The sequence below is a fragment of the Arachis stenosperma genome, chromosome 8, assembly GCF_014773155.1.
Source record: "Arachis stenosperma cultivar V10309 chromosome 8, arast.V10309.gnm1.PFL2, whole genome shotgun sequence".
In the NCBI taxonomy this organism is placed as follows: Eukaryota; Viridiplantae; Streptophyta; class Magnoliopsida; order Fabales; family Fabaceae; genus Arachis; species Arachis stenosperma.
This window is the reverse complement of record NC_080384.1, coordinates 6,001,797-6,073,026: the sequence shown is the minus strand read 5'-3', so window position 1 is coordinate 6,073,026 and position 71,230 is coordinate 6,001,797. Positions and strand designations below refer to the sequence as shown.

Genomic DNA, 71,230 nt, shown 5'->3' with positions numbered 1-71,230 from the left:
ATAAAACGAAAATGGTGAGAGTGAAGGTGAAAAAGAGAGGCTGGAGTAGAGAAGAGAGACAGAAAAATAGAAGAAGAGTAAAGGGTTAATTTTATCGTTCTTAAAATAAAAAAGAAAACATAATTTATGAATTTAAAAAATTGAGAAAATATTCAATTTAAGAATAGAATATTCTGTTAAATTAAACAGTTTTATTACGGTAGAAATCTAATTGAAAAAAAATTTGGTGTAAGAACTTAATTAAAAAAATATAAAAATTTAATTAAAAATTTCATAAAATTATAAAAATCAATAAAATAATTAAACCTAAAAATTAATACTAAAATTTTATATTTATATTTTTCTATTTTATATTTATATCTTCCTTATTTATTTCACCGCATCTAAGAATTAAAGCGTTGTTTACGCAACAACAGCTAATTAGTCTCTCTTGCTGCAACAGAAGAAAGAACTCAAAGAAGGCCCAACCGCTAATTAAAATCCGATGGCCACCAACTCTCCCGCCACAGCTCCGCCTCCACCCAAACCGGGTGACCCTCCTTCTTCCTCCACCGAAACCACACCGCCCCCTCCCAAGCAACCACCACAGCCCTCACCTTCTCCGGCGAAGCCCGAAGCCCCATTGTCCGACTCAAAACCCTCCACAGAAGCCACCGTCGTGCTGGTCCCCAGCCACTCCAGATGGTTCTCCTTACATTCCATTCACCAATGCGAGGTCCGCCACCTCCCCGAGTTCTTCGACTCCCCCTCTTCCTCCTCCAAGAACCCTAGGGTTTACAAGTACTACAGGAACTCCATAGTCAAGTACTTCCGTTACAACCCTTCCCGAAAAATCACCTTCACCGACGTCAGAAAAACCCTCGTCGGTGACGTCGGTTCCATCCGCAGAGTCTTCGATTTCCTCGAAGCATGGGGATTGATCAATTACCTTCCGTCTTCGTCCATGAACAAGCCCTTGAAGTGGGACGACAAAGAGTCCAAATCCGAATCTGGATCCAACACTGCCGAACCCCCACAACCTGTTCGAGAAAACACCAAGAGAATCTGCAGCGGATGCAAAGCCGTTTGCACCATTGCTTGCTTTGCTTGTGATAAGGTAACTTCTTTGCCTCTTTCCTTTGCAATGAAGATGGATTAATGGGAATATAAAGATTGAAACTTTTGAATTTCCTTTGCTTTTTGGTTGGTGTAGTATGATTTGACTCTGTGTGCGAGATGCTATGTTCGTGGGAATTATAGAGTGGGTGTGAGTTCTTCGGATTTTAGGCGAGTTGAGATAAGCGAAGAGACTAAGACGGATTGGAGTGAGAAGGAGACTCTGAATCTTCTGGAAGCCGTTACACATTATGGTGATGACTGGAAGAGAGTTTCCCAGCATGTTGGTGGCAGGACAGAGAAGGACTGCGTTGCTCATTTCATCAAGCTTCCTTTTGGGGACCAGTTCCTGCGTTATCGAGATGGTGGTGCGACTGACGACACTGCAAATCAGCTGAGGCAGAATGCTGCTGTAGCCGAATTCGATTCAGAAGCTGGTGGTGCAGCCGAGCATAGTAAAAGAATGCGACTCACCCCTCTTGCCGATGCAAGCAACCCTATTATGGCTCAGGTGATTTCTTGGTTGGAGTCGTGCTGCTTTTTCTTTTGTTGATTTCAATTTATATAGAGGAGTATTTGTTAAACTCTTGACGGGGATTGTGACTGCTGGACTGTTTAAGAATGATCTGCCAGTATTGAATTGCCTATGTGCTTCACAAAATAATTTCTGTAGAAGCTCTATTTAACTGTTTAACGTATCTTATTCAAATTTGCAGGCTGCTTTTCTGTCAGCTCTGGCTGGATCAGAGGTTGCATATTCTGCTGCACAAGCTGCAGTGGCAACTCTCTCGGAGGCTTACAAAACAACTAAAAATCATCGATCATTCCCAAGAAACACATCACTTCAAGGTGAGAATGATGAATATCTTTGGCTTAAGATTACGAGCTTTTGAATCAATTAATGGATGGATCAATCTTCATCATGTACTTATTGGACTAGTTTCTGAAACGTGTTTTCTAAATTATGTGAATCTATACATTGTGCTACAATTTTTTCCGTTTGTTTTTCTTCCTCCCCTCTTCTTCTCGAGCTGATATAGTATGTTCATGTGATTCTCAACAGAAAGTGAAGAATTTAAGTTATTAACTCATTTTTCTCAGTATAATGATGGCTTTGTTTCTGATGCAGAAGCTGGTATTGCATCTAATGGTGGTACCTCTTCAGATTCATCACAAGCATCTCGATTTCATGCAAATATACTGCTCGAAAAAGAAGAGTTAGATGTGGAAAAGGCAATTTCTGAGATTATTGAAGTTCAGGTCTGTAATTTGTTGAGTTTTGCCATAATGCTCTATGCAGCTAAGCCTTTGCTGAATAATGGATATTCTGTTGTACAGATGAAAAATATCCAAGACAAGCTTCTTCGTTTTGAGAATTCAGACTTGATGATAGAGAAAGAATGCCAGCAGTTGGAGCAAATGAAGAACTTGCTTTTCCTTGATCAGCTTTCTCTTTTATTTCAAAAGCAATCTGCTTCAAAATCTGGAGAACGCACAGAAAGCAATGGTGTAAAGACAAATTGATGATTATCAAGTTCTTAGGTTTAGCAAGTCTAAATATCAATTCTGCGTCACAGTAGTCAGCATTGTATATGTACGATATTATGATGTAACGGAATCTTGTTGCTAACTATTATTTGTGAACGTTCCTCTAATTTTTAGAGGGACAGAAAAAATTATAGTGGAAGTTTGTATCACACGTGTGGGGTGTGATCTTTTTATTTTTTATCTTAATTTTCTTACGTGGGGTGATATTACATATTTCAACAAGATAAGTCCATAAGTTGTAAGACTGGACCAAAAACGAAGCTATAACTGTGAACCATACAAAACAAAGAATTTGAATCTACAAATAACTTGTTAATGGATTGAATTGAGAGATTTTTTCTAATACTCCTGACTGCTTAATTTAATATATAACTTAAAACCTTGTATATTGGAATTCAGAACCGGAAATCGCATATTAGATGCGACTTAAAAAACTTTGGTATGATAATAAAAGTGAAGATAAATCGATGACTGGTGCATCAAGATTAGCTACATTAACCGTCGAATTTCTGCTTGAGAGTAAGCATGCTGCTTGATTAACAATATTGGAGGAAATGTTGTGGTAAGTATCATACCAGTGTGGTATAGGATGCCATTTCTAGCTTAGAAATAATGTCAATGTTACTATATCACGGGGGAAAAAAAGGAATAATATTAACATCGAGGGATCTTATAAGAGTATATCTAGGTAGACACATCCGTCCACATGGAACATAAGATAGATAATATCTCCCTCATGAACTCTTTGTTCATATGAACCTAAATGATGCAACAGCCTGCAGAAAGCAAGTGGAAGTTTAGGTGAAATTGAGTTAATTTGAAAGCACCAAGCTAGATGCTCAAACTGAACTATGTATGTTTTAACCGAAAGAATAGAACAACGGAAGTTGACCTTTTTCACTTTGGAAGCATACTTGTCAGTTTCCTCTTCTACAAACTGCATGCAGAAGTATGATAGAGTCAGAAATCAGCACATGATGAAAGTAACAATGTATCTCACTATGTGGCCATCAAAATTCAAACCTGTCCTGTCACCGTGTAGAGTCTGTTATACCAACCATTTGATGCCATTCCAATAGCAGAATATAAGGTTCTGCGACTCTCACCCGGATTTTGCAGTGAATACTCTATGTAATAAAACCCTGAAGCCATTTGAGTTGAGTTAGGCTTCATTGCTGAAGCTTCAATATTCACAACTAGGTAAAGTTATTCTCTCACATTAGCACATATCATATCATAGAACAATGTGAAATGGAGCTAGAAGAAATGTAAATTGATGCTTCATAACACAATCTTGACAAAAACTCATATATATCATAATGAAATAGCTGGAATTAAGAGTAGAAGTAAGCACCCTTGGATGATTTACAATCTATGAGTTTGGCAGCCACACCCGGTGGTCTTTGCCAACTTCTGTCCAATCCACCAATCTGTTCAATTCATATTCACAGTGAGAAATTTAGCATTACATGGAACAAAGAAGAAATAAAGAATTAAAGAAAATAAACAAAAAAAAATCAGACCAGAGTCTCGGCAAATTCTTCCACTTTACCAAACGATTCCATCTTAGTAAAATCCGGACCCACCCCTGTGATGGCAACGCTCACTGAAACATATTGGTACCAACAATTACTCTTAAGAAGCAGTTCAATGATATGATGATGTGGCAGAATGAATACCATTGGAATTGGAAGCCTCTTGCGGGTAGAAAGCGGTAATCGATTTAAACCCATCGGGCTCTCCTATTCCTACTTGCCAATCTAATAAACACACATAGAATGATTTATTATAAGCACCTGAAAATGAAGAAGTGCTAAACTTGGAATTGAATTGAATTCACCTGGGGGTATAGCTATCTTGAACTTGTTGACATCATCAGTGTAAATACGAACATCCTCCTCAGTAGACACATCTAAGACAAGTTCGTAGTATCATTTGCCAAAAACAGTAGCACAAATTAAGAAACAGAACTCATCGTACCATTGAGTGCTGATGCATTTGGAACAAGTGCTGCGGGTGCTAATAATGCAGCTGCGGCTGCCGTGTGAACAAGTAGCTGTCTTCTATGAACACCATGTGATGATCCTTCCTCTCCGGTAGAAGAACTAAGAGAATAGAATAAAGAAATAATATAATGAAGTTAGCACGTTGCTTATGGTGAAACATAGACGTGAGAAATGGATTCTTACAGTGAAGATGGGTTGTGGTGTTGTTGGTGAAGTGTTGTTATGGGTGCGGCGAAGGGTGTGGTGGAGTGGCATGGCGTAGGTCGCATTTGAAGACAAGAGAACCACGAAACGGAAGCCATTCCTTTCAGATCACCTTCTCTCTTTCTCTCCTCCTACTTTTCTTATTTTTATATTTTATTATTTTTATATTTTTTACTGATCTTTGTAACATAAAAATCATAAAATCATGGATTTTTAATAAATAAATAAATTATTTAATTTACTAATATATTCTCTCATATTACCTATCTCTTTTACTGTGACAAGATAAAATACACGTATCTGTCTCTTAATTTTCATACATACTTACATTTAAAATATTTTTTGTATTTATTTTTTTTTGTGATAACAATGAAATATGTTATTTTTTTTTATAACATATATGTAACCAGATATGTATATTTTTATTACTTATCTCATTGATAATGATAATAAAATACATGTAATATTCTTTTATAACGTATTTCAAGGTAGTGATAATAAAAAATTATATTATCATATGTGTGTTTAAATTAACGTTTATAAATGAATATTGATATGAATGTTAGTATAAATATATTTTTGTAAAATTAGTTTTGATCAAAAATGGATTAATATCAACGTGATTTGTATTTGAATTTTTTTTATTTTTATGACTGTGATTATTGTAGAAAGAATTTTTTGGATGACAATGATCAAAATTACATTTGGGGATAAAATTAATATAAAGGTCCTATTTTTTACACTTTTTATCATTTTTTATTTTTATATTTAAATTTAAATTTAATATCTCAAGATATACAAATAATTTATAAATTATAAAGTTAAATTCTAAAATACTTGAATACTTTTTCTATACTATTAAACTATAAATACTCCTAATATTTATAACAAAAAGGAAAAAAAAAAAGTTATTCATGATTTTTACTCGTTGGATGTTGCAAGTTTGAGTAAGTTGTAACAGGGAAAGGTCAAATTTAGAAAGTTAAAAGGGTTTTGCTTTGACGATGAAAAAAGTTGGTTCTACATGTGATGAAAGCGATGTCACATTCTGTGATTTGGCCATGTGTGTGGAATACAGTAGTGGGATAGAGTAGAAATCTGCCATGACAGAGGCATCATTGTTGATGTTGTGTAATTGTAGCGGTTAGTTAATGATTAAATCGAAGTCGCTGATCGTTATTACTGAAGCGGCCATTTTTTTGGCATATTTGGCTAGTTACATGGTAGTTTTGGTTTTTTTTTTGACACAGTAAGTCAACATCTACAATTGATAACGTCTGAAATTAATATTTTTATCTAAATTATAATCCAAAATCACATGAAAAAGAATCAAATCCAAAATCAATATGGAGTAAGTTGAAATATGAGACTATTAGTTGAAATAATTATTTTCGAGAGATCAAACTGATTCGAAACGTTGGTGAAAAATCAAAAAAGAAGTAGAGGTAAAAAAAAAAACACGTGTAAGCATTAATCAAAAGTTATTTGACATAGACTCGATTTAGATACTTTGATAAATCGAACAAATACTTGAATGAAGAATCGAACTAATTTTCAAAAGGAAAATTGAGCAGTTACGCAAGTAGGGCAGTCGAATGCTTTCTCTGAGTGAAGAACTTATTGATAACATTCGTGGGCAAAAGAGCGAAAACAGTTACCTAAGAATTTGCATACAAGGCAGCGTCGTGTAATTAATGGTCGGTTATAGAAGTGGGTTATAAATATTAGTAAGTTTTAGGAAATATGGGTTGGAACTTCTTTTCAGAAATACACTCAAGCACACTCATATTCTAGCGAATTCCTGAGTCTGCATTCGAGTTCAATTTCTGTAGGGTTCCTTCCACTGTCTTTACCTTTTATTTACAATTCTTGCTAAAACTTTATCTTTCAAGTGAATTTATCTTTCAAGCATTGTTTAATTTTCATGTTCAATTTACATTTCAGTACCTTTAATTTCCATGCCTAAAGTTCTTTGATCCAATCGAAGGCATCTTTATTACTTTCTTTAAATTTCAATGCAAACCTTTTTCAATTTCAGTCAATTTTACTTTTCGAATCTTTTATTTTACACTTCTTTTACCCTTTTGCACTTTTTGAACTTATTTTCTGTCTTAATACTCGTCTAATTCGAGAACCTTTGATGCACTTATAGAAATCTGGTACCTGCAAAAGAGGAGTTAGTTTTGCTCATAATCCATTAGAATGCAACCACCATCGATTTGCATTAAAGGAAGATTAAAATCATCAAGGGTTCATAAACATAAAAGAGGGCAAATAAGAAATTGACAACTAAAACTAGAAGAGTAAAGATGTAACAACAAGAAATTAAAAGGAAAAACTAAATCAAACCAAGAATTAAAAGTTGGATCTAACAAAATTTAACCTAAACTACCCTAAATTCTAGAGAGAAGGGAGAGCTTCTCTCTCTAGAATTCTAACCTACAACAAGATGAAAACTATACTATCACTTCTCCTCCCCATTCCCGTGCAATTCTTGGGATCAAAAACATCAGAAATGAGTTGGATTTGGGCCTCCTTGAGCTCAGAAATCGCCCCCAGCGTTTTGCCTTTAGTGAAGTCACGTGCAACTTGTCACGCGTATGCATGGGTCACGCGTACGCGTCGCTGCCAATTTTCTTTGTCATGCGTGCGCGTGGGGTGACACGTGTGCGTCGCTGGCAAATCTCCATCTCACGTGTACGCGTGGGTGACGTGTGTGCATGGCCTTCACTTCAGCAAATCCTCATTTTTTCATGAATTCTCCATTTTTTTAATGATTTTTCTTCATTCCTTCAACCCAATCTTTGCCTTCTAATCCTGAAATCACTTGACAAACATATCAAGGCATCAAATGGAATTAAAGTGAATTAAAATTAGCGATTTAAAGGCCTAAAAAACATATTTTTACTCTTAAGCACAAATTAGGAGCAATTCACAAAACCATGCTATTTCATTGAATAAATATGAGAAAAGTTGATAAAATCCCCTAAATTCAACACAAGATATACCACAAAATTGGGGTTTTTCAAACCTCCCGACACTTAAACCAAGCATGTCCTCATGCTAAACCATGATAGACAAGAAAAGGGGTATGAACATTTATTCAATACAAATAAACTAAATGCACCTATTTATATGAATGCAACTAAATGCAAAATGATTCTACCTACTTGGTTAATAGTAAATCAATTCTCCAAGAACGCATATGAACAAGTAGGGCTAAGGTCATATGATGATTCATGAATTCTACCAATTCAAATATAAAAATTGAAGTTCAAATAGACTTGCAAGAAGAAAGCTCATGAAAGCAGGGAATATGGAATTGAGCATCGAACCCTCACCGGAAGTGTATCCGCTCTAGTCGCTCAAGTGTATAGGGTTGATTCACTCAATTCTCCTCGAGTCATGCTTTCCAAGATTTGTTTTTCAGCTAACAATCAACAATTATTCAATGCATGCATACATTTATCATGAGGACTTATCTTCAGGTTGTAATGGGGCTAGGGTAAAGGGTAAGGATGCATATGGCCAAGTGAGCTTGAAATTTGAATCCTTGATTAACCTAAGCTCTTACCAAACACATATAACAACCTATACAGTTCTAATACACTACCTAGCTACCCATGATTCCCACTATTTCACATACTCATGCATTCTCTTTAATTCACATTTTATATGCATTGTTATTGTTACTTTACCTTGGGACATTTTTGTCTCCTTTTTATTGCAATTTTTTTCCTTCTATATATATATATATATTTTCTTTTTCTATTTTTTTCTTTTTATTTTTCTTTTGATATATATTTTTATTTATTTTTTATTTTTTTCAATAAAGTAGACACAAGAGTATCAATGCATATGGTTTAAACATAATTAATATATGAATATGTACCCAATTCCCAATATTTTCAATAAAAATACAAAGTATACTTTTACCTCAACCAATGTCCCAAGTTTTTCACACCCAAATAATACACACCCTCACTAGCCTAAGCTAATCAAAGATCCAATTAAAGGGTATTTATTGTTTTTCACTTAAGGGTAATGATGTGCTACATTAAAGAACAAAAAGGATGAAATAGGCTCAAGATTGACTAACAATGGTTGATGAAAGGTAGGCTATTTGGGTAAGTGAGCTAAATAAAATGATGGCATCAATCAGATAAACGCATGTATACATAGAATAATGGACATAAAGAATCAAACAAATCAAGGATTACAATCATAGAGAGAGAATAATACACACAAGAATGGAAATAGTGGTTATAAGATGTAACCACGCAATTGGGCTCAAAACTCACATGCTTGTGTTCTTAGCTTAAAAACCATGTTCCAAAATAAATTCTTCAAACAAGGTCAACAATTTTTTTTTGAAATTGGTAAGGTGCCCTAAAAATAGTTTTCTTGGAAAAGAAATCATCACTCTAACCAAGTAATCCTAACATAAAAAGAAGTAGTAAAATATGTACAAATTCTAACTATCATGCACCCTATCATGCAATGCAACAACTAACTAACAAAGAATATTAAGAATTGGTGTTGAAAAGGGAAGTGGTTACCCACGGAGGTCGGTCGGATGATCTCCCCGAACTTGAAGATTGTGCAAAGGCACTTGCTTATTGCCCCATTTAGAAGCTTTTTCATTCCTTCTTGGTGGCTAGCCTAAAAGGAGAGAAAAAGAAAGACAATTAAGCCCAAAACAAAGATATCAAAGCAAATAAAATATAGACAGGGGCTAATGCCAAATAAGAGTATGGTTCTCAACTACATGATAGCTACAACATGTGAGTGAGAAAGCACTGTAAGCTAAGGCATATCAACTAATACTTGATACAAGAGTAAAGTCAAAGTATGAAGAGCACTCAGAAGCATCAAGTTCAACAATAATTGACATAAACAAGATTAGTGATAAGCATGTGGGCATTTGTTCCTATCATAACTCAATGATAGTGAGGCATAGAAACAAAAAATAATGAGTTAGGAAGGACTAAAGCACTAATCTTGTGTGTGGAACAAATATTACAATTAATGCTAAACAAGTCACAAAGCACCAAAATAAAGCAAGAAATTCTCAACAATTGAGTAGGTGAATTCAATACCAATATTAAAATAAGAAACTTAGAAAAGAAAATAAGAACAAGCTACAAAAATAAAAGTAAAATGCAATGAATGAAAATAAGCAAATGCAACAGAAAAAAATGAAAAATGAGAAGTGAAAATTTGAAGAGAGAGAGAAGAAGAAAGGAACAAAGAAAGAAGAGAGAAGAAAGAAAGGTATAAAGAAAGAAGAAGGAAAGAAGAAGGAAGAGGAAAGAAGAAGAAAAAAGAAGAAAGGAAAAGAGGGAGGAAAGAAATAGGGCGCGAGGCGACACGCGCGCTTCGGTGACTCGTGCATGCGAAGAGCAGGAAGGCGAAGCGACGCGTAAGCGTCATCCACGTGTACGCGTGGGACGCAGAAAGTATAGGTGACGCGTAAGCGTCACTCACACGTACGCGTGGGGCCAAATTGTTCTATTCGCACAAAACTAGCACTAATCCAGCGCAACTCTCTGCTTTTTGTACCAGGTGTCCCAAAATGCCACACGACGCGTGCGCGTAGGTCACAACTACGCGTGGTGCATCATATTTTTTTTTATAGAGAGCCATAAAGCAGAAACAGGGCACTCTCCTAACCTATATACATTCAAAAGCAATCAAAATTCAAATTTAACAACAAGTCTTTTGGTTTTTGAAAAATTTTCAAATACAAAACAAACAAAACTTACACTTCAAGCAAAATACAATTTAACCACAACTATTCTACAACTTAAAGCATAAATCTTAATCAAACAAACTAGCAACCAAAACACTAAAACAAGAATATGCAAAGCAGAAAACTATCTAAGAATGGCAACTCAATTCATTCATTGATTATATATACAGGAGAATGGAAAGAGTTTACCATGGTGGGGTGTCTCCCACCTAACACTTTTATTTATTGTCATTAAGTTGGACAATTGGGAGGCTCCTTGTCAAGGTGGCTTGTGCTTGAATTCATCTTGGAACTCCCACCAATGCTTGGTCTTCCATTGTGCTCCAAGATTTCCAATGAGTTGAACCAAGCCTTGATGGAGTCCTTCACAAGCTTGGAGCTCCCAGAATTGATCTTCATAGTGTAATCCGAGATCCCGAACCTTGTTTACACACTCGTCTTTAAGTTGATCATCACGATTCCATCACGATTGCCCAATTCCTTGATTTAATTACTCATGGGAAGAGATGAAGTGTGGTCACTGATTATACCACATGTATTTCCAAATCAAAGTGTTGGGAGGATTACATGTCACTATATCCGCCCAGACCCCAATTTGGTCCAACATGAGAAAGCATTTCTAGCATGATCTCCTCATCCCTTTTCCAAGGCTCAAAGGAGATCCAATTATGGAGAATTTCTTTTCCAAGACAACTAACCAATTGAATTAAGATCGAAAGCTTTCTAGTAAGATCAAGAGAAAAGAAAGAAGAAGAAGAATGAAAACTATAATTGATCCATCAAATTACAACAAAGCTCCCTAACCCAATGAAAGGGGTTTAGTTGTTCATAGCTCTAGAAATAAAAAATGGCAGAAAAGAAGAATCCATGCTAAAAGTACAGAAAAGTAAATCTATAAAGAGTAGTTCACAAAAGTGCCCACTTTTCTATAGTTCAAAACTACTCCTATATATACTACTCCTATATATACTACTCCTCTTGATCTTCTAGTAAGTTCTTCAAGTCTTGGATGTGGGCTCTGGATCTTGAGTTGAAGCAGTTCTCATCTTTAGTGGGCCCAACTTGCAGAAAAATATGAAATAGGCTTTGGGTATTTAGTAAGATTTAACGTTGAGTGCCATTGTGGGTTCGAGAACGTTAGTGGCATTCACTTTTTCCACTAACGTTCCACTCTCATACATCCACGTTAAATCCAACGTTAGTGGTCTTAACGTGACCACTAACGTTACTTTCTCAAATTTTGGCCAACGTTATTGGGACTCACTTTTTCCAATAACGTTGGCTTATACTCCTTCGCGAATGTTAATGGGAATCACTTTTCTCATTAACGTTGCTGAGTGCCCTTTGTTCCTACGTTAGAGTTCATGTTAGTATAGCTAACGTGACTCTTAACGTGGGTGTGTTTCACCTTCGAGAGCGTTAATGACACTCACCTTTGTCACTAACGCTCCAAATGCCCAATTTCTCTACGTTAGAACTCACGTTAACTAAGTTAATGTGGCTCTTAACGTAGTAGTGATGCCATCTTCCAACGTTAGTGACAAAAGTGAGTGTCACTAACGTTGGCTCTTTGATCTCAACTCCACGTTAACTTTCACGTTAATGGTCTTAACGTGAAAGTTAACGTAGGCAATGCTAGTTGGTCCAACGTTAGTGACAAAAGTGAGTGTCACTAACGTTGGCTTTTGTTTTTATCTTCCACGTTAGAGTTCACGTTAACTAATTTAACGTGACTCTTAACGTGGATCATTATCAAGTTCTCCAACGTTAGTGGAGTTCACTTTTACCACTAACATTGGAGGAAAACGTTATTGGTGTTCACGTTTTCTCTTAACGTGGAGTTCTCTTTTGCTTCTACGTTAACTACCACGTTAACTTAGTTAACGTGGCAAGTAACGTGGCTATGGATGGCTTCGCAGGCGTTATTGGTGATTACTTTTCTCATTAACGTTGCAAGCTTTACCATTCCACGTTAGTGTTCACGTTAACTAGGTTAACATGAATACTAACGTGGTTCTTCCTTGCTTCCTTTGCCCTGAAATTAAGCAATTAAAGTGCATCAAAGCTCTAGCCAAAGTCATGAGATTATGCATCATCAATTTATCATGCAATTCTAGCAAAATTCACAATAGTTGCTTGAATCAAGGTGTTAGTGTATTTTCATCCAAAACTTGCCTTATTCACTAAGAAAATGCATGAAACTACCCTAAAACAGTAAAGAAAAGGTCAGTGAAACTAGCCTAGATGCCCTGGCATCACACGCATGCATGACGCGCACGCGTCGATGTGACAATATTGGTGATTGGCGCGAAGGCGTACATGACGCTGGAATGCAGAAGTGACATTCTACTATCCACGCGCACGTGCACAGGGCGCGCACACGTGAAGAGTGTTCATGGCGCAAATGTAGCATTCAATCAATGAATGTTACCAAAGGACGCATGCGCACGCATGGTACACGCAAGCATGGTTGAAGCTGAAGATCGTATCGACGCGCACGCATGCAGTACCCGCACGCGTTGATGGTGCAACAATGCAAGGGACGCGCATGCACATAGGACGCGCACGCGTCGGTGGATGAACATAGCATTCACTCTGAAAATGCTACATTCTCCTGAAGCAAGCTCCTAACCGCACCAACTGAGGATCCATTCTGATCTGTTTCATCAAAGGCCAAAAGCCCACTCCAAGTACTTGAAGGACCAAATTAGAAAGTGTATAAATAGAAGAAAATTTAATTTTATTAGGGACTTTTTGATCTCTTCAACATATCTTCTTCTTCACCTTTTCTTTTAGTTTTTTTAGAATTTTAGATTTGAGTTTTATTTTCTGGCTGTTCTTCATTTTCTGCAACTTTTTCTCTTCTGTGTTTTGGTACTAGAGCAATGATGAACTAAACCCCAATTTCATTAGAGGGAGGAGCTCTTTTGTAATTCCAATAAATCAATGAAATTCTTCTTCTTCTCAATTCAATTGTGTAGCTATTGGGTATATTCTACTTTGATTCTGAATTATTCACTCCAGAGGGGGATTTAACTCAATTGAATGTGGGTGTGACCTCGGAAGGGAAATAACCTTCATTAGAATTGAAGCTCTATCCTTCACTCCTCTCTTGATCAATACTATTTGGGAGGAATTGAGATCTTGAGAGTTAGTGTGGCTTATGGATGAGAGAAATGTACTCTAACTCTTCTCATGACAATTAGATCAAGAAATCGGCAAGATTGATTGTGATTAGAGAGATTGGATTGCCAAGGAATTGGGATCCAATTAATTTCAATCCGCCATAGATCTATTGATGAGCGGATAATTTATACGCTTTTTGGCATTGTTTTTACATAGTTTTTAATATGTTTTAGCTACTTTTTAATATGTTTTAGCTACTTTTTAGTATATTTTTATTAGTTTTATGCAAAAATCACATTTCTAGACTTTACTATGGTTTGTGTGTTTTTCTGTGATTTCAGGTATTTTCTGGCTGAAAATGAGGGACCTGAGCAAAAATTTGATTCAGAGGCTGAGAAAGGAATGAAGATGCTGTTGGATTCTGACCTCCCTGCACTCGAAGTAGATTTTTTGGAGTTACAGAAGCCTAATTGGCGCGCTCTCAATTGCGTTGAAAAGTAGACATCTTAGGCTTTCCAGAAATATATAATAGTTTATACTTTTCTCGAGATTTGATGGCCCAAACTGGCGTCCAAATGCCGGTCAGAGACCCTTTTCTGGCGTAAAACGCCAGAACTGGCACCAAAGCTGGAGTTAAACGCCCAAACTGGCATCAAAACTGGTGTTTAAACTCCAAGAAGAGCCTATGCACATGAAAGCTTCAATGCTCAGCCCAAACACACACCAAGTGGGCCCTGGAAGTGGATTTCTGCACTATCTACACTTAGTTACTCATTTTCTGTAAACCTAGTTTACTAGTTTAGTATAAATAGCACTTTTTACTATTGTATTCATATCTTTAGATCATTTTTGAGACTATCTTAGGATCACTTTTGATCTCTTGATCACGTTTTGGGGGATAGCCAGTTGGCCACGCCTGGACCTTCATCACTTATGTATTTTCAACGATGGAGTTTCTACACCTCATAGATTAAGGTGTGGAGCTCTATTGTTCCTCATGAATTAATGCAAAGTACTATTGTTTCTCTATTCAATTCACGCTTATTCTTATTCTAAGATATTCACTCGTACTTCAACCTGATGGATATGATGATCCGTGACACTCATCATCATCCTCCTTTATGAACGCGTGCTTGACAACCACCTCCGTTCTATCTGCGAGAGCTTGAGTGTGTATCTCTTGGCCTCCTGGTTCACGATGCATGGTTGCCTCTCCTGACAACAGAGCCTTCCATTCTGTGAGATCAGAGTCTTCGTGGTATAAGCTAGAATCAATTGGCAGCATTCTTGAGATCTGGAAAGTCTAAACCTTGTCTGTGGTATTCCGAGTAGGATCTGAGATGGGATGACTGTGACGCACTTCAAACTCATGACTATTGGGCGCAGTGACAATGTGCAAAAGGATCAATGGATCTTATTCTGACACGATCGAGAACCGACAGTTGATTAGCCATGCAGGAAACCGTAGCAGACATGTTTTCACTGAGAGGACGGATGGTAGCCATTGACAACGGTGATCCACCAACATACAGCTTGCCATGGAAAGGAGTACGCATGATTGGATGAGGACAATAGGAAAGCAGAGGTTCTGAGGCAACAAAGCATCTCCAAACGCTTATCTAAAATTTCCACCAAAGAATTGCATAAGTATCTCTATCCTATTTTATGTTTTATTTCTCTTTTAATTATCAAAACCTCATAACTATTTGAATCCGCCTGACTGAGATTTACAAGATGACCATAGCTTGCTTCAAGCCGACAATCTCTATGGGATCGACCCTTACTCACGTAAGGTATTACTTGGACGACCCAGTGCACTTGCTGGTCAGCTGCGCGGAGTTGTGAGAGAAGTGTGAACTCACGATTTCGTGTACCATCTATGCATATGATTGAGGAAGGAGTTGAGATCCAATTGATTCATGAAGGATTATAGTATCTCCAATCCCTGATGAATCATTTCCTTTGAATTTCCTTCATTTTGATTTCTCTACATTTGCTGCAATTTATTTTGTCTCGTTCTGTTTTGATTCTCAAAACCCAAATCCCTTTATTATTCAGGCAATTTAAGTTTTCTTGCTACTTAATATTTCTGAACTTTTAGTTCTTGCACTTTAAGATTCAGTCCTTTATTTTTCTTGCAATTTACAATTCAGTTCCTTTTAATTTCTTGCACTTTAAGTTTAAGCAATTTACCTTTCGTGCCATTTAAGTTTCAGCCAATTTACATTCTGCAAGTTACTATTCCTAGCACTTTAACATTCTGCCAATCAATTTCCACTCAATTCATCAATATTAGCTTAACTAAATTCATTACCTAACTAAAGTTGCTTAATCCAATCAATCCTCGTGGGATCAACCTCACTCTTGTGAGTTTACTACTTGATGCGACCCGGTATACTTGTCGGTAAGTTTGTGCGGAATCGTTTTTCCCCTATCACCCCTAAAGTTAATCACATTACATCTAGACATCTGTTGTCAGTAGCTTTCTTCCTCAATTACCACCACTTCATACTCTCTCCATATGTTTTTCTAAAGCTTTTTCAAAAATGGGTTTATATTGAAGGAGAAGTCCAGCTTTATGCCTTCGAGTCTGAACAATATTCTTTACTTTTTCTAAAAATATGATTGAGCACCTCCTTGTTTCACACTTTAGCTTTCTCGGTAAAATTATGGATATTGTGCATAAGATCCCCTTCTTGCACCAACTTTTCCTCAATAAGTTGTTATAATCCTCATAAAGAATCCAAGACGCAAGGAATCTAAATGGCCTTTCTCTTCTATCTTTATGCAGGGTGTTGAAATTAAGATGAATAGAAAGGTGGTCAGACTTCATTTTGGGCAAATGCTTCACCCCAACATTTGAAAAAGCATCGCTAAATTCTAAATTGCATAAGAACTAGTCCGGACTACGCTTTGTATGGCTAGCCTCCGATAGATTTCCTTCACTATCTTGAATATTTTTCTTCATAAGAACTTGGAATCTCGAAGCATTAGTACTTTTCTTTTTTCCTTCTCTACTGGATCAGTTTTAATGTTATTCCTTCTCTAATTTCTTTTAACAATCTTTCATGGTCCATGTGGGCTTTTTTTTCGATTTATCCTTGATTTGCTCCTGATTTATATCATGATTTGGTATTACTTGCCTTTCTTGTTGTGAAGCAATTAAGTTGGTTGATGTAGTTTCCTGATTTTCTGCTTCTTGATTTCTTTTCCTTTTCAAGATCTATTGATCGTTCCCTAGCTAGTCTTGCTGCTGCCTTCTGCCACCATGCCATCTTTGACAGTGGTTTCAACCACCTTCTTGTTACATACATCAATTCTAAAACCATATCTACCACAATTGAAGTAGATCTGGTGAAGACTTTCATAAACAATGTCAAAATTCTTTTCTAAGGCTGAAAAGGAGAGAATAATTTTGTTTCTTAAATCTATCTCCATGCATATTGTAGCAAATCTGCCTCTAGAGTGAATAGATGTTAACGTGTTAAACTTGCTGGTAAGTTTGGGATGCGGATCAAGACAGCAACCTTTTACACGTCAGGGGTGTTCAAGACTTGATTCAGTCTGAAACTCGTCCCGAACACGAGGCGTATTTTGCCGGGTTCAGGTTTGTCATTTTTACCCTGTGTAATTTTCGGGTCAAGTTCGGGTTACATTTCGAGTCACCCAATCCAATCCGAAATCATTTTTTATAATAAAAAATATATTTTAGATTGAAATTAATAATATCATATTATATTTTTATATTTTAATTAATATTTTTTATATTATATTATATTATTTTTGCTTTAAAATAATTTATTTTGATATAAATATGATATAACACTTGTTAAATTTAATTTTTAAAAATAAAGTTTTATTACTTTTGTATATAAAATTTACAAATTTATATATATTAATTTTGCATCAAGTCGATTCGATTTAACCCGATCTATTTTGGATTGGGTCAAAATAGACCCGACAACCTTTTAGGATCAAGTCCGGGTCTAATTAAACCCGATCTGACCCGACCTATGAACATCCCTACTACACGTCTATTTTCTATGAAAGAAATAAGAGTTTTGATTTCTTAACCAATAAATAGTGATCTACTATCATCCATGACTCTTCAAAAAGTGCACGAGCATAATTATTTTAGTTTGTGAATCTAATCAGAAGAAAGTTCATAGCTAGGTCCATGACTCTTATGGAGTCCCATTTTATCCATCGTTTTTAAACCTATTTATCAATAACTTGAAGATTGATAGTTTTTTCAAGGGACATCACAATCAAAAACAATTTTCATGGCCTATACTAATCATATTTTTCTAAGGATCCCACAGTGGTTGGCTTAAGAATGGAAGGAGCTTGACTTTCCATGATCAAATTCATAATCAATTCCTTAGGCATATAATCATCTGACACCATCTCCACGATCTCATTTGGATTAAGTTTAACGAACTCATTTTTCATCGTTATGTCTCGATAAGATCTTTTTGATATGTTATCTATGATGTATAGACATGGACACGAAACACGATACAACACAGAGACATGCATATATATATATATAATGTATTTTTTAGATAAACTGTAATGATATTTTGATATTTTATTGATATTAGAATATAAATTAATTTTTTTAATTATTTTTAATGTCTTATTTTAATTATATCAAGTATTTTAAATATTTTTATTTGAATAAATAATAATATATACTATATTTAAATTTATTTCAAAAATATATGTTAAGAATAAGACTGAACACACTGACACGTGATGATATTTAGGTGTATCTAAGTGTGTTTAATGAAAATTTTTTTATTTTTATTAAGACATGATTTAGACATAGCAGACATGCGTGTCGGACGAATGTCAGTGAGTGTCGTGTCCAAAATGTATCTGATGCGCGGACACGGCAATTCAGCAAAGTGTTCATAACATATTGATATCTCGACCATTAGGGATTGTTTGGGCGCCATTCTCAAAAAGATCTTTTTTAAATAATATTTCTTTAAAAGATCTACAAAAGTAAAAGCGGGTTTATGTTTAGATATTTCATGTAAAATTTTTTTTTTATATTTATCAATTATATTTAGATAAAACAAGATAAAAGTATTTTTTTGTTCATTTATCAAGTGAAGAATATTTTTTTTAAAAAATTTCTTAAAAAATATAAATCGTAACTTTTCAAAAAAATATTTTTTTATTTTTTTAATAGTTTTATTTAATTTGTTGAATATATTAAAAAATAAAAAAATTATTAAATTTTTTTTTTACCAATTTTATAGCGTTGAAAGTTCAAACAAATTCTAAATTGAGTATGAAATTTTTATATTACTAATAAATGGGTTGGGCGTAACAATAAGTAGAAGGGGCCCCGGAGTGAAAAAAGGATCCTACTTACTTAGGAATAAAATCGAAGAAAATTGAAGGAAATAAGTTACTTACGTGAAAGGGACGACCTTGGTTTCTTTTTTTTTTTTTTTTTTCCGTTCCCAATTCCTTCGTTATTCTCCTCCTATAAATCTCACACTCTGCAAATTCCTTTTTCATAGAGTTATTTGGTAAGTTAAAAGAAATTTATTATTTATTATTTATTGTTATTGTTATTATTATTTTCTCCTTTTTTTGTCGTTCTTCATTTTATTTCTCCTCCTTTCCATCTGTTCTTTTATTTTAATTTAACTCGATTCTGCCTGCCAATTAAGAAAACAAACAAAAAAACACCATTTTCGCAATATGAAAATTCCAAATTGATGCTCTAAAATTATATACTTTTTAATCAGCGGACTCACTTAATTTAATTAAAACCATCCTATTTTCCAAAAGAATTTTCTGTTTTCACAATTCTCGGAAGTAAAATATGTAACTTGACTATCATCAGTGTGCGGCCGATTTGGGGAGTTTTACTGCAACACTGCCCGATAATGTGAAATTAGGGCTACGGTTTTTCCCTCCCTTTCCTTCGGCGTTCTGATTTTGGGGGCAAAATCAAATTTTGTAAGAGCCGGTCCAAAATTTTTAATCCGGTGCGCGAATGCGAAATTTCAAAACCACCAAGAAAAAAAAAAGAAAAAAGAAGAAAAGAAGGGTTTTCAATTTGATAGGAGGGATTCGTTTGTTACTTTCGAAATTTGAATTTGAATAATTGAATGAGGTTTAGTTATGATGTGTCCGGAAGCAGAAAAAGGAAAGTTGATGATTGTGTGTGGCGGGGGGCAGAGGGGGTAAGGGAAGTGTTGTCAATTTGTCATAGTTATTATTATTGTACCCTAAATTGAATGTTCCTATTCAGATTAGGGTTTATATCTCTGTACGGCCAAAACCAGAAGCAGATGAGAACGTTAACATAAATCCTGTATTGTTGTGGAATCCACAGACACTGAGAAACAGCAAGCGAGAGAGAGAGAGAGAGTGTGTGTGTGAAAAACTGAAAAGTGAAAAGCATGTCGGGATCGGAGATGGGAAGAAGAGAAGGCTTCACCGTTGGGCTTCACAGCCATAACAGCATGCGTTTGGACTTTTCTGATGGCCCTGCTCTCTACAGCAACAGCAACAACAACCCTCTTGCGCCACCTTCTGCTTCTCCAACTTACCACCCTTCCACCGCAGTCACCGCTGCACCTATCAACATCAATGGCAGCGCGGTTGGCGGCATCGAATCGTTGGCGGCGCTGCCACAGGGCGGCCACATCGGGAGTAGCTCTGAGCCGAAGAAGAAGAGAGGGAGGCCAAGGAAATACGTACCGGATGGTGGCGGCGTAGGGTTAGGGTTGAATCCAGATTCTTCTGCTCCTGGTATGACCGTTAACCATAGCCAGAACCAGAATCCGAATCTGAATTCGAGCTTGAACCAGAATCAGTCCGGTGGCGGAGCTATGTCGCCGGCAATTGCTTCCGCCACACCTAATTCTAATTCCGGGAAGAAAAGGGGAAGGCCTCGTGGCTCTCTCAACAAGCATCCTCACTTAAAGGGTCTTGGTAATTGCTCTTCTTTTATAGTCTTTGCTTTCAAGCTTTGAAGTTTTTTAGTCTTTTTTTTTTTATTGCTAAGGTGTAGTTCTGATTTGTTGTTCTCGGTCTTTTCTTTCTTTTCTTTTTTTTTTTAAAGCTTTTCGTGGTGTGTAACAATTTTTAACATTATTTTTTTTGGCTTCGCTGTGGTTTGTATATAATATTGCTCTATTTTCTGACGGTATACGTTTTGATGGTGTTTGATCGTTTTAAAATATTGGTTAAGCACTTAAGCTACAACGTTGCTGTGGGTCACTCTGTAACTTTCTAATTGTAAATTGGAGAAGGTGAAGGTGGATAGATGCTTCTTGTATTGTAATAATCTATTTATCTGCAGGAACTCTTTGGGACCAATTCCATCCTGCTCTCGAGTTTGGATTCCCTAATTTTTTCTAAAATGACACTTTTGCCCGTGTATCATATGTTCTCTCTTTTTTGGTGTGATTTTTTCTGCCGATTTGTAAGCAATGTCCTATTTGCCTTGTATTCCTGTAACATGAGCAAACTTTAGCTATGTTCATCTGCAAATTAGCCTCATGTAAATGTGCATGGTTTTACAATATTTTCATTATGGAATTTAGCTATTGAGTTTCAGGGTAGTTTCTCACAGAAATTCTCACTTGCAGGATTGGCAAAACTTACTTTCACTCCGCATGTTCTTACTGTGAAATCTGGAGAGGTAATACTATCTTGGTTCTGATTCTAGTAATCTCCAAACGTTACTGCTTCATTCCCCTTGAGATAACATGGTTCTTTATATTTTTTTTTCCCAGGATCTGGGAGTAAAGGTTACGTCCATCTCCATGGATGGTCCAAGAAATATTTGTATCTTAACAGCAAATGGAACCATATCTAATGTAACACTTAGCCAACCTTCGATACCTGGAGGAACTGTGACCTATGAGGTTATTAAACATCTGAACATCTGAGCAACTTCTCACTATGCCCTTCTCATTTTGTCCTTTTCATTTGATTGAATTCATCTTCGTGCCAAAAATTCATTAGATCCATCGATATTTCTTTTAACTGCAAATGTCTTTGATCAATCTCTTGTAGACTGTTAAGAGTTTTACATGTATTATTGTTTTCCTTTATCAAAGCATTGTGAAAACTGGTATTTGGGTTTTCAGGGACGATTTGAGATCCTGGCACTCTGTGGTTCTTTTCTTCTTTCTGATAATGGTCAGTTCCAAAGAACTGGTTCTTTAAGTCTGACCTTGTCTGGGCCTGATGGTCGGGTTATGGGTGGTGCAATCGCAGGTGTTTGTGTAGCTGCTTCCCCAATTCAGGTACATTGGATTTCTTGATTTGTTCCTGTATAATGCAGAAATTTTAAAGCGGAAAAAAGCATATTAACGTGTTCTTAATGTTTTGCAGATAGTTTTCGCAAGCTTCCTTGTAGATGGTGGTTACAAGAAAATGAAGTCATCGAACCAGAACCAGAACCAGAACCAGATGGGGACCTTACCTTCCTCCCCTAATGTTCTCCCGGCTGGTCAAAGCAGCTCGCCATCGCATGGCACTCTTAGTGAATCTTCTGGTGGAGCCGGGAGCCCACTTAACCTGAGTACAGATGTTTGCAATAACAATAACACCCCACAAGGAATTTCCGGAATGCCCTGGAAATGAAACTGGTAGCTAGTTTGTGCATTGGATTTGGCATGGGGTGGTCAGGCTCCACGCACTTGTTATGTTCTTATCTGTCTGCTTGTTGCTTTAAGCATCCACGAGACAAACATGTAACATTAGCTTTTCTGTATTATTAGTGCAAGATTAAAAGAAAAAACATTGTGTAGGTTAGTTTTCTGTCTTTAGCCATTCTGAATATGGGTGATTTAAGTAGTTCAGGCTGAATGGGATGTGATTTAGGAGTATGTAGCATTAGATGGCAGTGACTGGTCATCTGTTTCTTGTAACTTTTACTTGATGCTGGAAACCACCTCCTTGCAACCCAGTTGTTTAATGGTAATAATTATATCTAGTTTAAACCATTTTTCCCTGGTCGATTTATTTTTGGGGTGTAAGAAACTGTTCGCTTTTTGGGAGTAGCTTTTATTAAATTACAATATTTGGGTAAGATTAAGTGGCATTAATCGTCGATATAGTTCACTAGTTTTGTTGAAATAATTATTGATTGTTTGACGTTTTCCTTGATGAAATTATCCAAATCTGTATCCTCGTTTTTTTTTAAATGGTAAACGGGGCCAAAGGCCCAAGAAACTAAAAAAGACTACATTATGGTGGGTCTTGGCAAGCACAAACTTCTAACTGGTTCGAGGCAGGACGGATTCAGAAATGTTATTATGAGGGGCCAATAACATATATAATATTAAAAATTATGTAAAAAAATTATATAATATAAGATTTATTACAAAAATATACCGATAGAAAATATATTTTAAAGTACAAAAAATATGTGTGTATTTTTTACTAACGAAGTGGTCGATTTTTTGTATCATAAAATTTATCGATAATAGAATTTGTGTCAAATTTTTCAGCAATTTTCTTTTCAATATAATTAAAAGACAATTAGTAAAAATTCATTTTTTATTTTATTTGCGAGTTATTTTTCACAATATTCATAGTTGAAAAAGATCTCTTAGATGTAGCAGTTGAAACAGAGAAAATTAATACCAAATGAATAAAAAAAGGCAGTCACAAGAAGAAAAGAAATTCACTTTATGATATTTGAAAATTTTTATTTAATTAAAAAATATTAATAATAATATCTTTTTCAGATTTTTTTAATATTGTTACTTAATTTTTAGATACTAGAAGTCATTAATATTTAAATTAAACTCAACTTTTATTTATACTAGACTAAATACTAAATAATTTTTTAAAAAATTAAATTATACATAATAACTTATTACTATTAATTTTTTTAAAAAAACTAGGGGGGCCACTCGCCCCCCTTGTGTCCGTCCCTGCTTCCAGGTGCTGAGAAAGAAAGGCAGGGCTTCTTCAAAGCATTGGAGTCCCATCGAAGCTTGCTGAGTAGGGTTGACAACGGGACGGGTAGGGGCGAATTTTTACTCTACTTGATCCCGTCTTACCCTATAATAACTCGCATAGAATCCGTCCCGCTTCTACTTGTGGGTATTCGTCCCACTCTTACCCGTCCTTATAATTATTAAAATTCAATAAATAAATTAAATTTAAAAATTTATATAACCATCATCACATATATAACATAAATTAAAGTAAAAATTTAAATATGATATAATATTATTAATTATTTTACTAATTATTTTACATATATTACATATATTATATATTAAAATTATATATATTATACATATAAGGGATGGGGTATTATCTAAACCCGGCCCCACCCCACCGCTTAAGAACCTGTCCTAATAAAAATTCCCCTACATTACCTGTTCCAAGCGGATAGGAGCGAGGTGGGTACCCGCGGGTTCGGGTGATGTTGCTATCCCTATTCCTAAGCATGCTTAACAAATGCATCCGTTCGAAAGTTTGCTTCTCTAAAAATATGGTGAACACGAAACAGTTCTTGTTTTGCAAGGAGAGTGTGAATTGATCGGATGAGAGAGGTTGCCACATGCCGTTAAGGATGGTCATGGATCAGTTGTAGCGCACACATGGAATTCGTCTCCATTACCAAATTTTAAATGTTGAGAATCACTTGCCAATTTGACTCCTACATATATACGCCATATCTCTACCTTTGTTATGGAGGTGCACCCAATATTCATCCAGAAGCTTGCAATGAATCTGCCAAGGGAGTCCCGAATCAAGCCGCCACACATACTAGTATTTGTAGATGTGAAGAAGGAGCCATCAATATTGAGCTCGAAGCCGCCCACCTCGGGTGGATCCTAGCCAACGAACTTAACCATTGTGGAGGTGAGGATTTTTATACTAGAATCTGTTAGGGATAGGACATTCTCGTAGTTCCTTGCTAGATTTCTTGTTGAAAAAATGAAATTGGAACTGGCTGTACTCTCTTGGTTAAAGATTAATTCATTCTTGCTTCTCCATGCCGCATTATAGATGGTGACAAAAAGGATGGGCTATGAGGTTCCATTCTACTCTCAAGTACCCAGATTCAGATTTTCCTGCAACCAGTGTATAAGATCCTGATTGAAGATATCTGGTCATAGGGTACTATCAACACTACTATTCCAAACACTACGAATGTATGGACAGTCACATAGCACATGGATCAGTGTTTCTTCTCAGCTTGGGTAAGCCTTTTTTTCCTTTTAGAATTTGTAAGTAAAGCTTTATGCATGATAAGCCATACAAATGTTTTTAGTCTCTGCAAAAGCTTCAATTTCCAAACCTCACTGAAATAGTTCACATGCTACTCATCATTATCATATAATTCCTCATATGCTAACTTTATAAAAAAATCCCATTAGGTTCGAGTAACCAGGAGCCTTCATAGCCCGAAAAATATCAAGAATATCCTCTGGAAGAGTTCTTAGAAGAATCCCCCAGTTCCATTTACCATTTTGATATGCAAACTCACTAACTTTCTCGTCGAACAGCCTTCTTCTAGAATCTTTGTATCAAAAGTTCATAACGATTTGATTCCTGGGACTCAATGATCATCCCAAAACCGAATCGATTCACCATCTCCAATTCACCACATGATGTTTTTCTTGAATTGGTTCCAAACTTTGACGATACCTTTCTAGGAATTTGAGTAATTAGATTTCAGATGGACTTTAGGAATAGTTTTTTTCCCGCAGCAATACTTTGATTTCATCACCTTGACAGAGTGTTTTCTTTTGTAATCAAACCCAAGCAAGCTTCATGAGAAATAAAATTTTGACTCCTGAGCTTCCCTCAAACCAAATCCTCCTCTGTGTTTTGGTTTGCAGACAGCACCCTAATTTAAGAGGTGGACTTTATTATCGCTCGCATTAGAATCCCAAAGAAAATCTCTACAAATCTTGTCAATTTGGTTGTAGACTTCTTTCGAAATTCTCATGGTTTGCATAACATAGTTTGAGATAATAGCTAGCACGGATTGCACCAGAGTAACTGATAAAGAGATGCATACTACTAACAGGTTTGTTGTACTATAAAAGGAGAGGTAAGTAGCGGTTAAGTGACAATTTTAGGAGTTGTTAGCATGTTCTGGCTGGCTGATAGGTTGCTAGACTCTATTACTCGCTACCTATAAATAGCTAGGTTATAGTTAGTTTAGTTTTATGTGTATTTTCTGTTATGAATTCTATTAGAAATTGGAGAGAATCCCTCTCCCTGAGTTGATAGTTTCAACTGTGTAGAACCTTCTAAGAAGTGCTAATTGGATATCCCTGTGCAGCAATAAAATTTACTCATTTTGCTATTGCTGGTTTTATCAACTAGTATCTGAGCTTGAGGATCCTATGTAGAATGGTGCAATCGAGATCGAAGAAAATGGAGACACAATTTGACACAATCGACTCGTGCATGGAGGATATGTTCCGATCAATGCAGGAGATGCTGCAGTGCTTCGATTCCAGAATGGATTCATTCAAAAATTGCGTGCCTAATCTGAACAAGCGTGGTTCACCGGGAACGCACCTGGTCGCAGGCTCATCGGCCGGAAACCATCACGCGCCGGAGCAATGGCTGAAGCTGGAACTTTCGATCTTCTGCGGTGATGATACAATGGTTTAGATTGAATGCATGGAGCAATTCTTCTTGCTGCGCATAGTGCCAGAGGAGGAATGGCTTACGGTCGCCACCTTTGCGATGGAAAGAAGGGCGTTCACGTGGTTCAGGTGGTGGGAGTTGATATAAAGGTTATCGCTGGTTCAGAATTTTCACACAAAAATAATCTCGTCGAAGTATAAATCTAACCCAACAAATAACCCTCAATCAAAGTTTAATTTTTTTTTTTGTCACAAGTGCAAACCAATAAAAATACCGAGAGTATTAGATCTCAAGTCGTCTCTCAAAGAAATTGCAGTGAGGTATGCATGTTATCGGTTATGGGGTTCAAAGGGGTGGTTTGCATATAAGAAGACAAGAAGCAAGAAATTAAATGGCAAGAAATTTAAATGACAATAAAGTAAATCAAGCAACTAAAGACAACAAATACTAATGAGGCATTCATGGCAAGGAATGAGAATCAAGGTTTTCTATCCTAGTCATTAATCATAACACAATAATTACCAAGAACTAAGCCTAGTCTAATATGCCTAGTTAACCCCAATCCATAAGTAATGTTAATGCAAAACAAAATTAACTAACAACTCTAGATCACCAATCCAAATTGGGTATTAAGACTCAAGATTACCAAGCTTCTCTTTCTAAGCCAAGAGTGCTCAAAATCTACTCTAAAACTAAGTCAAGCATTTTATCAAACACTATTGTATGGTAGCTCATTAGACTTCCTATTTGTAATTTTGATCCAGGAATATCTAGATTCCTCAAGGTGTTACGAAGAGAATTGTGGCTAGACTGAGTCCTCAATGGATTTCAATTCTGATGGTAAAAAATGTTTTAAAATTTACTTTTTATTTTGTATTATACTTATTTTAATCTTTTTAAATTTTAAAGTATGTTGCTTAAATTTCAGAGATAAATGATGATGATGAGGCAGAGTTGTGAACCATCCGTTGCATCAATCCAAGAAGAGTTTAAATACCTTTGTGTTTTCTATTTTTATTAATTTTGATTTTGGAATATGTTTACATCACTTTGAATCTTAAAAATTTTAGAACAGGGTGAATGATTTATTCAATTTTTAGTGAATGTACTTACCTTTGGATGATTATTGCTAGACTACATAAAATGAATAATATATGGTTGATTGTGCTATTATTTTATGTCTTGATTGACATTCTATAGTTCTTTATGTCTTGTACTTGGGTACCATTCAAAGTTAAATAAATAATATATAAGTGGATAGTAATATTCATCTAGTAAATGAACTATTTTTATTTTTGGTGTCAATCATGAAAGATGATGTTAAAAACTAGAACTACAAATGATTATGAAATATTTTGTGACGTTGTGTCACATATTAATAAACAAAGCCACCTTATGGGGATAGTGGCATTAATTGTAGTACTTCAGGTTGGTCTTTATTGAACTCTTGGTTGAGAATTTAGTCTTTATTCATGAAATATTCTAGCCTGATTAAACTTCGGGTGCACATGTGAAAAATCTAGCATCTTTACGCGTTAAAAGCATCTTGAATCAAGCATAGGAAAAAATAAACTTATATAGAAATACTTGTGGCAGCAATTTGCATGCAGAATTTAACACCAGTAACAAAACAAAAAGGTATTAAGTGAATCTATTAGGTCTGGAATCCTCAATCCATATTTATTGTTAAACAACTCGACGAAACAGGCAAAAGTACTAATATTAAATAACCTCAATTGCAACTAACAAATTTGAAAACTAGTAGAAAATAACATAAATTACAACAAGTAATTAACTGTCTCAACTTAACATTATTAAAACCAGATACTGCAAACTAAGGTATACAAATAACAAATAATTTATGGTTGGTTGAGTTCATTGAGTTGAAACTAATGCTCACTAGCGTTGTCCATAATGGTCTTTCTCAATTCATTGGAGGGTCCCAAAACCAAGTCTATGGTTATTGTGATTAGTACATGATTTTTCATAAATCTAAAAGCAATAAAAAAAGAGAAAAAACCAAATCCAAAATTAAGAGGTCACTAGAGAGCCCAACAGCGAGCAGAAAATAACTAGGTCTTACAAAATTTTTAAAACACATAGGAAATAAAATGATTGACATTGTCACCTTTGGTGGTAATTTAGAATTGAACTAATATTCCATATACAACCAGCTTAGTACCCATAAGGCAGAATCTTTCATGCATGTTAGAGGAGGTTGCACATCGTGAACTACTTCAATTGTTTAGGAAGATCAACCACCAGAGAAGTCACCATGTTCAAAAGGACAAGTTTCAAAGTGTGCTGAAGAAATAAAGTGTTCTTTAATAACTTGTACTCCTTTAATTAATTTATTAGTGAATGTTTGAAATTATGAACCAACCAACTAAACAGTAGTAGTGTAAAAAGTAGCAGAAAAACCAAAACAGGAATGAAGAACTAAATCAACTAAAAATTAATCCAGACAATTAAAATGCTAAAAAGAAAGAATCTTGACTTTGGCACAAACAGCTTGTTTTTAAGAATTGAAGCGATTCCAATGCTAAGCTTCTTGTTCATGTCGGGGTTAAGACCACCAACGGACACCAATTCACCATAAGCTGCAAGCTGCTCATTCCCACCAAAAGTTATGGGTACTAACCCTTTTAGTACAATCATCACATACTGAACATCAAGAGCGGGGTGAAGTTTAAAAGCTTTAGGATAATGTGAATAGCGTAAAACAAGAAATCAATATACCAAAAACAAAGAAATATTGAAAGTGAAAAAAATGAATACTTCTAACTTGAAAAGTAACTCCATAAACACCATTGATCGAACATCTAGCTGAAGCGTACTTTAAGATATGTGTTGACAAGAATAAAGATGATTCAAAATACTCAGCAGCAATAAAAATCTTACACAAACATCATTAATTGGCACATAAATTTATTAATAAGGGAGCTAAGATATAACTAAAGCTTTAGCAAATATTCATATACAAAATATTAAAAAAGAGAAAAGGGTAAAAAAAGAAAAAAAAAGAAAGAAGACAAAAAAACAGTTTATCATGTATTTTCATGAATTGCTTCAGTTTAAAAATCTAATACAAATTAACAAAAAATAATTAATATTGGACAACAGATTATAATATACAAAAATAAATATCTATATATCCACTTATCTTTAGCATTTCTAAATCAAGATATAAATATCTCATAATAAAAAGTACCCAAAAAATCCAACTCTCTGAAATCTAAATAACAGATAACCCAGTATTATGATTAATCAAAATAATAGAAGTATATGATGAAACTTTGAATGATGAGAAAAGAAAAAATTAAAAGAAATAAGTTTACAACTTCAATTGAGTTGAAAAGGAGCACAGTAGAAGATGGGTGCACAAGCCAAATCCTAAACCCCAATCCTTATACAAAGAGGAGTGCGGTGCAGTAGAACAAATTGAGGAACACCAGCACCACAAAGCTAGTGGCAGATTAAATAAAATTTTTCAAATCACACATCGAAACAAAACAATCATCATCAACATATGTTAATTGTAAAATGCACAAAATTAAAATTATTAAAGTATAAAACCTTGAAGATTAACTTGTACCAATGAGAATCCTCGTGATAATGGCACCAAGGAGGATTCCGGTAGAATTAAAGAGGCACTGCGTCTGAAACAAATTTAAGGAAATTTCGATGTAATCGAAAAATTGCGTTGAAACAGGAAGGTACCTGGTGAGGAAGATGGTAAAGGAAGAAGCGGCAGGATCCTCACGAAGAGGAAGAAGCGGCAGCAAACATAAGGTACTTGGTGAGGAAGAGGTCCTCACGAAGGGAAGAAGCGACAACAAGCATCTGAAATGGGGCTTGTTACTTAAATTTTATATGGGGCCAATTTTAAAATATCAAAGACTTGTTATTTTTTACTGTAATTTTTAATAATTTATTTATAAATTAAATATACACTAATAGATCTATTATCAATCTAATCTAACGCTTTAAATTATATGGTGCATCAAATAAATTCAAAAGACTTGGGTTAATTTTAGACAAACCCTTAATTATAAGCTTATTGTTTTATTTTTAATCACACTTGTTGAATTAGAAATAGATCATAAAAGCATCAAATTAGAATTTATGGACAAATTCAAGTTCAAATATAGATATCATCTTTTCAGTAACAAGTTTCTTCTTTATAAATAAGTGCATCACAAATAAGTTTTTTTATAAATTATTGTTAAAACTTTAAAAACCCGGTTTTCACCCGGTATAGTTGTGGCCCGAAAATATTTAAGTTTCATCGGGTATAGGATCGGGTTATGGTCTAAAAAATAGATCCAGTGTATATTTAGGACTGGATCTGAATCAGGACAAACCCAATTTCACCCGACGCATGAACATTCCTATCTAATTTAAGAGTCATAAGTAGCTATTAAATTCGGAAATTTTAAAAATAATTAATTTTTTTGTTTCTATAATTTTATCAAATTTTTTATTAAATTTTAGTTTAAAAAATTATAACTAAACTCTTATATTAAATAAAAATTTGTAATTAAATCTGTATCAGTTATTTAAAAAAAAACACAATAAATCTTAGATATTTGCTTTTAGTATCTTGTATAATTCATTCTAAATCAAATACAAATATAAATATGTCAAAAAAGATTAACAAAAGAAATAGTTAGAAAGGATCTAAATAAAAGCTTTTATCTAATAGAGTGATTCAGTTACAAATTTTTAAATTATAATGATCTAGCTAAAAATTTGTGAAACTATAAAGATAAATTGAATAATTAAATCTTTTAATGGTCAAATATTATACTGTGTTAGTGAATTTAATGGTCATATATGCTTTTGTAAACTAATTTTTCTAAGTCATGGTTGTAAATCTCAATGTCAAATATTATAGGTGCATAATGCATAAAACTTAGCCCATATAAAAGGGTTGAGTTAATATATGTCAAAATTTAAATTTTTAGTATACTTGTTTATTTTTTAAAGAAAAAATTTAAAAACTTTTATAGGCATACGTTAGCTTAAATTCTATATAAAAATAGAATATTCTTTGATTGAGACTACAAAAATGTTTGAAAAATAATAAAAATTAGTTTAAATTACTTTAAACTAATCTTATTTTATATTTATTAATATCTCTAAAATAAATGTATAATATTAAATATAATAAATATATAATTTTAAATGTTATATATATATATATATATAATTATCATTAATTGGTGAATGTATGTTAAATAAAATAAATTCTACACTAATTTTGACTAAATCTTTTTTATTATCAAATATTTCCGTTTTAAATTATTTTCTCCCTAGCATTACTCTAAATACTATTGTCATTCAAGTAGATACAAAAATAAAGGATGCAATCATAATTACGATATGGAAATGGGGGAATGGATGTCCATTATTCAAGGATAATAATGGGAAAAGTATATGAAATCACTTAAGATTATTATGAGAAGTGGGTACATTGCTTGAAGGGAGAAGAAGTGACATTGAATAATGAAAGAGAGAACAACACAAAGAAGAGAATCAAAGTTGCAAGACATGGGAGTGTTATTATTTCTTCTTAGTGGGATAAGATGCCATCTTGTAGAGACCACAAATACCCTCAGGCTTTCCAATGTTTCTCCTCATCCTAATGTATCCTTTCTCCCCCCACTTTGGTCCCCATGAATTCTTGACTACGATATAATCCAACCCTTTTGATGTTCCGTAACCAACAGCAGCCACACCATGATCAAGTTCTGTTCCGCAGTGTCCATCGAACACACCCTTCACATACCAATCAAATTGCATTCACATTAGTTTCTTCTATAAGTTAAGAACCATAGTAATATGCTAATAATTGAACATACCCCACTATAGAACTGGAAATCTCTTCCTGAAGCCTCTATGGCAACACTGAGGGGCTGGTTTGCAAGTGCCTTCAGTAGGCTCTGTTCGTCGTTCTGCGGCACGTCGTGGTAGCCGGTGATGGTGACAACCTCAGATTCTTCCTGGCAGTTTGAGTATTATTTGAGTATCAATTATTTATTATAAGTTAGTAAGTTGGTTGGTTAGTTAGTTACCTTTCTCATGTCGCAAGTGCCTTCCTCCATGATGTAAGGATAGTCTTCCTCTTTGTGGAGACCACCATTTTGTACAATGAAGGAGAATGCATAGTCCATGAGACCACCATTGCAACCATTGTTATAAGTTGTGTCACAATCGATCAACTCTTGTTCAGACAAGGATGTCAAATTTCCTGTCACAATCTGGTTGATTCCTTCAACCGCGGCAACAGTGGAAAACGCCCAGCAGCTACCTGCAATTACATTCGAATGATTCATGAACATGCAATATATAAAGTTGAAGTACACACAACTAAACATTACCGCATGAGCCTTGATTCTTCACTTGGGTGACAGCACCTTTCTTTCTCCAATCCACTGACTTAGGCAAATCAACATCTCTGTATGCGAATTGTGAGGAGTCTCTTCTTGTTGCGGAGGAGTGATCAATCTTGAGACCAAGGTACTTGTTTCTGAATTCTTGGTGCGTCAAATCAGCAAACTCATTCAGCCCCAGCCAATAGTTGGTGAGAGCCTTGTTCCTCTCGTCAATGTGCTTCAGATTGTCCTTGAAAACCTCGAACCTAAGGAGCTTCTCCTCGATGGAGTCGTAGATCTTGCTGTGTTTCGACATCCATGACTCGAAGAGGTCAATGAGCTTGTCCATGGACCTCAAGTCCTCTGTTGAATACCCTACAATGGAGAAATCGTTGCCATGTGCCAAAGGCACAAATATTAAGCATAAGGTGCAGGTCAGGATCAGTGTTTTTGACAAGGAACAACGTAAGGCCATGGCATGCAATTGAATTCAAGACAAGAGTGAAGTGAAGTGAAGGAATGGTGAAGAATGAAGAAAGGGAATGATGTATATATATATATATATATGCATCGGGTGCGGTTGCTTTCAAGTAAAGTTTGTTGGGAATTGCTATATACCCATGATCGAGTTAGAAGAGTAGTAGTAGTAGTAGTCTTTAAGGTAGGATTGGTACTTTCACTTAGCGTTACATCAAAGCATAAAATCACATGGCTTAATTATGTGGCCAATATAATCTAAGTTATTACAATGTATACGTTTCGGTCTAGTAGGAGAGCCTTCATACGTCATGTATATATATTAAATTCTGTCTACATTTTAAGTAACGTAGATGGACAGATCCAAAAATATTATCATGATTCAATAATATATATAATATTAAAAAATTATGTAAAAAATTATATAATATAAAATGTATTACAAAAATATATCGATAGAGAATATATTTTAAAATACAAAATATATATATATATGTATTTTTTATTAATAAAGTGGTCAATTTTTCGTATCATAAAATTCATCGATAATATAATTTGTATCAAATTTTTTAGTAATTTTTTTAATATAACTAAAAAATAATTAGTAAGAAATTCATCTTTTATTTTGTTTCTAAATTATTCTTCACAACATTTATAGTTAAAAAAGATTTCTCAGTTATAGTTGAAACATAGAGAATTAATACCAAATGAATCAAAAAAGACGCTTACAAAAAAAAATTCACTTTATGAGATTTGAAAAATTTTATTTAATTGAAAAATATTAGTAATAATATCTTTTCAGATTTTTTAATATTATTATTTTTTAGATATTAGAAATCATTAATATTTAAGTTAGATTAGACTTTTATTTATATTAAATTAAATATTAAATAAATTTTTTAAAAAATTAAATTATATTTAATTATTTATTACTATTAATCTTTTTTAAAAAAGGGGGACCCTGAGTGTAGCAGAAATGGAGGATATTCAAATTAGTCTGAGAATGCTTTAGAGTATATAAGATTCTTGATTACAAGAGAACTTTCTATCACCATATGTATAAATAAAGGCAATTAAGTCATAAAAAAACCACTATATACTATTATAGCGGGAGAGAGAGTAGTATAAAACTATAAAGTTGTAGCCACTCATCTCTTACCAAATACAATACAATGAGAAATTTTAAGATGTTCCGAGAGTGACTTAGTATTTTTGCTTTGATGAGTAAATTATTTTTCACATCAGCAATAAAAATATTAGTAAAAAAAAGTAATTTTAATGATAATTTATTTGTTTGAATGCATTAAATTATTAAAAAAAATATTCTTTTTATATTTTTTATTTTAGTATGTTTGACAAAATTTTAGTAATAAAAATAAAAACATTAAAAAAATTAAAACAACATATTTTTTTAAAACATATAATTTATACTTTTTTTAAAAAATTATATTTTAATAAAAAATATATTTTTAACATAATAAATAAACAAAAAATACTTTTATATTATTGTATCTAAATATAATTATTATATAAAAATTATTTTATATAAAATATGTAAATATAAAATTATTTTTATTTTTTAAAAAAATTTACTTCAAAATTTTTTTTTAAAAATTCACCCAAACAAATCTATTATAAAAATGACACAGAACAAGATCATTTATTTGCTCCCAAAAGGCTCAAGAAATTTTCCAATGCAATACATACAGCCATAAAATGTGAATGAAAAAAGAGAGGAAATAGTGGAATAGAACAATGGGCCTTTAAACCTAAGAAGTGATATTAGACTTGGCCCAGTAACTAAGTGGTACCGTAGAGACAATCAAACAATAACTCACCCGTCAAGTACAAAAAAAAAAAATCACTTATCCGTGGACCGTGGCTGAGGCATGCGATGTAGTGGTAAAGGAGGCAAAACTAAGCCACACCAAGTTCAAATCCTAACAGTGGTGGCTAGTATGTGAGTGAGTGAGTGAGTGAGTGAGTGTGTGTGTGTGTGTGTTTGTATGACCAAAAAAAAAAAAAAAAAAAAACAATAACTTATCCTGTTGTTGGTTTAGGCAATGTGTGTAATTATTCATGAAAAAAAAGAGGCCAACAAGGTTGGTTTATACTTGTGATAGGCTTCTTTACGCAAGAGAATTTGAATTTCAGAAATAATTAACACTAACTGCTTCAATTTTAAATTAAAAACTATATGTGTATGTATGTGATCAAATTTATATAGTAGTTGACCTGGGTATTTTGTTAGGTATATTAATAAAATCTATTTGAAGTAAGAATAAACATGTTATTATATAAAATATAGATAGAGCCATAGAGGAGAGGATAATTTGATTCAATAATGGTGTAAAATTAAAGAGGAGGAGGAGAGAGATGATAAAAGGGAAAAGAGTGACAGGCTAAGGCTAAGGGGAAAAGGGTAGTAGGCTTATGTAAGCTACATTATATTGCGTATTTTATTGTATTGGATTCTGGTGTTGTTATCTTTTACTTGGCCCAGTTACTAAGATCTAAGCCACCTGCTACCCCTCTCATTCAAAACGCTGCTCCATTCTCTGTCTCTCTGCTACCTATACCTGCCTAAAGCTAATACCTTCTCTCTCTTTCTCTCTCTTTCTGGTGTTCGTAGTTGTATCTTGTATACATGCATTATGCATAGTTTTACACATACACACGTGCGCTGCTCCGTTTTTTAATTCATAGTTTCTTGTGTTCATAGTTGTACTACCAGCTCAGCTGTTCTGCTTTTATTTGCCCGTTATGAAGGGGAACACATTTTAATATCGGGGTGTATGCAAGAATTTTCAAAATGGGTAATTTTTTGGTATTTTTTAAAATATAGGATAATAATTTTTATAAAATTAAAAAGGAAGAGACAAATTTTGTTATTTTTTTTTTACAAAAATAAAAAAGGTCATTTTTAAGGAAGATTTGTGTTTTTTTTTAATTAAAAAAGTAATCACTAGAGATGACTAGCGTTTTTTTTTATTTAAAAAAAATGTAATCGCTAGAGGCAATTTATGTTTTTTCAAGAAATAAGTGAAAAATAAAAAAATGTAATTGCTATTAGCATTTGTGTTTTTTTGGAAAGAAATTAAAACATTACAATCGGTAGATACAATTTGCATTTTTATTTTAAATAAAAGTAAAAATAATTTTCAGATACAATTATGTACCTACAACAACAACAATTAACTTTCTATTCGCTTGACTAAGATCTGCAGGATAACCACAACTTGCTCAATCCGGTAGCTTTTGTGAAATTCGACCGTCACTCACCTAAAGTATTATTTGGACGACCTGATGCACTTGCCGTTTTAGTTGTACGAGTTACATTTTCACGCACCAAGTACTTAACCCAAAAATAATTACTGGTTATAAAATGATATTTCTTGTTTTTCAATAACATTTCTTCACATTCTTTTATTCAATTAATATATGATAATTAGTTAATTTTAAGAGATTATATTGACAACATTAATTTTAAATAAAGAAAAATTATTTTTGTCTTTATATTGTTGCTTACAATACGATTTATAATAATAATAAAAATAATAACATAGTCTATAATTAGGTGACCATTTATATCTTATTAGGGTTGAATACCTTTTCATCCTTAAAATTTAGGGTGAAAATTAAAATTATTTTTAACTTTTTTTTTTGTTCAAAATGATTCTCAACCTTAAATTTAGTATTAAAAACATCCTTTCAAACATAATAACTTTTTAAATGACACAAATACTCCCTTCTCTATTATTATCACCACCATCCCACCCACTACTCCCAACCCCTCCCACTTGAAATAAAAACAAAAGAAAGAAAAAGAACAAAAGCACACATATTCTTAACCTTAAATTTAGTATTAAAAACATCATTTCAAATATAATAACTTTTTAAATGACATAAATATCCCTTTTCTATTATCATCACCACCATCCTACCCACAACCCCCAACCCCTCCAACTTGAAACAAAAACAAAAGAAAGCAAGAAAAAGAACAAAAGCACACACATGCAACAAAAGAAAAAAAAAGAAAGAGGAAAAAGAAAAGGAAAGGAAGAAGAGGAAGGTGATAGCGAGGAAGAGTGTAGTCGCTGCCATCGCATCGTGACTGAGATGGGAGCTGCTCCTGTTGACGTTGAACTCTATCATCGTCGTCGAGCTTCTAGTGGTGAGGGGATCTGCTCTTTTCCCTCTCTCTTTATGATCTGTTCAACTGTTCTTCTCCTCATCTACAACTGTGACAGCGATGGCGCCAGTGGCTTTCTATGCCGTTGCTTCTTTCTTTTCTTTCCTCCTCTTCTATTTTTCTTCCTTCTGATCCCTATAGCCTCTGTTTATCACCCTCTTTTTTCTCTATCTCTATTTCTCTCTTAGCCAAACTCACGCTTTCTCCTTTAATCGTGACGGCGACGGACGCGACAACACCACTACTCTCCACCGTTGCCTCCCTCTTCTCTCTTTCTTTTTTCTTCGTTCTTTTTCTGAGTTTTCTTCTTTTGTCTATGTTTCTCTTGATTCCTTTGTGTATTGCGTGTGTGTTGGGTGTGAATTTAAGAATTAGAGTTATGACAATGTAGGTGTGTAGTGGATGAGATAAGAAGTGTGACAATGAGTGCACGGTGGAGGGTGGTGGTGCAAACAGATGGAGTGATGAGGGTGAAAGAAAGAGGTGATAATGAAGAATTTTTTTTTTGAAAATTAAGAAAATAATTATTTTAAAACAAAATTCAACGTTAGGAACAATTTTGAACACACAAAAAAAAATTTATAAATGATTTTGATTTTCACCCCAAACCTTTGAGACGAAAAAAATAGACCTTATCTTATTATTTTGAGACTTTGCAACTTCTATTGAAAATTTTTTTAAATATTAATATAAATTAATTTAGTGACAATTTTATTTAAAATTCATAGAATTTCAAATACTCATAAAATTATATACAATAAAAGAATTAATCATCATTATTATTGTCACCTCTCATCTCCGTCGTTATAACTTCTACCTGCCCTCTACTATTTTCATTGTTCTACCATATCTTATGACTATTCTTTTTTTTTCTTCTCTTACATTCTTCTAAGGAAACATGATACCGTTTTCTTGTTCTATTTCTCTCCAATATAATTTTTGAATAAAATCCTTTTCCATTCCTATCTTTTTTATTTTAAACAACTGACACCTTAATGATTGAAAAATGACTGTCCATCCCTTATCTTTTCTTTTCATTAGGCACATATACTAGGAGTAGAACTAGATTAATTTTGACAGGGACCAAAAAAATTTACAGTTAATAAAGAATAAAATAAAAATTTTAAGAAGGGGCTAAACTAAAATTTATGCATAATTTGTAAAAAAAAATTATGATTGGAGGAGGCCATTATTCCCTTTATGATGTATGAGGCTCTGCCTTTAATATAAGCCCTTTTGTGAGAATTTTTAGCAAAAGATTACAAAAAATACTTATGTTGTACGATCTAGTCTTTATCAGTCTTACGTGGATGATAACCATTTGATTGGGACTGTTTAGTTCCTATATAATAATCAAAATAATATCCTAATAAAATGATTAGCATCTCTCTGTAACATCGTTTTGATGATTGTTTAGGCGATAAAATAGGCTCAATCAAATTATTATTATCCATGTAGAACAGGTAAATATCATATCATACAAGCTAATGTCACAAGTAAGCATTTTCTGCCACTTTTTGCTAGAGATTCTCATAGAAGAGTTCGTGTGTCTAACAAAAAGAAAGAGAAAAGGACAAATAAGTCCCTGACTTTTTTTTTCTGCGGACATTTTCATCCCCGAAGAATGAAAAATACATTCATGTCCCTGACCCCTCCAAAATGTGGACAAATTTACCTCTCTGTTAAAGTCACTCTGTTAGATCCAATGGAAAACGCTGACCTGGCTCCCGTGGCGCTGACCTGACCGCTACAGGATGACACCTATACTATAGCTTCTGAAAAGAAGACGTATTAGTCCCCAAGCTCTAAAGCAACGCCGTTTCTCCCCCACCCCCAATCTTTCAAATTCTTGAATCCTAATCCTTCGAATGCACAGATAGGGTGAAGTGGGTGAAGCGGTTGAACGAAGAAAGGGAGTATTTCATTCCATGGCATCCGATGGAGTATCATGTAGCTCAAGAAGAAGTGGAGGTGGATGAAGACAAGACCAGTTCGCTGAAGGCTCGGTTCCTAACGGGAAGGATGGAAAAAATGGCATCTCACAAAAGTGCTTTTGTGAAAAAAATACAATCCTGTTCATATCGAATATGAGGAGCAATCCTACAGATTATTTATGGGATGTCTGTTCTATAAGGTATGTGAAGCAAGTCTGTGGAACCTTGTTTCTGTTAGGGTTTATCTCCAAAACCAGATTTTTTTCTAAGTTCTGTGAACTGATTTTGTGTAGGTAAAACAACCCTATTGCAAGTTTTTTTTTTTGTGGTTGGATGAGCACATTGCAAGACTTGGGATGACTGATACAAGGTATCTGGAAGAGAAGAAAATTGGTGATGTTAAAGAGCATCACTAGAAGCAAGACATGGAAAACAGAATCAGATTTTTGGAGAAGAGGATAATAGTTTTAGAGATAAAAAAAATACCAACAGGGTGGTGTATATGTGTGATTTTAATTGTCTTGGTTGTTTCTGTTTTAAGTTATAAGAATTGATCATTGGTTGAAAATGGTAAATGTGATAATTTCTTGCTTTGCGGCTCACCTCAAACCTTTTCCGTTCGTTGTCACCAACGCATTCAGCCGTCCATTTAGTGCTAATGTTGATTAACTTCTCCATCCTCTTTTGCTGGACTGGTGCTAGCTTACTAGGGTGGTTGTCCAGTACTCGCTTGTGATTCACCATCCTCCTCATCAGGTAACACCTGACTTCTTCACACATGGTGAGGATAGGCTTGCATCGATAATTCATTATCTTAGCATTAAATACCTCACACATGTTATTTGTGAGGTTATCAACCTTTGACCTATGCGAAAAGTAAGCCTTAACCCATGTCTCTGGCTCAAACTTGCGGAGGTATTCCCAAGTACCTTGGTTTACTGTCTTCAGCTTTTTCATACACTCCTTGAATTCTACGACAGTAGTGCATTTAGCACACTCCCATACAAGCTTTCTGATGTACAAGTCCTTGAACCGATTTATGAAATTTTTTCACATGTGCATGACGTAATTGCATAGCTTTGCATGTGGCATGGCCTCCTTTAGCACAGGGAGTAAACCCTGCGTTGAAAGGGGGCAGGAAACAGCTTCATGAAGGAATGATAATGCATGTGAGTCAAGGATTACATCTTACCTTCTGTTGGTCCGATATGAAGTTCCAGCCATGATTTGCATCGTCTCCTATGTCTCCCTAAAGATTTTTCAGGAACCACTTCTAGACATCCTTGGTCACAGCCTTGACAACTCCATATGCAACAGCATAGAACTGGTAATTTGCATCTTGCACAACTGCTGCTAGAAGCCAACCCATGTAATAGGTTTTGAGAAAACAACCATCCAAGTGCAACAAAGGCCTGCACCCATCTTTGAACCCTTGCTTACAAGCATCTAGGCATATGTATAGTTTATCAAATACAGGGGGAGCCTCTGGAATTGGCTCGAGCTCCAACCTGGCCATTGAACCTAGATCGCTTCCCATAATTTTCTCACTCCCTGGTCCTTTTGTATTATTCCCTCTTATTTCCCATGATTTTTTTTCTGGCCTCCACCACTACTCTGTACACCATCTTAGGGTGGGGACATAATGAAAACTCCTCCCTTAAGAATTCAGTTTCCTCTCTTGTGTTCATGTGTCGTTGGGTAGCCATCCTCTTTTCAATTTTCTTACTAATCCAATGTTGATCAGCTAACAATTTCCTAAATCCCTTGCACAAGTATGTTCATGCTGGTACGTCTTAACTTGATAACACTACAGGGTTTTGTTGTGTGACAAATAAACCAAGAACGTACACTCCTCATCTTTGCAACCCACTCTGACCCTCTCCCTATCATTCTTGATCCACTTTACCTCCCTCCCCTCAGCAATGAAGGAATCCTTTACTACCTCCTTAAACCTTTCAACAGTGGTAAACCTCGTTTCTAACTTAAATCTGCCATCGCCATGAGCATAATCATCACCAAATTCAGGAAAATTTCTACTGTTACCTTCATCCTCAGATGAATTGGGTGTATGCAATTCCTCGAACTCATACTCAAACATGATTTCCTCCATTTCTGTTAGGACTTCACTGACATAGAATCCACTTGGCACTGGATTATCCGGCTGCACATCAGGCCCATCACCACCTCCTCCTTGATCATTCGTCCTATCAGCCCCCTGGACCCCACCTTCACCACCTTTTCCAGCATTAGCACCTCCACTATTTTCTCCTCTTGCATTCACTCTTGTGCCATGTTGAACCCTCTTCTTTTCAACCTTAGACTTTTTCTTTAACCCTTGCTTCTTTGCAACTGGTTTCTTAGGGGTTACTACCTTCTTTTTACCTTTCATACTTTTTTTTTCTCTTACCACAAGCAATTCCGCCATTATTGTCAATTTCAGTACTATCAGTCTCAAATCCAGCTGGTGGAGGTTTATACAACACATATTTCATGATTTTGTACCCATCATCTGATGAAGAGGATATCTTCAGTTCCTCTAAAATTTCATCTACATCCATATCTACTGCGCCATCAATATTCTTGCCAGCATCATCAACAACCTCAGGATCATCAACAGGGTGATATATGGAACTCAGAAGTCTATTGGTTCTTCAATATGTTATCTCACATTGCATTGATCCCTGCATTCCCAGTTAATATGTTTAGTCCAAACTCAACATCGGTACTTGTTGGATCATACCAGTATACTGCCTTGTATGACTGATATTCCAAACTCTTGAATAATGTTACAAGGTCTCCGAAATTCACAAAGTCCAAGTCCATCTCAGGGAACCTCTCTTCCTTTCCATTCTAATAAACTAGGGATCCATCACTTCCTCTGACAAAGTTACCTCCATGGTGAAAAATCAGCACCACAAAAATATCAACCATATGAAATTAACCCATGAACAACTATGTGTCAGTCCAAGAACAGTTACAAAAATTATGAATGAAACCCCTTTGTCCTAACACAATCCCTCCTTCTAATTCTAGACACAACATTTTAAAAACAGTTTTTCACTTCACAACATCGCTATTATCCACATTGTCAACATGCACACATAATGCCTTCACCCTTAGTTCACACAACAATAACCAAAACTTCAACGCTAAATAAGGCGCTCTTACCTTCTGACGAAGACAGCGACTACAATCTCAACAAAAACCTTCTTCTTAACCTCCAACAGCAACTTCACTCAACACAAATTGCTCTTCTACGTAGTATAATTTTTGGAGGGAGAAACAAGGAGGAGGGAGTTTGATCGTTTGTCTTCTTAGGGTTTTCAGTAATTCAAAAAATCAATGCAAACATGGGTGTTATGGGTATTACAATGGGAATTAAAGTGTGTTTGGAGGGGTGGGTGAGAAACGGCGTCGTTTTGGAGCTTGGGGACTAATACGTCCTCTTTTCAAAAGTTATAGTACATGTGTCATCCCGTAACAGCCAGGTCAGCACCACGGAAGCCACATCAGCGTTTTTCGTTGGGTCTAATGGAGTGACTTTAATGGAGGGATAAATTTGTCCACATTTTGAAGAGGTCAGTGATATAAATGTATTTTCTATTCTTCGGAGACGAAAATGTCAGTAGAAAAAAATTAAGGACCTATTTGTCCCTTTTTCAAAAAGAAATGACAAGGAACATATTGTCTTTACTCAATCATTAAGGTGTAAATTGTCTAAATTGAAAAAGAATAAAGATAAAAAAAGATGTTATTCATAATTTTTTTATATAATTATCCTTAAAGATTCTTTTTTTAAATAATATATAAACTTATTAGTAGTTCGTTGAAATTTAAAATCTCTGGTGAATAAAATCGTTACTAAAATAATTTCTATTAGTATTTAATAAGAAATTATGTTATCTTAATACCATATTGAATATTTACTAATTAATTAAGAAGGAGGTTTATATTTCTTCGAGTTCAGTATTTACGTATTCGCTTAAATTCACCTTATCATTATTAAATAAAATGTTAAAAACTCAATTAATAAGGATTCTTAATATAAGAGATTTTATTAACAAACTAAATATTTGTTAATAATCTTTACAAATATTTTCTTAAAACATCATTCGGGACTAGTTATTTCTTATTTGGCGCCAAGCCCCAATCATTTATTACTACACTGTTGTGTTCTGCTGCTACGCATATTGAACAACAACGTCCTTTTGCAATTATTTGAGCTTCACCTTCCGTATAAACATCACATACATACCATTATTACAGTAAAGTGTGTATAAATATTAAATACTAATCAATTATCCCTCACTGTTCAGCTATGCCACAGTGATATAATCCTGTACCTTATTAATTACTAGCACAATTTCATCGTCCCTTTAACAAAAAGGTAAACCAATAATCTTACTTTAGCAGTGCAAGTCTAAATTTTCACCCCCAAAATCGATTACAAAATTCTGTACAACGCTATCTTTCGCGCTGTGCCTGAAAAAGATGTATGCACTTAGGTAGCGTTTGTTTGCAGGTATTGAGACAGAGACTGAGAGACTGAGACTCAGTATTGTGTTTGTTAGTTCAGAGACTGGTACTAAAATGTCTGTCTCTGTCTCCAAAATTTCAGTATTTCAATACCTCCAAAAAGTAGGGACGCAGGGGACTGAAATTTTTAGAGATGGAGACTGAAACTTTAATAACATTTTATATCTTAAATACTTTCATTTCAATTAATTAATTTCAATTTTATCCTTTGTGCAAATTAAATTAGAGTTTCATTCTTGTTTCAATTCCTGTCTCTCATTTTGTACCAAACAGAATACTGAGATTTGTTTCAATCCCTGTCTCTCAGTCTCTGTCTCTCAGTCTCAGTCTTTCTGTCTCTGTCTCTCCACCAAACGCTACCTTAGGGTTTGTTTGTTTCAGAGAGAGAGGTAGTTTGAGTCTGAGAATCAGACTTGCAGTTAAAAAAATGGTAAAATAAAAAATAAAAAATTAATTATCTTTAAATAAGATAATAAAAATTATAAATCTATGGGTCTTAGTTTTTAGTTTTTACTTTGTAATCCTCTTAATTTTAGAAAATCTTCTTTATCAGTGTGGAAAAGTAAACAAGAGTGATTGGAAAATAAGCGGAACTGGCCTTCTGGAACTTGGTTCCAAATATTCCCCTGCTTTTTTAATATATATATATATATATATATATATATATATATATATATATATATTATGATGAAAATTTTATAATTACCATCATGTGAAGATGTATTTTTTTTATTATCAGATAATAAATTGAAGAGTTTGATTTGATGTAATATAAAAATATTATTATTTTTTAAATGTAACTAAACAAATAAAGCACACAAGGTTCTTTATAAAAAGATGTTTTTAATATCTTAATTTAAATAAGTGCATATATATATATATATATATATATATATATATATATATTATGCAATAGCATATATAATATATTATATATTGTAATAAAAATAAAAATCAATATTTTGGTATTAATATGATAATATATTATTATTTATTATTAAATGCATATGTAAGCCTTTTTGTATTGATAATCTATAGTATAAATTATATTCTTATTTGGTATTTATTTATAAAAAGGTTATTTATACAAAAATGTTAGACATTTTAGATATCAATATTTTTATCTTATCTTTTTTATTTTTTATTTTTTATTTTTGGGAAAATTAAATTTGAAAACTTCAACTGAAAATTTAAAAAATAAAAAAATTTAAGAAACTTTTTTATGTCAATTTTGAGTGTACATATAACAATTATTTTATTTTATCAAATAGTTAAAAACAATTTTGTTAGTAAAGGATAAAATTATTATAAATAGAATAATTCTTCATAAGATAAGGGCCAGAAATATCATTGAAGTTAATATGCCTTTCTTTTCTTCCACTTTTCCATTCAAACAAACGAAATAAATAATTTTTTTTTCCATCTAAATATACTTGTGGAAATTAAAAATTCTATTCAGCTTCTTCCTTTTCTTTGCTTTATGGTTAGTTCTCTCTTCCCCACTTCCTTCCAAGTTCCAACCAAACAATGCTTTAATTAATTATAGGTTGATTTGTTCCCCCTTGACCAATTCCCTAAAATGAAAAGTTGGATGCATTAAAGGTCTAAAAATCTCGGTATTCAATCAACGACTTTCTACTCTTGGTTCCAAGTTTTATTTGCAAGAAGAGGAAATGATAGTACTAATAAGCTCACAAGCTCAAAGAGTATAGGCTGATATAGTAGTAGTAAGTAGTAGTAGGCATTTGCTCTCAGACTCTGAATTAAATTCTGCAACCAACCACGCATTTAATGCAACCCTTCTTGGCTTTCTCCTCAAATTACCTTCGAAATTATCCATTCGTTTTTTTTTTTCAGGAATTTATTTAATGAATTTCCTTAATTCTTGATTTAAAGTGTAAAAACAAACATTTCACTCGTAATAATGTCTGTTTGAAATGATTATCTTAGAACATTTTTTTTGACAGGGATTTTATTAGAACTTCGCTTTGTAGAATATATTCTAAAATTAAAGTTATAATGTCAAAGGTACGTATAATATTTGTTTTTTAATTAATGTATAAATAAGTAAGTTTGGTAAACCAAAATATAATGTGTGCAAAACAGTATTATTGATTTATTGTATGTGTTTTGAAGTGATGATAGTATACGACAAAATAACTAAATAATTATATAAATAATGGATACATGTTCCTCCTCCTTCAGTTCCCTCGTTTTCAGAAGAGGCAGGTACCTCATTATATATATATATATTTATGTATGAGGTGCATGGTTAATGGTTACTGTGTGATACATAGATGATGATGATGATGATGCTATCAATGGAAGAGCTAGCGTGTGAGCTGAGTGATCATGAAAAGAGAAACGCTCAAGGTTTGCCACCCGGTTTCAGGTTTCACCCAACTGATCAAGAACTCATTACCTTCTATTTGGCTTCCAAGGTCTTCAATACTACTACTACTACTACTACTCATGTCAACTTTGTGGAGGTTGATCTCAATCGATGCGAGCCATGGGAACTTCCAGGTCTGAATTTAATTTAATTTATTCTTCAATCGTAATAAGCTTGGCTGTTTCTTTGTTTAAAAAAGAAAAAATGTGAATGTGATGTTGGTGGATGAAATGGCATGTATGGCAGAAGTGGCAAAGATGGGGGAGAGAGAGTGGTATCTGTACAGTGTGAGAGACAGAAAATACCCAACGGGCCTCAGAACTAACAGAGCAACCGCTGCTGGGTACTGGAAGGCTACCGGCAAGGACAAGCAAGTATACGGCGGCGGTGGGCTTGTTGGGATGAAGAAGACGTTGGTGTTCTACAAAGGGAGGGCCCCCCGCGGTCAGAAGACTAAATGGGTAATGCATGAGTTCCGGTTGGACCCTCACAGCTCTCCTTCCCTCTCTAAGGTACATCACTCTTACATTGGCTTCTGTGTACCGTGTGAATCAAGTTATGTCTTCACTTTTGGGTTGACTAATGAATCATTTCCTGTTCCTAAACTTGACCCTTTTTACTCTCTGCTCTTCTTTCTCTTGTCTTGATGTGATCCAATCCATCTTTTCTACCTACTATTCATTCCCACATGTGAATTCCTAGAGAGCCATCTTAATTAATTAATCAGCTTGTTGCCTTGTTTGAGAGATGCAGGATGAGTGGGTAATATGCAGAATATTTCATAAAAGTGGGGAAAAGAGAACTCCTGCTCCTCTGCTACTTCATCATCAACAACACGATCCATCATCACTGTTCAATGACCATATCTCCCACTCTCATAATCATAATCAAAACCTCCTCTCGCCATTTCTTCATCCTTTCCCAATCCCTGAAGAAACCACTAAAACCAAATCATCAACAATTAACAGCAACCATTACCCTCCACCACCACCTTCCTCCCAACACTTGCTTAAGCTCAATAAGTCTACTAAATTAACAAAAACAGTGCCTCCTTCTCCATCATTCTTCCAATACCAACAGCTTCTAGAAGATGATCCCAACTTATTGCATTGGATGGACAGTGGTAATAATAATAATAATACTGCTAGTAGTGTTGAGATAATGGATGCTGCTGCTGCTGGCTTGATAGCATTCTCATCAGGAGGACCTTCACCTACTCCTACTAATAATAATAATAACAATTCTGAAATAATAAGGGACATGATGATGATGTCTTCTTCTTCGGCTTCTATGCTGCACATACTCGACGATGCTCCTCTTGGAATTCAATCTTGGCCTCATCATCATCATCATCACCTTCTGTAAAATAATGTATGTGCATGCATGCATATTTACTTAGTTAATTAATTAATTATTAACTTATTGTATATGCGTACCTATGTATGTGTAATATATATGTTAAGCTAATATATATGTCGATGTTTAATTAATTAATTAATGTTTCTGTTGCTACGTGCGTGCACTGACCTTTGATATGGACATATCAGTATAACATTATATATATAATCTATATATTTGTCTTTGCATACAAAGAATAATTGAAGTACCAACACCATCGTGCGTTACATTATTGTTCCTTGTAAGAAGATATAATAGCTACACATACAAGCTAAGCTAAGGTTTCTTATAGTAATGAAAATTCATGCGGTTAATAATCTCCGGCCATGTATCTAAGCCTCTATTATATATACATGTCATTATGTCAACATGATTAAAATTATATATACACTAAGCTATAGTAGTATTCTACACGATAACATATCAAGAATAGAGAGCTTCAATTCTTCATGAATCACAAATTGAACCTTTCTTTTGTATTTGCTGTAATTTCAGAATCGGGTAACGTTTGTATTATATGATGAGTGAGGATTAATATTCATTTGTCGATAATTCTAAAAAAAATATCTAAAGTTATCTTATATAATATAATATTTATAATTTTATATTTATAATTATATATTTAAAATTATATAATTATTTTAATAATAATTAATAAATATTAAATAGGATCATTCTAAACTATTTGATTTTTTATTGTTTCTCGTATATTATTATTTATTTATATAAGATGCAGCAAACGTAGCCTTTAATTTGGCGTCTGCAAGACTGGGACAGTCGTTCCCTTCGCTCACTTTTATTTGCTTTCAATTTTTGTGTTCAGTTGTACGTTACTGTCGGGGAAAAAGTAATTTCGAGATTTATATCTTAGAAATATTCTCATTTTTAGTTGGCTGATTTTTTTTTTTTTTAAATGAAAATAATTACCGTGTAATGCAATAAAATGGACGTATATCAAGTATTTGTCTATATGTATCAGTCAAAATGTAGGCTGTTTTATCTTTATCATATTTTTTAATTTTTTTTGTGCAACTAAAGTGCAGGCTATATTTATAAAGTTTCAACTTTTTAAATTTTTTGTTTTTGTTTTTTAACCCAAAACGCAAGTTGCTTTAGAAATGGGTGTTTTTTAAATTTTTTTAAAAATCTAAAATGCAAGTTGCATTTAGAAATGGACCTTTTTTTTTTACTTTTATTTTTGGAAATTCAGAAACGCAGGTTGCGTTTTAAGTGGGTTAAAAAGATTTTTCAGAAGCTACAAAATGCGGCTAATTTTTTTGCAAATGGAGAAGTTCATGGAGTAATACTATGAAATAGATGCATAGCAAAATATTGCACTGCTATGGGTTTAGTCACAAAACGTAACTTACGTTTTGTGTTTATTTATTTTTTTTGAATTTTAAAATATACCAAACGTAGCTTACGTTTTGGTTTTTCTTTTTTTTTGTTTAATAGTAAACGCAAGTTGCGTTTTACTATATCAGAAAAAGGAAAAATTTTTTGAAGCCCACAAAACGTAGGTTGCGTTTTGTTAGGGTCAGAAATTTTTTCTTGGAAGCCCCAAAACGCAAGTTGCGTTTTGTACACAAAATAATATTTAAATCCACAAGTTTGCCCATAAATATGAAGTCCGGTGATGTTCATCTTCATCTTCACTTCTCTTCTTGTTTTTTCTTGCATAAAGTCTTTAGAGAGGTGTTTTTTTGGCAGATAACTGTGTCAAAAAAATATAGTTAGTTAAGGCTGAAGTTATGGAAGGTGTTGCAAACTTGCGAGTATATTATAACGGTGAGGTTGTAACAAACACACATGAAGGAGTCACTTTTGTTTGTGAATGTCCGTTGTCATTTGCCATTCCATGTACCATGGGTTTTGTCGAGTTACAAAATGGTCTTTGTAATAACATTCAAAGCCACATTTTGAAAAGGGTGAGCAATCTTTTATACAGAAGTCCTGTGCAAGTATTTGGTGGCTTAATACAGTTTCAAATAATGCCCATCACTGACGATGCCAGTATGCAGCAGATGTTGTATATTTATCAACAAACCCGATCTCACGTGCCGATGATAGAGCTATACGTTGAGTTTGAACAGCAGCCGGGGACGAGTATGGTCGACGACGAGATCAATTTTGATGAGCTCGGGGATATAGATTGGGAAGAAGATAATAATGACAGTGAAGACGAATTCGAAGCTAACTATGAAGTCGATGACGAAAACGATGACGGAGACTTGGCAGGCAATCCGGCGGTGCAAGATGAAGCAAATGCGATTGTAAGCCTGCACCCGTTTGGTGTTCCATCTTTTATGCGGACTCTAGATCTCGAAGCCATGCATGCTCCGGAATTTTCTGAGTATGCGAATACAGGTATGTCATAATTATTAACTGAAGTTTTCTATAGTGCTTATTTTATTTAGCTTGTCTGACTGATGGCGGTGCGCATGTCGTAGGTGAATGTTGCGGCGGAAGATGGCGAGTTTAGTGTCGGAATGGAATTTGGTTCGAGAGAGTCGGTGTATCTGCAATCAAAAGCTACACCATCTCTAAATGAGTTGATTACACTGTGTATGAGTTTGAGCCGCAGACATTCTATGCGAAATGCAAGGGGTATGGTGCAGGGTGTGACTGGCTTATCCGAGCTAGCTTGATTCGAAAAAAAACTTGTTGGGAGATCAGGAGATACAATGGCAAGCACACGTGCACCATGGGCACGATTTCACAAGATCATGCAAAGTTGGACTCAGACACAATTGCAGATGCCATTAGGCCATTGGTCGAAGCAGACCCCTCGATAAAGGTGAAGTCTGTTATTGCAGAAGTTCAAGGCAAGTTCAACTATACTGTGAGTTACCGTAAGGCTTGGTTGGCAAAGCAGAAAGCTGTCGCAAAAATTTTTGGCGATTGGGAAGTTTCTTACCAGACTCTGCCAGTATGGTTGAAAGCAATGACAGTGAAGATGCCAAGGTCTCGTGTTCAAATTAAAACGCTCCCCGTTTACCGTGAGAGTGAGGAGGTTCAAGGTGTAAGAGTTCTGCACCGTGTTTTTTGGAGCTTCTATCCGTGTATTGTAGCATTCAGACAATGCAAGCCACTGGTGCAGGTTGATGGCACGCACCTGTACGGAAAATATAAAGGAGCACTTCTCGTAGCGGTTGCATAAGATGGAAATCAAAACATTGTGCCTATTGCATTTGCGATTGTCGAGGGCGAGACAGCAAACGCGTGGGAGTTTTTTCTAACCAATTTGTGGAGATATGTTGTTACCATTGATGGTGTGGCTATTATTTCTGACCGCCATACCTCCATCGACGCTGCAATAGCTCGCAGTAACGGTGCATGGTCACCACCAAGGGCGTGGCACATGTATTGCATCAGGCACATCGGGTCCAAATTCTTAAGGAGGTTCAAGGCTCCATATTTGCACAAACTTGTGGTGAATACAGGTATTTCAAATTGCTGTTATGGTTCTATTCATAGTAAATTTGTGGCATCTGTTTATGATTAAATGGTTTGTTCAACAGGCTATTCTAGGACGGAGCAGGAGTACAACAAAAACTACCAAAGGCTTAAAGAGCGGGGTGAGGCATATACTCAATAGTGCGATGAGATTGGTGTTGAGAGATGGGTGTTGGCATTCGATGGTGGTCATCGTTGGGGACATATGACAACAAACTTGGTAGAGTGCATAAATTCTGTCCTGAAGGGTGCACGCAACCTTCCTGTAACTGCCCTTGTCCGGTCAACTTTTTATCGGCTGAATGAGTTGTTCACTCGGAAGAGTACCGAGGCTCATGAGCGTCGCCGCAACGGATTCACGTATTCAGAATTTGCAACGAAGAGAGTTGAGGAAAGGTTTCGACGTGCAGGAAACGTTGTGGTCAACCGGTTTGACAGGCGCAATGAGATGTTTGAGGTTCGCGAAATGTAAGATGGTACCATTTACACGGTCAACCTTGCGCAACGACACTGCGACTGTGGCCATTTCCAGGTCGAACGACTTCCATGTCGCCACGTGCTTGCAGGTTGCGCCAATCAGCGTCTCGACTGGCAAGTGTACGTAAACGATGTGTACAAGATGTCTGAAATTTGCAAGATTTACAGAGGCGAGTTTGTTCCGATGGGTGACCCATCTACATGGGATAGATACGAAGGAGCGAAGGTGATCGCCAACTGGACATTGAGGCGCGCGACGAAAGGTAGACCGAAGTCCACCCGCTACTTGAATGAGATGGATTCACGTGAGATGCGTGGTCCTCGCCGGTGCACTATATGTGGACGCGAGGGACATAGCCGCAGCCGATGTCCTCAGCGCGCAGGTCCAAGCTCCGCTGGAGGTCATTAGTGGTTAAACTTTTCATTGTAACTTTGTTATCACCTACTTCACGATTATATGTTACTTTTTATGTAATATCGTCATGTATTTTAACCTAGTTAACAATTGATAATAAATAAAGTTTTTAATCTCGTTATGATAAATAAAGTTTTTAACCTAGTTAACATTTTTTAGAGTTACACGGGTACAAAGCTAAATATGTTATAATAATAATTACTGAACAGAATGATCTAAATATGTCATAATAATAATACTGAATACGAATGCCGAATACAACTATGAATACAACCCTGAATCACCCATCAACTACAGTAGACTACTTCCTCGGCACCTTCTTCGAATACAAGGATGGGGTGTATTTGTCCGGAGGCGCAGTCTGTGTCTGTAAGTTATACGGATGACCCTGAGACACATCGGCGTCCAGCCCACTGCCGACGTCAGGACCACTACCTAAATCTATCATGCTCACAGCACCAATGTCATACAAACCGCTGCCACTCATCCCCGGAGCACTCGCTCCACCAAGATCATACCACTGCTCCAAGTCGGACCCCAAGTCTCCCTCATCCTGCTGCGGGTACTCGTTCAAATCAAACAACTGACCATGTGGTGGTACGGACGGACCGATCGGATCTACATGACCCGTCGAGTGATCAAAGTCAAAGTCACTAGCATGACCTGAAGTGGCGCGACGACCAGTAGAATGATGAGATGTAGCAGGCCCTTCCTGCGGTTGCATCGGGCCGAGAAAATCTGTATCTCTCAAGACCTCAGAGAAGCTGATGGTGTCCAATCCACCCAGCGGACGAAAGTGACCCTCGGCTGAAATTACCAGATGTGGTATGTAGGGCTCAGGTGCCTGAGGCGGCTGTGATTCCGGTATATATGCTGCCTGCTGCTGATATGCCGGCCACTGCTGGGCATATGCTGGATCCTGAAACTGTGGGACATATGCCGGGTCTTGAAACTGCTGGGCATATGTCAGGTTCTGAAACTGCTGGGCATATGCCGGGTCCTGAAACTGCTGGGAATATGCCGGCATCTGAACCTGGTGCTCATGCGCCGGGACCTGATAGTGGTGCTCATATGCCGGCACCTAATTAACAAGTAAATACAAGTAATACTAATTACTGATAACTATTTATAAACCTAATAATTATAATACTAGGAATTAAAAACAATACCTGTTCCTGTTGCTCATGAGGCGGGACTCCCTGGTGAGGGCCAGCTGGTTCTTCCTGTTGCTGCTGCGGTTCATCGGCGCCTATCTCTCCGCTTGAAACTCTATCTGACAGCCGCAGGTGAATCCCATACTGCTGCGTGTACCAGTTGTAGTACACTGGGAGAGGATGGAAGTCAATAATCTCCTCGCCTTGCTGCAATGTGTTATAGCGGTCAAATGTCCATCTGTTAACCCATTGACTGTAAATCTGTTCCCAGTCATGGTTCTGATGTCCTGTCAGCCGCTTGCAGTGATCACGACCAAGGTTGAACGCGGGGCCTGGTGGTAGCTGCTGCATCCGGAACTGTCGTCTGACCCGATCTGTCGCGTGCCATTCTATGCACTCGAATGACACTAAAGGCGACTGAGTGGAGCACATGAACATATGGGGTTCGAGGCCATCCGGAATCCCCACTCCCATATATGGCCGCCATATAAACTGCATAATAGTTACCAAGAGGTCGATTAGAAAAACTGTTGTTCTGAATAAAAACATTGGACATTAATGGTACAACTTACGTCGTCAATTCCCATGTCGTCGAGACCTCGCCTAAAATGCGTAGTGGGCCGCCGTATATATCTCGTATATCGGCGCCAATGACTCCACCTAACGAAAACATAATAACATTATTAATAAGAAGAACAAAATAATAATAATAATAATAATAATAATAATAATAATAATAATAATAATAATAACAATATGAATAAGCTTAATAATAATAATAACAATAACAACAACGCTAAAAGCCAATACCGTCGCGCTAGTGGAACACCAATATTGCCGAGTTGATCGCGGGGTACAGGTGCCAGGAACGGCATACGCTCCCACGCCCAAACAAAAAGCAGTATCAGTGGGCCATCCACTTCCTTTCAGGTGTATCGTGAGGCACGACACAACGATCTGTATAGGTGTGCCAGACTGGCTGCTCCCCAACTATACCCTGAAATCCGGTGGAAATCCCTAAGTAGCGGTAGAAACTTCGAGTTCAGTGAAACGGTCCACTTATCCGGAAACACAACTGTATCGAGCATGCAGAAAATGTGCGCTCGAACGTACCGCTCGAGAGACTCTTGAGTATCACACGGCTCGGTGTCTCTGCACCGCCGGACCCAAGCAATATTAACCTTTTTCAACACGTGATCGTCCGGACCGGGCTCCCGACCAAAACACGCAATGCAGTTCTCCACCAAAAATTGGTGGCTGCTATCTGATCTACCCGTAACAGCATCCCCATTAATCGGGAGATCAAGAATATAGCTCACATCTTCCAGTGTTACCGTCACTTCACCGACCGGAAGATGAAACGTGTGAGTCTCCGGCCTCCAGCGTTCCACCAAAGCACTCAGTAGTGCAGAATGACCTCTCATTTCGCCCACTCACGAAACATGTTGAAAACTAGTCAATGCCAATGTCGCTGCAGCTACCTCATTCAACGTATCTGGCGGATCCAATTTTCTGGGCAAAAAATTTCTGATAGCCTGCAAAAAAAAGATAATTATTAAATTTTAAATAATACCGGTTAAAACATAATAATAATAATAAACTGTTAAAAAATCACGAATATTTATCTATTATTTATTAAACAGTATTATTAATTATTAAAAATTAATAATAATTTTTTCTCACTATCATAACTAGTATTATAAAATAATCATAATAACACTCTAACTATAATAATAGTTATCCAAATATAACAATAATAACAATAATAATAACCATTTATTATAATAACTATAACCTACGAGGCTTGTTATTATTAACATACAGTATTAATTTTTATTTCAAAATATTACTGAAAAAAATCATTTATTATAATATCTATAATAATAATTTTTTTCCAACGTAAACATTATTAACAAAACCGTTTACTGTTGATGACAATATTATTATTATTATTATTACTATCATAAAAAATAATAGTAAATCACTAAAAAATGATAATTTATTACACATTATTCTTATTAAATATTATTAATAAATTATTTTCATTAACAGATCTACTATTATTATAATAATAATAATAATAATAATAATAATAATAATAATAATAACAACGTTACTAACAATAAAGAGATTAATTTATTAGGATATTATTCCATAACGAGTGTACTCTTAACGTACTTTTGGTCTATATATCAATAAGAACTTTGTAATCACAAATGAGAAATATGAATAAAAATAATACTTTTCTAAATAATTCTTCGTTTCTTTCCTAAACTCTTTCTACCATGATAACATAATTTGCCTAATAATAATAATAATAATAATAATAATAATAATAATAATAATAATAATAACGGTATTAAAAAATTTAAGACGTAACGCAAAATATTAATTATAATAATATTATATTAATAACTTCAATACTACTAATTACAACACAAATAAATAAAATTTAAATAAATTTATATATTTATTGTTAAATATTAAAAAAATTTACTTACAAAATGGGGATGATCCAAATACTCAATAATATGATCTTCTGGTTTGGTATAGTCACGCACCATTTTTTTTCCTATACCATACCATGTAGCTCTTCTTCACCGAGCTGATTCACAGCTCTTTCACTCTCCCCCAACTATTTCTTTGGTAATGAGTTTGCTTCAGTAACTATGCTTCTTCAATCTGCGTTTCTCACTTATAAGGACCCAGCTGAACCCCATCCCAAAAACACGTGGTACGCATGCATGTATAGAGCCTGCAAAACGTAACCCGTTTTGCTCTGGTACGCATTCTGCGTTTTGCTCAGTTCGAAGTTGGTCAAGCTTTGGTCCTGTCGGCATGCAGAACACGTTTCAATTTCTTGTTCCATTTCCACACCAATCGCAGCCTGCGTTTTGCAGGGCCTGCAATTTTCTGTTTCTTGTTCCTGCAAAATATTACCTGTGTTTTGCAGGTCTCTGATCTTCACAGGTCCACATTTATGGACATCACCCCATGCATCCATTTATCTGCACTTCACCATTCTGTTTTCCATTTAGAAATTAATTTCCGACAAAATGCAGCCTGCATTTTGTATAAAAAATAATATTTTAATCGAAAGCTTTACCTATAAATACAAAACTCAATTCAACCTAAGTTGTACCTCACTTTCATTCCTCTTTCTTTCATATATCTCATACTTGTGGGTTTTTTTTGACAATTAGTTGTGTCAAAAAAGTCGGGTTAGGTGATGTTGAAGTTATGGAAGGTATTGCAAACATGTGAATGTATTATAACGGTGAGATTATACCAAACATATACGAAGGAGTGACTTTTATTTGTGAATGTCCATTTTTATTTGCTATTCCATGTACCATGAGTTTTGTAGAGTTACACAATGGTTTTTGTGAGAACATACAAAGTCACATTTTGAAAAGGGTGAGCAACATTTTGTACAGAAATCCTGTACAAGTATTTGGTGGGCTGATACAGTTTCAACTAATGTCCATCACTAACGACACATGCATGCAGCGAATGCTCTATATTTATCAACAGACCCGATTTTACGTGCCGATGATAGAGCTGTACGTTGAGTTTGAACAGCATACGGGGATGGATGCGGTTGGCGATGATGTCAACGTTGATGAACTTGGGGATATAGATTGGGAAGAATATAACAACAACAGTGACGAGGAGTTTGAAGTCAACTATGAAGTCGATGACAAAAACGATGACGGAGACTTGGCAGGCAATCCGGCGGTACAAAATGAGGCGCATGCAATTGTAAGTCAGCACCCCTTTGGCATTCCGTCTTTTATGCGGTCTTTAAATCTCGAAGCCATGCATGTCCCGAAATTTCTTGAGTATGCGAATATCGGTATGTTATCTTATGGTTATTATTTAAAGTTACCACTACCATTTATTTTATTTGCCTTCTCCGACTGATGGTGGTTCGCATGTCATAGGTGAAGCCAACATTGCAGCGGAAGAAGGTGAGTTTAGTGTCGGAATAAAATTTGGTTCTAGAGAGTCAGTGATGTCTGTAATCAAAAGTTACACTACCTTTAGAGGAGTTGATTACACTATTTATGAGTCTGAACCGCAGACATTCTATGCGAAATGTAAGGATTATGGTGCAGGGTACGATTGACTTATCCGAGTTAGCTTGATTCGAAAGAAAGGTTGTTGGGAGATCAGGAGATACAATGACAAACACACGTGCACCATGGGCACGATATCACAAGATCATGCAACTTGGACTCAGGCACAATTGCAGGCCATTGGTTGAAAAAATCCGTCGATAAAGGTGAAGTCTATTATTGTAGAAGTTCAGTCCAGGTTGAACTACACTGTAAGTTACCGTAAGGCTTGGTTGGCAAAGCAGAAATTTGTCGCAAAAGTTTTCGGTAATTGGTAAGTTTCTTACTAGGCTCTGCCAGTATGGTTGAAAGCAATGACTGCAAAGATGCCAAGGTCCCGTGTTAAAATAAAAACGCTCGCTGTTTACCGTAAGAATGAGGAGGTTCAAGGTGTAAGAGTTCTCCATTGCTTTTTTTGGAGCTTCTATCCGTGTATTGTAGCATTCAGACACTGCAAGCCGTTGGTGTAGGTTGATGGCACACACCTATACGAAAAATATAAAGGTGCACTTCTAGTTGCGGTTGCACAAGATGGGAACCAAAACATTGTGCCTATTGCATTTGCGATAGTCAATGGTGAGATGAAAAATGCGTGGGAGTTTTTTCTAACTAATTTGCGGAGATATGTTATTACCATTGATGGCGTGGGCATTATTTCTGACCGCCATAATTCTATCGACGCAGTGATACCTCGCAGTAACGGTGCATGATCACCACCAAGAGTGTGCCACATATTCTGCATCAAGTACATCAGGTCCAATTTTTTAAGGAGGTTCAAGACTCCATATTTGCATAAACTCGTGGTTAACACAGGTATTTGAATTCATTGTTATGGTCCTATTCATTGTAATTTTGTGGCACCTGCTTATGATTACATGGTTTGTTCAATATGCTATTCTAGGACGGAACAAGAGTACAACAAAAACTACCAAATGTTTAAAGAGCGGTGTGAGGCATATACTCAATGGTGCGATGAGATCGGTGTTCAGCAATGGGTGTTGGCATTCGACGGGGGTCATCGTTAGGGACATATGACGACAAACTTGGTAGAGTGCATAGATTCTGTCCTTAAGGGTGCACACAACCTTCCTATGACTGCCATTGTTAGGTCTACTTTCTATCGGCTAAACGAATTGTTTACTCGAAAGAGCGCCGAGGCTCATGAGCGTGTCCACAATGGATTCACGTATTCAAAATTTTCAAAAGAGTTGAAGAGAGTTTTCAATGTGCAAGAAACATTGTGGTCAATCAGTTTGACAGGCTGATGAGCGGATAATTTATACGCTTTTTGGCATTGTTTTTACATAGTTTTTAGTATGTTTTAGTTACTTTTTATAATATTTTTATTATTTTTTTATAAAAAAATTATATTTCTGGACTTTACTATGAGTTTGTGTATTTTTCTGTAATTTCACGTATTTTCTGGTTGAAATTGAGGGACCTGAGCAAAAATCTGATTCAGAGGCTGAGAACGGACTGCAGATGCTATTGGATTCTGACCCTCCTGCACTCGAAGTAAATTTTATGGAGCTACAGAAGCCCAATTGACACGCTTTCAATTGCTTTGGAAAGTATACATCTTGGGCTTTCCAGCAATATATAATATTCCATACTTTGTCTGAGATTTGATGGCCCAAACTGGCGTCCAAACGCCAGTCAGAGACCCTTTTCTGGCATAAAATGCCAGAACTGGCACCAAAACTGGAGTTAAACGCTCAAACTGGCACCAAAGCTTGCGTTTAACTCCAAGAATGGCCTATGCACGTGGAATCTTCAATGCTTAGCCCAAACACACACCAAGTTGGCTCCGGAAGTGGATTTCTGCACTATCTGAACCTTGTTACTCATTCTCTGTAAACCTAGGTTACTAGTCTAGTATAAAAACTACTTTTAGAGATTCATTTTGTATCTCATGACATTTTTACATTCCTTATTGTATCTTTGACGACATGAGACTCTAAACCCCATGGTTGGGGGTGAGGAGCTCTGCTGTGTCTCGATGAATTAATGCAATTACTACTATTTTCTATTCAATCGCGCTTGCTTCTATGCTAAGATATTCACTCGTACTTCAATGTGATGAATGTGATGATCCGTGACACTCATCAACATTCTCAACTTATGAACGCGTGCCTGACAACCACTTCCTTTCTACCTGCAACAGCTTGAGTGTGTATCTCTTGGGCTCCTGATTCACGAGTTTGATTGTCTCTCCTGACAATAGAGCATTTAATTCAGTGAGATCAGAACCTTCGTGGTTTAGGCTAGAATCAATAGGCGAAATTCCTGAGATCCGAAAAGTCTAAACCATGTCTGTAGTATTTCGAGTAGGATCTAGGAAGGGATGATTGTGACGAGCTTCAAACTTGCGACTGTTGGGCACAGTGACAGTGTACAAAAAGATCAATGGATCTTATTCCAACACAAGTGAGAACCGACAAATGATTAGCCATGCGAAAAACTGTAGCGGACATGTTTTCACTGGGAGGACGGATGGTAGCCATTGACAACGGTGATCCACCAACATAAAGCTTGCCATAGAAGGAGCCAGGCGTGTTTGAAGAAAAAGGCAGTGGGAAAGCAAAAACTCAGAGGGTAGAGTATCTCCGAAACCTCAACCTGTTCTCCATTACTGCATAACAAGTATTATTTATTTCATGTTCTTTTATATTTTACAAATAAAACTAAGAATTATTATTGATATCCTGACTAAGAGTTACAAGATAACCATAGCTTGCTTCAAGCCGACAATCTCCGTGGGATCGACCCTTACTCACGTAAGGTATTACTTGGACGACTCAGTGCACTTGCTGGTTAGTGGCACCAGAGTTGTGAAACGTGTAAATCATAATTCTGTGCACCACAGGCACAATGAGATGTTTGAGGTTCACAAAATGCAAGATGGTTCCATTTACACTGTTAACCTTGTGCAATGACACTGTGATTATGGTCATTTCCAGGTCGAGCGACTCCCATGTTGCCACGTCCTTGCATGTTGCACTAACCAGCATCTTGATTGGCAAGTATATATGCATGACGTGTACAAGATGTCTGAAATTTGCAAGGTCTACGGAGGTGAGTTTGTTCTGGGTGACCCATCTATGTGGGCTAGATATGAAGGAGTGAAAGTGATCGCGAACTGGACATTATGGTGCGCGACAAAAGGAAGACCAAAGTCAACCCGTTACTTGAATGAGATGGATTCTTGGGATATGTGTGGTCCTCGCCCATTAGTGTGTAAGCTTTTTTATGTGTTTGCACAATTTATTTATGCATGCAGTAAACATTGAATAATAAATACGAAGTTAGATAAAAAGTGCAACAAACTGGTCTCGAACAGAATAGTACGATAGCAAAGCTAAACATACCATAATAAGTACAAAAAAAATAGAAACTGCTAAATATACAATTCGAGATACAACACTAAATACAAGTAACAACAATGAGTACAAAGCTATACTGAACAGTATAAGATAAACTGCAACTTACTTCTTCGACGCCTTCTTCGAATACTGAGATGGGGTGTATTTATCCGGGGACACAGTCTGTGTCCGTAAATTATACGGATGACCTTGAAAAATACCGGCATCCAAACCACCGCCAATGTCAGAAGCACCGCTAGTGTCTTACAAACCGAAACCACTTATGCCCGGAGCACTCGCAACACCATAATCATACTTGTGCTGAAGGTCATGTCCCAGAAATCCCTCCTCATGCTGCAGGTATTCATTCAAATCAAACAGCACAGTACGCGGTGGTGCGGAAGGACAGTGAGGAACTACATGACCTGGCAAGTAATCCATCGAGAAGTCACTGGCATGACCTGATGTGGCGCGACGACCAACAAACTGCTCAGATGCACCAGGCCCTTGCTGCTCTGGCGTCAGAAACAGATAATCGACCTGAGAGAAGCTGATGGAATAAATTTCATGCAACGGACTGAATTGACAATTGACTGTAATTATCATCTGTGGTATGTAAGGTTTCGTTGCTTGAGGTGGTTGTGGTTTTGGTATGTACGATTGTTGCTACTCCCATGTCGGCCACTGCTGTTGTTGCTCATATACCGAAAACTGCTGTTGGCCATAGGCCGGTGCCTGAAACTGCTGGCCATATACTGGGTACTGAAATTGCTACTCATGCCCTGGCATCTGGAATTGGTGTTCATATGTCGGAGCCTGAAAGTGGTGCTCATATGCAGAAACCTAGATAATAATTAGTACTAATTAATAATAATTAATCAACCTGAATAATAATAATTAATAACAGAATCAATAATAATAATTAATAATGGTAACATTAATGATAATAAACCTTAATGATATATGAAACCTTTGGTCATAGCCCGGTGCTTGATACTGGTGCTCATGAGGGGAAATTTGTTGCTGAGGTCCAGTTGGTTCTTCCTGTTATTCCTGTGGTTCATTCGTGTTAGCCTCTTCATCTGCAACTCTATCTGACAGTTATAGTGATGCCCGTACTGCTATGTGTAACAATTGTAGTACACCGGAAGTTGATGAAAGTCGACAATCTCGTCCCCTAACTGCAGTGTATTATAGCGGCCAGATATCCTCAAGTTAACCCATTGAATGTTCCTGTCTCTCCAGTCATGGTTCTGTAGGCCTGTCAACCGCCTACAATGATCACAACCAATCTCGAAAGTCGGGTCTAGTGGAAGTTGTTGCAGCCTGAACTGTCGTCTAATTCGGTCTGTCAGGTGCCACTTTATACACTCGAATGACATTAATGGCGACTTTGTGGAGCACATAAACATGCAATCCACTTTGATGTTTAAATTGGTAGAGTTCATGAATTATCTTATCATTTTGGCCCTATGTGCTCATACACGCTCTTGGAAGTTGATTCGCTTTTGACCAAGTAGATAGAAGCATTCGCATTAGTTGCATTCATATAGGAAAATTGCATAGCATAAACCTCACTCTCCTATGATTCTTTGATCTTTTAATTTCTTTTAGCATGAGGACATGCTTGGTTTAAGTGTGGGGAGGTTTGATAAATCCCAATTTTAGGGTTTATCTTGTGTAGAATTTGGGGGGTTTTATCAATATTTTTCGCACTTAATTCATATAAATGCATGGTTTTTGTGTTTCCTTCCTAATCGTGCTTCATGGTTGAAAACATGCTTCTTTGACCTTAAAATGCTATATTTTAATCCTCTTCTATTATTATTCGATGCCGTGATGTGTTTGTTAAGTGATTTCAGAGTTTACAGAGCAAGAATGGCTTAGAAAATGGAAGGAGAGCATGCACAAGTGGAAGGAACATGAAAAATGGAGCTTTGGAGAATTGGCACCGACACGCACGCGTGACCGATGCGCACGCGTAGATGCATGTTGCTGGGATCGGCGTGCGAGAGTTGGCGTATTTGCGTGGATTGGCGAAAATCCCACCGACGCTTACGCATACCTGACGTGTACGAGTGGATCACAAAAATCAGCCGACGCGCACGCGTGGCCGACGCGCATGGGTGACGCTCAGCACGTGACCTCATTAATGAAATCGTGACTGGCCATTTTTGAGGAGCTCCAGGCCCAAATCCAACCTGATTCTGTATGGAAAAGACCTAGAAATTGTAGGGAGAAATGGGGGGGGGATCAATCATACACACTTTTTACACAATTTGTAGCTAGTTTTTGTTCTTATTCTTCTAGAGAGAGAAACCCTTATTCCTCTCTAGATCTAGTTGATTTGATCTTCTCTTGTTGAAATTCTAAATTGGATCTTGTTGATTTTAGTTTGGATTACCTAATTTGAGTTCTATAGTATAATTTCATTTTAGATCTTGTGTTGAATTTATGTTTTCTTGCTATTTCCCTTTTTCTTCTCATTTATGAATTTCATAGATCTTGAATTTCTATTAGTGCATTGATGTTTTTCATGATTAATAGTGTTGTTTGAGTTATTTTCCATTGATAATTGTTAGTGGGTACTTGTAATTTCTAATTAATTTGCAATTTGAATATGTCTTTTGTTAGTGCATACTATGTGTTTGATGAAATGTTCCTTTTGATTATGGAGGAGTCTTATTTACTCTTGGTCTAGGCTAAGGGAATTGGGTAAACTTGAGTCATTGGGTCTAATTGATTTGGTGATTTGAGAACCCTTAGTGGTCAATTTGATAACCATTGACAATAGCTTACTACTAAGTCAATTAGTAGCTAAGTTATGACTTATGGGTTGATGTTGACCAAGCCGTTTGACACACTTCAAGTATAAAAGTAAACTTAATGAGCTTGGTTCCTCACAATTGTCAAGATATGGTTATTAGACAAGGATGGTGACCCCAATTCCTATGTCTAGCCAAGAGTTCCTTTTATTATTCATACTTGAAAATAAAAAAATCCCAACTGCTTAATTCTTGTTATAGTTAGTTTAGTTGATTACTTAGTTCTAGAGTAGAAGTAGATTATATGTTCTCTTGCTAGATTGAAATTGCTCATACCTTGCTTTAGTTATTTGATTTAGTTTCTTGCACTTTAAGATTCCTTGCATGTTAAGTCTAGTAGTTTAAATTCTTCATCATGACTTCCAACCCCAGAATTCTAACCAATATTGATGCACATGTTTGTCCATTCCTTGTGAGACGACCCGAGGTTTGAATACTTCGGTTTACTTTTATTGGGGTTGAACTTTGTGACAACCATATTAAAATTTGATTAGAGAGGATTCATTATTGGTTAAGACTATACTTGAACGTAAATATTTTGTGAAATTCTTTACCAAGGATAATCTTCACCATCATGCTACCGTACATAGCTAGGCTATAGGACATGGGCAAATACAGCTGGAGATCCGTTGCTCTTTCGTGGTTATATTGATGCATGTGTCGTGTTGTAAACCCCGCTAAATTAGTAAATAATTAGTCAATAAATTAAATTTTAAAAAGGAAAATTAAAAATGTGAATATTGTATTGAAATAGGATAGAGCTCTTTAAAACGAAAATTTTGACACTAATTTCGAAGAATTTGGCCCAAGATTGGGCCGAACCGGACCCAAATCGGGCTCGGAGCCCAACTGAACCCATCAAATAAAGAAGACACAGCTTCCTTTCCCCCTTCTCTCTTCATTCACGCTGCCATTCTTGGAGAAGGGAAGAAGAAAACTAAAACCCTAACCTCCATTTCAAACCACGATATTTCCCCCATCCGAGTTCTAATCGCCGCACCGTTTCCGGCTATGCGACCACCGCTTCGAGCTCTACAGTTTCATCGGAACAATGTCATAGGTAAGTCACTCTACCACTCCAATTTCTCTACCCCTTGAATTTTGAAAATTGGTGAGAACCCATATTGAGATTTGGTTAATTTTGGTACTCTAGGTTCAATTTAGCTTGTAGAGCTTGTTGATTTTGGCTCTCTTGGTCCGTGAGTACAGTGAGGTCTCTAGCCCTAGCCAATTCTTGGTTTTGATATGTAAATTCTGAATTTTGAAGTATATATGTATGATATGTGTGAACTATATATATATTGGAATTGAATTGTGGACAATTGGAGGCTTGGTGAAGGATTGGTGCCAAAGTTTTGGTGATTCTGGAACTTGTGGGGCTATGTGTGTGGATTAAGTGATTGCCTTGGACAATACGTGGAAATCGACCAAGGTATAGTTTAGGTTTCGCATATTTAATTATAATGTTTTGTGAAAACTTAGGCTAGGTGACCATAGGATAGGTTGGAACGTATGAGTATATTTAAAGTTTAGTGACTTTGATGAGAATTGTTATATGGATTTGGTGCTTTTTGGATAAGTGTTAATTAATGTATTGTGAGCTTAATGCTAGTTGGATAAGAGTTTAATGATGGGTTGATATTGATGCGTGGTGTATATATATATATATATATATATATATATATATTGGATAGGGATATGTTCATCTTATTGATTATTTGGGATGTTGATGCATGATATGTGTAAATTGAGGAATGGTAAGGACAAAAAGATTGTTATGGTATTGATGTAAATGTATTATGTTGATGGATATAAAGGTGGTAAGTTGAGTTTTAATGAAAAAAAAAAAAGAGGTTTTTGAGGTTTTGTGAAATTTGGTTTTTGGCCGAACCTCGGCTAGCTATAACTTGGATTTCGGACCCCTAAATGATTTTAAACTTGTTTTATATGAAAATTGGTTTCGTGAAGTTTACGCCATTTGATGTGAGCAAAACCATTGCCTAAGAATCTCTTCTCGGTAAAAAAGAGAAATGATTTCGTTGTAGGTATAGTTCTCAACCAACAAGCAATGCTCAATCAAAGTTTAGATATTCAAATTCAAAACATAAGTCGAGATCAAGAGTAATTCAACCTCGGGTCATTCTCCCTATGAATGCAATTGGAAGTGTTACTCTCTTGGTTGTGGAGGCAAAAAGGGGTGGTTTCCAAATCAAAGAACAAAAGATTAAAAGAACTAGGAAATAAAATAACTAAGTGTTGATCAAAATTGATATTAATGCAAATAAAAAGAGGATAAGATCAAAACTAGTAAAAAATCTAAGATATGCATAAAAAGAGCCTTGACTTGGAAATGAGACTCCTAGGAATCCTATCATCACCATAACTATAACTATGGTAATTATCATGAGTGAGTCTCGCTTAGATAACCCCTAACATCGAGGAGTAGGTCAAGCAAGCATAATTGACCTTAATCCATAAGTCCTAACTAACTTACCAAACTAGTTGATAAAAAGCTAGCTTTAATGGAAACAAGAGTCAACTGACTCCCCAAGAATTACCACTAAATGTCAGACATTATGACTCTAGTATCTTAGGAACCCCAAGCCAAGGTGTGAAAATCTACTCAAAATTACCAAGTGGCATTTTCAAAACACTTGGTGGTCATATAACCAAAACATGAGAAATTGCAAAGGAAAGTGAAAAACTATAACCAACTATTCACAAAACCAAATATAAACAAGAAATCAAACATAAAGGAAGCATGAAACATTAAATTCATCAATCAAAACTTCAAGAAACTCAAAATTGCAAATATGAACAAAGTAACTTGAACCAAAAGAGAATGAAAGTAAAAGTGCTTTAATTAAAGAGGGAATGAGAGTACTTACAAGTAAAGAAGCAAAATCCAAAATCAAAGTTTGCTATAAAATGCTACAATTAACCCTAATTAAAAACCCTAAGAGAGCTTTCCCTAATCTACACTACTCATACTCCTACTATAAAAAACTATGAAAAAATTATGTCTAAGTCCTAATCATGCCTTCACATGTGTTGATATCCCCTTCATATAGCATCCATTTTCAGCCTTCAAGCCTTCCAAAATGGGCCAAAAGCCCTTAGAAATCACGCAGCACATGTTTCTTTAATGAAATCATGTGTAGGGTCCTGTGCGTATGCACAGGTGGTCGTGTGCACACACACATGAAAATTCCTTCTTATGCGCATGCACACTTGCTTGTGCGCACGCACACTTCGCTGTGTGTGCTTTTCCTTATTTTCTTCATGTTTTCTCCCTTGTACATGATTTCTTCTACTTTTGCTTATCCATTCTTGCCTAAACGACTTGAAATCACTCAACAAACAAGTCATGGCATTGAATGGCATGAAAGTGAAATTAAATTGCTCAACTTAAGCACAAAATTACATGTTTTCGCAGTTAGGATCAAATTAGGGACAAAACACAAAAGTATGCTATTTGGGTGCTTAAGTGTAGGTTTATGTGCTAGAATGCATCTAAATTGAGTCAAAATATATCATCAAATATGGACTCATCACCGTTCGAAGAACGGAAGAAAAATGAGTTAAAATAGAAAAGTTATGCGCGTCGGAAGTTTGGATTAAAAAGTTGGAATTCTGCAACTTTTCAAACTTATGCAAATTTTTGGAAAAACGTACACTCACGTGTACGCATGACCCGGCATTTGCGTACACATTCAGCTGCTCACGACGCGACCAACCCTTTTGGGTTGGGATTCTCGTGTACACGAGCAGGGAGCTTGCGTACGTGAGTAATGACTTTTTCATGCCCACGCGTACGCGTGACTTGGGATTTGCGTACGCGATCAGTCGCTCGCGATGCAACCAACCCTTTTGGCTTAGGGCTCTCACGTATGCGTGCAAGGGGCTTGCACTTGCGAGCATGGATTTCCACACGGCCATGCGTATGCGTGACTCATGTTTTAACAAAAATGGATTTTTGTGTTTTTAAGTCAAATTTCAAGCTTCTAAACCTCTATTTTCACTCTTTTAGCCTCGATCATAGTAGTAACTCTAGTAATAAGTCGAAGCTAAGAAATAGAGGTAACTTAGGGATAAAGGTTAAAAGTGATGAGTTATATGAGGAGAATGTGTATGTATGATGGCTATATGATGTCATGGCTATAATGAATGATTATGTAATGAATACGAATGGTTATGAATATTATGCTGCTTATGAATTTAATATTATTTGAGATACGAGTTTCCCTGGATATAGAACCGTGGCTTGCCACCATGTGTTTTAGGTTGAGATTCGATACTCTGTTGCCCTACGTCGTAAGGGTAATCGGGCACGTATAAATTTTCGGAAATAGTTATCTCCTATTGCGTAAGTTATATATGAAAGTTTGAATGTATGAATGAAATGAGAAAAGCTATGCATAGACTCATGGAGATGCGCGACGAGGGACAATCCAAGGGTTTCGAACTTGTCGGGTTGGCTTGATAACCGACAGAGCCTCATCAGCCATAGGACATGCATACATCATGCGCGACGAGGGACAATCTAAGGGTTTCAGACTTGTTTGCTATGCATACTTGGAAATGCCTAACTGAATATATATTATGCTAATTGTTATATTTGCTACTTGCATTACCTGCCTTCTACTTGTGCTTGAGATTGTTTGTTTTTCTGTCTCTGCTAAATCATTGGTGATGGAGGAGCAGAGGAAAGGTGGACAGGTTTGGTGTTAAAGTTAAGTTTAAGCTAAGTTTAGAATTCCCTAGACACCTACCTTTTTTATGGTTTCTATTTAATAACTTAAGCTTTATAATCTGAGTGTTGGCGTTCTAGGATTGCCTCTGGCATTCCTAGGACCTTATATCTTATATGCGTGGCACATTTCCCAAGCTGAGAACCTCTGGTTCTCACCCCATATTGTGTTGTTGTTTTCAGATGTAGGTTGAGAGGCACCTCGTTAGGCATCTGGACTTCTGAAGCGTCGTGGTTCCTGGGCTATTTTGTTATTTAGTTTATGTATATATGTACTTAGCTTTCTCTCCAAGAAACTTGTTTATTTTGTCCCTCTTATATGTTTAAGAAGAGTTAAGGTTTTATCTGTGTATTTTGGGATACGTATATATGTATGTAAATATTTTCCGGCCAGCCTTGGCTTTGCAGGCTGAGTTAGGTGCTACTTATTCTGTATCCTTGACTCTTTATTCTCTCTTTTTGTTTATTTACACCTATGCTCTTTAGGTTTCTTAGCACGCAAGTAATCTCGTTTTCTGAGCATTTCACTTTTTATTTTGCGATTTTGTTTTACCTGTTTTCCAAGACTCCTCGTATATTACTCTCTTTCAGGTACTATTATGTATAAATTTTGTTTTAGAGCCCGTAATACCACACCACCTCTATTTTACGGCTTAAGCGTAAAGCTTTGTGTGGTAAGTTGTTACACCTCTATTTTACTTATATGGCCGTTGTTGATCCATAATGTTTTGGGTTGCAGGTGGTTAGGATATCATCCAATATTGAGCGAGAAGGGGCCTAAAGTCATGCATTGGAGGCTTAGGATAGAAATATTTCAAGATAGGATGTGAGTATTTTAGCTTTTAGGTTATTATTGTTAAGTTATGTAACTTCTTAATGTTTCTTGTGACCTTCATCAACCATTACTCTATAACAGTTCACGTGGACGCCTTATAGCTCTCCAGAGGTTGTTCAGATAGTGCATACTGAGATATTAGATCCCCGATATATGGCGTTATAGAGGGATGTTACGACGTATATCAAACCAGTAGTCAAACTCGACTTCAGTCTTGGCATAAGCAGCGTTCACTAAATACCCCAAAAACCAACTCGCATAAGGCTTGTCTTCAATTCTATAACATTGCCTGGCATCGTCATTTGCATACCTAGTACCCATCGTGGTAACTTATTACATGACTCTTTCCAATTTCCATAAATTTGCGCAATGACCTTCTGCTTAGCCAACCAAATCCTCCGGTAAGTCAGTCTAAATCCAAAATATGCCTTTGTCGCATTCGGTAATACCTAATCGACATGGTCACATAAGCTCTTATCATAGGAAGTATGAAAGCATATATAACATGATAATCAAGCATCTAGTGATCACTAAATATCGACATGGCCAAACATCTATGAGGTCCATTATACATTCTTACCTCCCAAATACCCTTCCGCTGTCAAAGAGTGATCCGAATCAACCATGTGCAGCCGTTTCCAAACTCCTTACACTTTCCATGATACTTGACATGATTAGATTCTAGCACTCTATACTCAACCTTACGACGGATGCTATAAGTCTTCACATTTAAGATAGCTTCCTCTTTATCCTGAAACTACTAACCAAATTAGAACTCAGCTAGACCTTCTGTATCTTATGTATCTTTGGCCCAAAATCCATATGTTACATCTAGTAACCTCTGTTGTGTCATGGATTCCAAGTCTAAAATCAAAAAGTGAGGAGGGTATTGTTGAGCTCCCGAATTCGATGCTCTACCACCCCCGACTGGAATACTCCTCCCAAGATAATCATTTCTATCCTCATCAATCATGACAGGCTCCACATTATCATCATCATCATCATCCTGCAGTACGTCTTCGACACCATCTAGTATTTCACCCTCCCCAAAAATTGGGATCATAATGTGTAAGAACCGAAAGTTATTAACTATTTAATTAAAGTAAAATAATAAATTAATAGTCCGGAATAGGTTCAAAAATTTAGAAATAATCAAAAAAATTAAAAGTAAAACTTGGATTCATTAGATTTTTTCTGAGTGGAAAAACGTATTTTCTACAGAACATTACGTAAGAATGCGTACCAGTAATTTAACTGGTAGTACTGGCTTAAGTCTGCCCGATACTGTGTAAAAATAAGAAAGACTACAAAAAATCTTAGAAAATATTTAGAATTTAAAAACCGGATGCTAATTCTAAAGGTTTTGGCCCAAAGTTGGGCCATACGAACTAAAAACATTAAGCAGTTGGACGGCCTAAGTTAGGCCCAAGTCCAACATATAAATGCACCTTAATGAAGTCATTCGGCTTTATAACACACACACAAAAGGGAGAATTGCTGAGATTGAAGAAGAAGATATCACTATGTGTTTGCTTGCTTTGCCTAACTGAAACGACAAGTGATATCATGGCCAATAGGACAGACATTCATCATGTGTATCTTCTATGTGTTTGCTTTCTTTGCCTAATTGCATCTAGTGCCTAAATGTATAACATGCTTATTTGCTTCTTGAATTACTTGCTATAAATGTATATTGCATGTGTTTTACTTGCATGCATCTACTTGTGTTTTTTGCTGGGATTGAGGAGGTTTGATAGGTGGTGGTGATGGGATCGCATGGAGGATAACTTGGTAAAGGTTGTGAGACAGTGGTATTTCTGTTAGTTAGAAAATCCTTAAGACTAGATAACCCTTTTTATGGTTTTTATTTAAATGTTTCTAAGTCTGAATCTTATGCTTGTGGAAAGTTCTAAGATTGCTTTTAGCATCCTAAAATCTTATATCTTATCTATTGGGCATTGTTACCATGTTGAGTACCTCCAGTTCTCTTACTTTTGTATATTGTACTTGTTACCATAGATGTTTAACCTTGAAAGACGGGATGTATCCATTTTACTTTCAAAAACTTTGTTGTATCTATTTGGACTATTCAGCCCAAGCTCCACAGGCTGTGACTTGTTCTCCTTTTGTTATTGTGTGTGTGTGTGTGTGTGTGTGTGTGTGTGTGTGTGTGTGTATACCTTGTTTAT

At 35.7% G+C, this 71,230-nt stretch overlaps 6 protein-coding genes across 9 annotated transcripts; 4 read left to right on the top strand and 2 right to left on the bottom strand.

Annotated features, from left to right (window-relative positions):
* Positions 1 to 402: 402 nt before the first annotated feature.
* Positions 403 to 2,823, top strand: LOC130943890 (SWI/SNF complex subunit SWI3B). The gene is made up of 5 exons (XM_057871970.1): positions 403 to 1,096; positions 1,193 to 1,606; positions 1,812 to 1,944; positions 2,225 to 2,355; positions 2,434 to 2,823. The coding sequence occupies exons 1-5, from the start codon at positions 485 to 487 to the stop codon at positions 2,617 to 2,619; spliced, it is 1,476 nt and encodes a 491-aa protein (XP_057727953.1). The 5' UTR covers positions 403 to 484; the 3' UTR covers positions 2,620 to 2,823.
* Positions 2,824 to 3,206: 383 nt separating this feature from the next.
* On the bottom strand, positions 3,207 to 5,026 carry LOC130945312 (psbP domain-containing protein 3, chloroplastic-like). Of its 2 annotated transcripts, none has more exons than XM_057874043.1 (9): positions 4,833 to 5,026; positions 4,624 to 4,748; positions 4,484 to 4,555; positions 4,323 to 4,403; positions 4,167 to 4,249; positions 3,998 to 4,073; positions 3,667 to 3,824; positions 3,536 to 3,580; positions 3,207 to 3,419 (listed from the first exon to the last, which is right to left on the bottom strand). In XM_057874043.1, the coding sequence occupies exons 1-9, from the start codon at positions 4,949 to 4,951 to the stop codon at positions 3,393 to 3,395; spliced, it is 786 nt and encodes a 261-aa protein (XP_057730026.1). In that variant the 5' UTR covers positions 4,952 to 5,026; the 3' UTR covers positions 3,207 to 3,392. The 2 variants fall into 2 exon arrangements, with proteins under 2 accessions (XP_057730026.1, XP_057730027.1); XM_057874044.1 differs by having other exon boundaries at positions 3,667 to 3,785.
* A 14,166-nt stretch (positions 5,027 to 19,192) lies between these two features.
* On the top strand, positions 19,193 to 22,715 carry LOC130945121 (AT-hook motif nuclear-localized protein 10). Of its 3 annotated transcripts, none has more exons than XM_057873806.1 (6): positions 19,193 to 19,277; positions 20,009 to 20,694; positions 21,354 to 21,406; positions 21,501 to 21,632; positions 21,858 to 22,016; positions 22,105 to 22,715. In XM_057873806.1, exons 2-6 carry the CDS (start codon positions 20,160 to 20,162, stop codon positions 22,354 to 22,356), a joined length of 1,131 nt encoding a protein of 376 aa, XP_057729789.1. In that variant the 5' UTR covers positions 19,193 to 19,277; positions 20,009 to 20,159; the 3' UTR covers positions 22,357 to 22,715. The 3 variants fall into 3 exon arrangements, with proteins under 3 accessions (XP_057729789.1, XP_057729790.1, XP_057729788.1); XM_057873807.1 differs by having other exon boundaries at positions 19,210 to 19,277; positions 20,093 to 20,694; XM_057873805.1 differs by lacking the exon at positions 19,193 to 19,277 and having other exon boundaries at positions 19,337 to 20,694.
* A 9,020-nt stretch (positions 22,716 to 31,735) lies between these two features.
* Positions 31,736 to 33,231, bottom strand: LOC130943581 (cysteine protease XCP2). The gene is made up of 4 exons (XM_057871512.1): positions 32,727 to 33,231; positions 32,421 to 32,656; positions 32,208 to 32,348; positions 31,736 to 32,124 (listed from the first exon to the last, which is right to left on the bottom strand). Exons 1-4 carry the CDS (start codon positions 33,193 to 33,195, stop codon positions 31,909 to 31,911), a joined length of 1,062 nt encoding a protein of 353 aa, XP_057727495.1. The 5' UTR covers positions 33,196 to 33,231; the 3' UTR covers positions 31,736 to 31,908.
* A 12,937-nt stretch (positions 33,232 to 46,168) lies between these two features.
* On the top strand, positions 46,169 to 47,616 carry LOC130945285 (protein CUP-SHAPED COTYLEDON 3). The gene is made up of 3 exons (XM_057874016.1): positions 46,169 to 46,385; positions 46,498 to 46,763; positions 47,005 to 47,616. The coding sequence occupies exons 1-3, from the start codon at positions 46,169 to 46,171 to the stop codon at positions 47,614 to 47,616; spliced, it is 1,095 nt and encodes a 364-aa protein (XP_057729999.1).
* A 1,784-nt stretch (positions 47,617 to 49,400) lies between these two features.
* On the top strand, positions 49,401 to 51,247 carry LOC130945284 (uncharacterized). The gene is made up of 5 exons (XM_057874015.1): positions 49,401 to 50,016; positions 50,067 to 50,125; positions 50,234 to 50,749; positions 50,855 to 51,092; positions 51,171 to 51,247. The coding sequence occupies exons 1-5, from the start codon at positions 49,401 to 49,403 to the stop codon at positions 51,245 to 51,247; spliced, it is 1,506 nt and encodes a 501-aa protein (XP_057729998.1).
* Positions 51,248 to 71,230: the final 19,983 nt, after the last annotated feature.

Bases quoted from the DNA above. Each gene is read 5' to 3' on its own strand.
- LOC130943890 (XM_057871970.1), top strand. From the start codon at position 485: ATGGCCACCAACTCTCCCGCCACAGCTCCGCCTCCACCCAAACCGGGT. The intron at 1,097-1,192 runs GTAACTTCTTTG...TGGTTGGTGTAG, and splicing joins CTTGCTTTGCTTGTGATAAG to TATGATTTGACTCTGTGTGC. The intron at 1,607-1,811 runs GTGATTTCTTGG...TCAAATTTGCAG, and splicing joins GCAACCCTATTATGGCTCAG to GCTGCTTTTCTGTCAGCTCT.
- LOC130945312 (XM_057874043.1), bottom strand. From the start codon at position 4,951: ATGGCTTCCGTTTCGTGGTTCTCTTGTCTTCAAATGCGACCTACGCCA. The intron at 4,749-4,832 runs GTAAGAATCCAT...CTATTCTCTTAG, and splicing joins CACCACAACCCATCTTCACT to TTCTTCTACCGGAGAGGAAG. The intron at 3,420-3,535 runs GTCAACTTCCGT...TGCTTTCTGCAG, and splicing joins ATGCTTCCAAAGTGAAAAAG to GCTGTTGCATCATTTAGGTT.
- LOC130945121 (XM_057873806.1), top strand. From the start codon at position 20,160: ATGTCGGGATCGGAGATGGGAAGAAGAGAAGGCTTCACCGTTGGGCTT. The intron at 20,695-21,353 runs GTAATTGCTCTT...TCTCACTTGCAG, and splicing joins TCCTCACTTAAAGGGTCTTG to GATTGGCAAAACTTACTTTC. The intron at 21,633-21,857 runs GTTATTAAACAT...TTGGGTTTTCAG, and splicing joins GAGGAACTGTGACCTATGAG to GGACGATTTGAGATCCTGGC.
- LOC130943581 (XM_057871512.1), bottom strand. From the start codon at position 33,195: ATGGCCTTACGTTGTTCCTTGTCAAAAACACTGATCCTGACCTGCACC. The intron at 32,657-32,726 runs GTAATGTTTAGT...ATGTAATTGCAG, and splicing joins GAAGAATCAAGGCTCATGCG to GTAGCTGCTGGGCGTTTTCC. The intron at 32,125-32,207 runs GTATGTTCAATT...TGGTATGTGAAG, and splicing joins ATTTCCAGTTCTATAGTGGG to GGTGTGTTCGATGGACACTG.
- LOC130945285 (XM_057874016.1), top strand. From the start codon at position 46,169: ATGATGCTATCAATGGAAGAGCTAGCGTGTGAGCTGAGTGATCATGAA. The intron at 46,386-46,497 runs GTCTGAATTTAA...CATGTATGGCAG, and splicing joins CGAGCCATGGGAACTTCCAG to AAGTGGCAAAGATGGGGGAG. The intron at 46,764-47,004 runs GTACATCACTCT...TGAGAGATGCAG, and splicing joins GCTCTCCTTCCCTCTCTAAG to GATGAGTGGGTAATATGCAG.
- LOC130945284 (XM_057874015.1), top strand. From the start codon at position 49,401: ATGGAAGGTGTTGCAAACTTGCGAGTATATTATAACGGTGAGGTTGTA. The intron at 50,017-50,066 runs GTATGTCATAAT...TATTTTATTTAG, and splicing joins TTCTGAGTATGCGAATACAG to CTTGTCTGACTGATGGCGGT. The intron at 50,750-50,854 runs GTTGATGGCACG...GCGATTGTCGAG, and splicing joins AATGCAAGCCACTGGTGCAG to GGCGAGACAGCAAACGCGTG.